The 71,651-nt window shown below is 39.4% G+C and overlaps 6 protein-coding genes across 7 annotated transcripts in view; all 6 read left to right on the forward strand.

Moving 5' to 3' along the window:
- The first annotated feature begins 4,117 nt into the window (after positions 1-4,117).
- Positions 4,118-13,837, forward strand: tmem144a (transmembrane protein 144a). Its single transcript, XM_083532986.1, has 12 exons — positions 4,118-4,320; positions 6,755-6,916; positions 7,120-7,242; positions 8,651-8,750; positions 9,548-9,628; positions 9,747-9,825; positions 9,985-10,061; positions 10,390-10,508; positions 12,008-12,127; positions 12,241-12,338; positions 12,463-12,516; positions 13,086-13,837. Exons 2-12 carry the CDS (start codon positions 6,763-6,765, stop codon positions 13,164-13,166), a joined length of 1,086 nt encoding a protein of 361 aa, XP_083389112.1. The 5' UTR covers positions 4,118-4,320; positions 6,755-6,762; the 3' UTR covers positions 13,167-13,837.
- Positions 13,838-14,782: 945 nt separating this feature from the next.
- LOC310721363 (CD209 antigen-like protein C) lies at positions 14,783-22,932 on the forward strand. Its single transcript, XM_083533015.1, has 6 exons — positions 14,783-14,961; positions 15,482-15,562; positions 17,759-17,938; positions 18,777-18,919; positions 18,997-19,103; positions 19,202-22,932. The coding sequence occupies exons 1-6, from the start codon at positions 14,853-14,855 to the stop codon at positions 19,368-19,370; spliced, it is 789 nt and encodes a 262-aa protein (XP_083389141.1). The 5' UTR covers positions 14,783-14,852; the 3' UTR covers positions 19,371-22,932.
- Positions 22,933-22,974: 42 nt separating this feature from the next.
- On the forward strand, positions 22,975-24,958 carry LOC310721380 (C-type lectin domain family 4 member E-like). Its single transcript, XM_083533044.1, has 6 exons — positions 22,975-23,135; positions 23,258-23,338; positions 23,544-23,642; positions 24,123-24,271; positions 24,367-24,473; positions 24,572-24,958. Exons 1-6 carry the CDS (start codon positions 23,054-23,056, stop codon positions 24,738-24,740), a joined length of 687 nt encoding a protein of 228 aa, XP_083389170.1. The 5' UTR covers positions 22,975-23,053; the 3' UTR covers positions 24,741-24,958.
- Positions 24,959-28,923: 3,965 nt separating this feature from the next.
- On the forward strand, positions 28,924-33,104 carry LOC310721372 (CD209 antigen-like protein 2). Of its 2 annotated transcripts, XM_083533030.1 has the most exons (6): positions 28,924-29,500; positions 29,583-29,663; positions 29,979-30,161; positions 32,322-32,467; positions 32,724-32,830; positions 32,926-33,104. In XM_083533030.1, the coding sequence occupies exons 1-6, from the start codon at positions 29,437-29,439 to the stop codon at positions 33,080-33,082; spliced, it is 738 nt and encodes a 245-aa protein (XP_083389156.1). In that variant the 5' UTR covers positions 28,924-29,436; the 3' UTR covers positions 33,083-33,104. The 2 variants fall into 2 exon arrangements, with proteins under 2 accessions (XP_083389156.1, XP_083389157.1); XM_083533031.1 differs by lacking the exon at positions 32,926-33,104 and having other exon boundaries at positions 32,747-32,824.
- Positions 33,105-39,581: 6,477 nt separating this feature from the next.
- Positions 39,582-45,874, forward strand: LOC310721288 (uncharacterized protein). The gene is made up of 5 exons (XM_083532853.1): positions 39,582-39,763; positions 42,565-44,208; positions 44,724-44,848; positions 44,978-45,087; positions 45,172-45,874. Exons 1-5 carry the CDS (start codon positions 39,619-39,621, stop codon positions 45,317-45,319), a joined length of 2,172 nt encoding a protein of 723 aa, XP_083388979.1. The 5' UTR covers positions 39,582-39,618; the 3' UTR covers positions 45,320-45,874.
- A 22,724-nt stretch (positions 45,875-68,598) lies between these two features.
- Positions 68,599-71,651, forward strand: part of LOC310721564 (dynein axonemal heavy chain 1-like) — a gene marked incomplete at both ends in the record, with an annotated part of 9,825 nt that continues 6,772 nt past the window's right edge. Inside the window, 4 exons of the mRNA XM_083533348.1 lie at positions 68,599-68,631; positions 69,006-69,151; positions 70,834-70,908; positions 70,953-71,106. Of these exons, the coding sequence (XP_083389474.1) occupies positions 68,599-68,631; positions 69,006-69,151; positions 70,834-70,908; positions 70,953-71,106 (408 nt within the window). The remainder of the gene's footprint in view (positions 68,632-69,005; positions 69,152-70,833; positions 70,909-70,952; positions 71,107-71,651) is intronic.

Raw genomic sequence — 71,651 nt, forward strand, 5'->3', positions numbered from 1 at the left:
GTTATGAGGAAGAAACCTTGAGAGGAACAAGACTCAAAAGGGGAACCCATCCTCATTTGGGTGACATCAAGAGTGTGATTATAGTCTTTAAACAATACAGAACACTGGAGAGAGAGAACTAACATGAGCACCTGAATGTAAGATTATAAGTAATGTTCTTTCTACAGTCTTTTACAGTCATTTGTGGTTATAAAACTAGGAGCTACTGAGCAACTCATAAAATAGCTCAACATTTGCGATCATCACAGATCCAACACCAGCTTCTCCATGCCAGAGCCTTTAAACACTCAAGGAGGTCCAGTGTCCAAACTCCACATAAAGTGGGATCCAATTGGCACTGGTACGTCTCTAGATGGTTCGGGATGTTTGGAGGCATCTACTTCTTTAAAGGTCCACAATCTTCATAAGGTGGAACGTGACTGGAGCTGGCACAACCTCAGGATGCCTCAGGATGTGTAGAGAAAGAGAAGCAGTGGAATTAGCGTAGATACTGTTCACCATATTAATAAGCACAAGTTGATCATGTGCATTTGATCAGATGTTTTGGAGCACAAGGTTATGATATGTGAAGTGTGTTATGTGTAGATGTCACTAAAAAGATAAGTCTTTAATCTGCACTTAAACTGGGAGAGTGTGTCTGAGCCCCGAACACTGTCAGGAACACTATTCCAAAGTTTAGGAGCTAAATGTGAAAATGATCTACCGCCTTTAGTGGACTTTGCTATTCTAGGAACTACTAGAAGTCCAGAGTTTTGGGATCTCTGGGAGCTTGACGGATTTTAGCGTGTTAGAAGACTGGATAGATACATGGGAGATAAATCATTTAGTGTTTTGTAAGTAAGTAGCAGTAGTTTGTAGTTGATTCGAAACTTGACAGGTAGCCAGTGTAGGGATGAGAAGATTGGGGTTTTATGGTCATATTTTGTCGACCTTGTGAGAACTCTGGCTGCTGCATTCTGGACAAACTGTAGCTTGTTTATTAATGATGCAGGACATCCACCTAGTAATGCATTATAATAGACTGGAGGTCATGAACACATGGACGAGCTTCTCTGCATCAGATATAGACAACATGTTTTTTTTCCTTAGCAATATTTCTAAGGTGGAAGAAGGATGTTTTTGTAACTTGGTTAATATGATTTTTAAAAAACAAATTAGTGTCTAAAATAACTCCCAGGTCTTTTATTGTTTAACTAGGGGTTACAGAACATCCTTCTAAGTGCAGGTTAAAAGCTGGAGCTTCTGTGTACTGGATTTTGGGCCGATAAGCAAAATCTCTGTCTTATCAGAATTTAATAATAGAAAGTTATGAGTCATCCAGTCTTTTAAATCTTTAACACACTCAGTTTTCCAAGCCAATTGAGTGTATCGCCTGGTTTAGATGAGATATATACTGTAGATGGGTATCATCAGCATAACAGTGGAAGCTAATCCTATGGCTTCTAATAATATTTCCTAAGGGAAGCATGTATATTGTGAAAAGCAGGGGTCCTAGAACTGAACCTTGTGGCACCCCATAATTTACTTGCAATAACCTGGATAGCTCTCCATTTAAGTCTACGAAATGGTAACGATCAGACAGGTAGGATTTAAACCAGCTTAATGCCTGTCCCTGAATGCCGATGTAATTTTGTAAGTGATCTAAGAGAAGATCATGATCTATAGTGTCGAATGCAGCACTAAGATCTAGTAAAATTAACAGAGCCTACACAAACACACAACAAAAATTTATTTATTTATTTTTTGACAGAATGCAGCGCAGAAACAATAACATTTCATCCTTTTTCATTCTTATCTGTTCCTTTTTCTCACAAGTGGTTTGAAGTGAAGCTTCATCACTGCTGGATGTGAGTCACAGACTCTCAGTTACCTTCAGCCATTTTACAAATGAAGTTCCTTTTCCTGCTGATGTGGCATTAAAATTAACATTTAACTAGTGAATCAGTAACATCATCCCTGTGTCAGAAATGAAAGGAGAAATTTTTTATCTTCGTAAAATCCTCACTTCTTGCTATCTGATATGCTGGTCACTAATTAGTTGACAAGCTAGCTTATGATGTTCTGGTGCTGCAATCGACACTATAGACCATGATCTTCTCCTAGATCGCTTACAAAATATCACAGAACCAATCCGGCTGTGGGATTATTTCTGAACATTGACACTCTGTAGTGCTAAAATTATACCATAATTACACTTAGCATCCAAACTAATATTGCTTAAACTGCTAATATTCCAATTTGCTTTCTTATGGCAGATAGATAGATAGATAGATAGATAGATAGATAGATAGATAGATAGATAGATAGATAGATAGATAGATAGATAGATAGATAGATAGATTTGGAACACTTCTCTATCCCTCTTTGTTATTCTCCTTGAATTTGGGATGCACTAATCGTCTTGCCAGGTTCTTCTCAAAGCCCTAATGTCAGCCGTCTATTCTCCGCTACTCTACGAGCTCCACAGAGCTGAACAGCTAATCAATAAAGCCATTAGCACCAGAACGAAGGGCTTTCACCTTCTTTACCTCTACTAACATTTGAGCAAACTTTACACAGGGGCAACAGATTACAAACAAAAAAAGAAACTCTCTTTTTGTTGCGGAGATGAAGATTTATTTTCTTTATCGAATTTCCATCACATGTAATAGTTTAAAGAAAAAATCCACAGTATATCGAGCTTTCCTGTGATTGTCTTAATCTTCGATGTTTTTTTGTAGAGGGGGGGGGGATGTTTTAAGACACATTATAATACTTCCAACAGTAAGTTGAGCATTTGAAGGTTGATTTCATGACCAGAAGGCAAAAGGACCTGATGCGTGCAATTAGAAAAAAATATTTCATGAATTTTTGAATATTCAGAGTCCTCTAAATGACCTAAAACGTGTTCAATTCTAATTAAATTGAATATGATTATGATTATGTTTCCTTTTGATTGGGCAGGGGGTAGGGAAAATTTCTGGGCCAGAAGAATTAAGCCTGAAAAAATTAAATAAAAACAAATTTTGGCACCCAAAGATTTCACATATACTGGGAATCAAATATCTGAAATATCAAGATCCAAAGACTACATGTTGTGAAAGATGTCTACAACTTAAAAATGTCATCTTAGAGTTAAGAAAGCGTGATAAATTATCGAAGTGTCAGTTCTAATATCGGTCCTATTAGTCCTATTAATATCAGCTCCTGTTAGTGAGCTTGAAATGCTCGATTATCTGAGCAACCTAAACAGCTTTAGATGACTAATTCTGTAGGTAAGACTTCCAAGTCATGAAGTCGTGAAGAGGAAAAAATCAGTATGTTCAAGATATCACTGGGACGCACTTGAAAGTCAAGTCTCCACCCTCTGCCTGATGAATCTGCTGGCTTTTGTCATGTTACATTTTTAATAAAAGAGGGAAAGAGATTTCTCAGTTATGAATTCAGCACAAGTTGATCTGAAACCACTTTAAATGATTAGTCATGATGTACTGAGGGAACCAGAGACCAGTGACAGCAGTGGCCTCTAGTGGCTGAATTGTAGTATTACTATACAGTCTTTATGTACTATTATATATTACTGTACAGTAACAAAAAAAATTTGAAGGTTTATTTTAAATTGTACATGCAGTATAAATATTTTAGCACCTTAAAATAATGAATGCATTAAATACTAAATTTTTGGTCGCAAAATCTCCTCAATAAATATTATATATAATTATAGAGATAGATAGAGATGATGTTTAAATTGTGTATAATGTTTTTATTTGATTGGCAATGCAACGTGTATATATATATATATATATATATATATATATATATATATATATATATATATATATATATATATATATATATATATATATATATATATATATATATATATATGGACACCACTATAGAATGGCAATGTTCATTGTGTTCATGGGAATTGTAGTTTTATATTATTTTTTTAAATCGTACTTGAAATGCACCACTTTTTTTTATAAAAAAGAAATACACTCAATATGAGGCTGAAAAATAATTCATAAGTACATTTAAAACGAGTCAAATCGCCTAAAGGAAATTGTAAAAAAAAAAAAAAAAAAAAAAAAAAAAGAATAGAAAAACAAGACTCGCATGTGGACCATTCACTTCCGGCATCCGCGTGACGTTTTATATCACGTGACCAGACTCAGCTGATACACAGAAGCAGGAAATTTTGATTTCTCGGATGAATTGGAGTCTTCAGTTTGGAAGACTGGGTGTTTTTGGTCTTTTTTTTTTTTGTCAAATAAAACTGGAAGCCATGCACGATAGTTGATTTATGTGAACCTGAATCTACTGGTGCCATAAAAACCGGTAAGTTGGTTTGTTTATTATTAATACATAACTATAAATGAATGCATGTCGAGGTTAGCAGGTCTGACTCACAATATTTCTAATAAAAGCGATGAATACACGTAGATTTCGGTATTTATGAAAAATGGCTCCAAAAATACTATTGTGGTTATTATATAAAATTATCAGGAAGTCTATCAAGAAATGCATGTATAATAATAATAATATTATTATTATTATTATTATTATTATTATTATTATTATTATTATTATTATTATTATAGTATAGTATAGTATAGTATAGTACAGTTCCGCATTCAAAAAGACACACCGGAATAAAAAAATAACAATATGCTAATTATGTCTAACTTATAACCCCGCCTTCAAAGTATAGGCCACGCCCCTTACACCCTTCCGAGTCACGTGCTGACACCATAGGCGATAAGAAATCCAAGATGGCGGACTTGAAAACAACTCAGTGGCTTCAGGCGAATGTTACATTATAAATGCAGAAATTTATATTTAGAATTAATGAATGAATTAAACGAATTAATAAACACGTTTCTAACATAATATTCAGTACAGGTATATATAAAAAATATAATAATAATAATAATAATAATAATAATAATATCCACAGCAAGTCTTCAGGACAGAAAACTGATTTCTGAGATTTATTATTTGTTTTTATAGGGAAAAATTGTCTAGTGAGGATCATATGTGCTATAAAAGAACTGACAGAATGCAGAAATCTGTAGTTAAGACTTTAAGTGAATTATTAAACACATTTCTAACATAATATTCAGTATGAATCCATTACTTTTTTTATAATTCTGACAATGTGGCTGTAACTCAAATCGCAGCCTTTTAAAATAAATGTATTCCAATACCTACAATAGTTTAGTCAATGAATTGTATGACAGTCTAATAATACACATTAAAAAATGTAGTTTAAAAGTAAAGTATATTTATTAGACATTTAGTTTTGACATTTTTTCCAGAGTGTCAGCACTTTTGTAGGAGTCAGGAGGTTTTTCCACCACAGGAAAGTCTTCAGGACATTAAACTGTGGTTTTGCAGTAACATGATGAGATTTTTTTTGGCTTTTTAGGAAAAGGAAAAAAAAGAGAAAAGACCATGTGCTATAAGAGAACTGACTGGATGCAGAAATCATAATTAAGGCTTCAAATTAATTATTAAAAACTTTTCTAACACTATTCAGTATGAATTTATCAATTTTATAACTCTGACAATATTTGTGGCTGTAACTCAAATCACAGGCTTTTTTTTAAATGAATTATTTGTAAAACTTTGACATTTTTATAATTTACTCAATGATGTTTAGAGGGAAAATAAATAGTCTATATATTTATAGACCATATGCTTGAAAGAATTGATGTTTCATTAAGGTTTAATGATACTGTTTCTTCTATTAAATATGACACCATGTTGAATACGTGCCTTCGTTTCGTCGCTTTCTGTTTAGTAATTGTTTAGGAAGAGTTTCACCCAAAAGCAGGAGGCAAATAGCAAAGTTTCTCTTTCCAAAGTTGAATTAAAGGACAAAGAATTTATACCACAATAAAAACGTATATTCAAAGTGTTTGGTTCAGAGAGTTGATTTGGTTTGGGTTTGAACACGAGGACATCCTGGTACATGTTGGCACACATATGGGACGCTGTGGGAGCCAGAGATCGTAAGATCATCATGAATTTGAACTTCACACAGAACTTTATACAATACACATTGCATTTGTTGGCTAATTAATTTGGCCTAAAAGGAAGAAAGCAGTTTGGGTTGTTCAGGCATTACACCAACCTACTGATGATTATTTTCATCTAAAAGCACAATCTAAAGTCTTTTATTCCCTACTGGTCAGGATTTCAACAAGCGTTAAAGCAGAATCACTCACTTGCATTGTGTCGAGTCATCAAAATTATTAGTCATATGAAAGTCTGTTGTTCTCACATGATTGCTGTGTGTGTAGGCGTAGACGTAGAAGGTTTAAAAACGCTATGATGTAATGGATGTGTATTCAAACTGATCACATGACTTTTACTTTCACACACTCGTTACCAACGGGACTGCAATGATTCTGCCATTACTACCACTTACAGCTAATCTAATATGTGAATTTGAGGATAGTTTTCTTTTTTTCTCATTAAAAAAGAGGAGAGTTTATTATAATCTCCCATTAGGCGGGAAATAAAAACAAAAATTGTCCAATTCTGAAGACTGAATGATTTTTGTGAGGGGTTTTTTTTTTTTTTTTTTTTTATGAAGGGATCTAAATCATGGATGCTGGAGGAAAAAATGTCTGTGCTGCACAAATGTTAAAATAAAGCTTTTGTGTGTCTGTGTGTGTCTGTGTGTGTCTGTGTGTCTGTGTGTCTGTGTGTGTGTGTGTGTCTGTGTGTCTGTGTGTGTTCCTCTCACTTTCTGTCTGTGATGAAGTCAAAGGGATGGAGATGCTTTTGGATCCCTCTCACCTCCTCAGAGGTTCTTCTAATGGCACGAACACCACCGAGCTGACATACGGCTTCGTGTCCTGTGCCGTTTCTGTCCTCTTCTTTGGGAGCAACTTTGTTCCTGTAAAGAAAATCGACACTGGCGACGGTGAGACGTGCGAACCTTATGAGGTCAACAACCGCATGAGTGTATATTTTAAACTAGTGCTAACTTTGGGAAGTGGGGTCAGTGTTTGGACCTTTGAAGTTGTTCTATAGTTGTTTCATTGTATAGTGTGTGTGTGTGTGTGTGTGTGTGTGTGTGTGTGTGTGTGTGTGTGTGTGTGTGTGTGTATATGTTTGTGTTATTAGGCATGTTTTTCCAGTGGGTGCTCTGCGCTGCTATATGGACCGTGGCTCTGATTGCGAACATCATCTTGAACAGCCCGAAGTTCTGGCCCCTGGCTATGCTGGGAGGAGCCATATGGGCCACAGGTAACAAGAAGCATTCACCTGCATTTCCACAACGTTTTTCATTTTCGGTGCACAGCTTTTTTTTTTTTTTTTTTTTCTCAAAGAATATTTTTCATATACAGTAAAAAAAAAGTCATAATATCGAATCTTGTTTGCATGTGTTTTCGAGCTGAAATGTAATCTAGATTTATAATTTTTAAATGAAAGAATTCTGATTACATGGTGATTGGCAGGAGCTGTAGCCAGTGGAGGGATGGAGTGAAAGGAACAGAGAAAGAGAGGGGCAAACGGAGGAGCAGAAACTCTGATATTGCGTTGTTCTCCGTTTTGTCGGTTACGTTCTAAGACTATTAGAACGCCCGTGAGTTCCGAAAATTGCAGAATTTGGACGCAGCCCATATGGTACCTTCGTGAATTCATCTAGACATTATATCACTTTATAAATGTAATAGTGTACAGTATTTTACCAAATACACACCGTAATTTCCGGACTATTAAACGCACCCATATATAAGCCACACCTACTGAATTTGAGAAAGTTTTATTTTGAACATAAATACACCGCACCTGTCTATAAGCCGCATTCTACACTGAAACTAATGAACTTTACACAGGCTTTAATGAAAGACAGTGTCTGTTACACGGCTTGTATCTAAACAGTAGCCTACCAAGAAAGTCATTGTTCACTGTCTTCCTCCTTCCTTTCACAACTATTTCTCTCGAGAGTTTATCTTTTGGCATCGTCGTGCGTTTAAAAATCACCATCGGTGAAGCTTTTCTCCCGATGCCGTGCAGCTCAGAACACAGGTGAAGTGTGTTTTCATGCCCGGTTGTTTTCAGCGTGACGAATGATTCTCATTTCCTGTAGACAGTCCGAGTGAGCGGCAGGTCAAACGTCAGAGGAACATCATCCATATTTATGATGTGGTGTGGCCCGATTCAGTGGGAGCGCATCTGATTTAATATAAAGAGTTTCATTGGTTCGCCTGAACCCGTTCTGCAATTTCATTGGTCTAATGTTATGGGGCTCAGTTTTTTGGATTGAAGTTTGTGAAACCGGGAAAAACCCAGGAAAAATCCATAAATTAGCCGCTTCATTGTTTAAGCTGCGGGGTTCAAAGCGTGGGGAAAAAAGTAGCGGCTTATAGTCCGGAAAATACGGTAGTTTAAAATGTTATTCCAAACGTTCCTGAACATTCCGCTGTGGATTCTCGCCAATTTTAAGATTATACGCAACTTGCTGTTAGTTTGGTTCCAAATGAGATCCCGCAAATTTTCCAAGACGCGAATTATCGGTGTGTGTGTGTGTGTATGTACACTTTATTTATTTATTTATTTATTTATATACATTTCTAATTTCACCTTTGTGCATTTCATTGGCTGTGTACTCATGTGTGGAAGTGAGCGTTTTCTTTCTGTTTTACTGTAGGAAACATCACGGTCGTGCCCATACTCAAGACCATCGGTCTCGGCCTAGGCCTTTTAATTTGGGCTTCTTTCAACCTCTTGATGGGCTGGGCCAGCTCACGGTAAGTTTAAAAAAAAACAAACCTCCATAATGTTAGCGAATGTATATTTGGGTCATTTGAAGGGTTTAGCATTCAGAGCAACTCGATTATTAAACAGTCATCATTGTAGCCGCCAAATGAATGTGCACCTGAGAAAAGGTTTCCTTTTTGAATCTGTAAACTCTCAAGGTTTGTTCCTCTCACCAATGTTTAATAAGGTTGAGGAGGTCAGAACTCTATAGCAGGTCACAAGATCCTCCATGCCAATCCATGTTCACGATGAACATTGCAATGCTGGAACAGGTTTGAGTGAAGGGAAAATATTATTCCATTGCATAAAACGATGTCCTATATAATTGTGTGCCTCCTACATTGTGGAAACAGTTTGATGAAGAAGCAGCTATGTCTGGAAAAAAATACGTTTGTCCATATTGTGTTCTGTGGGTGATTTAATGCACTGATTATTTATTTATTTTTTACACATTTTTTGGAAGCAAATTGCATCTGATGGAACATTTCCATTTACAAAAGAACACTGAAAGCACGTGAAAAGCTCCAAAGCTTTGAAGAGCAAACACGGAACGGTCTTTATACACACTTTTGGTCCTTACAGAGGGAGAATTGGGAGTGTAATAGGGACTGCCATATGTGTTCTCTTGTTTATTTACAAAAAATCGATGGAAGGATGAAAAGTCAGGACTAATAAATGACCAATTAGTCATTACTACTTTGTACACAATACAAAAATGTGCAAACCTTCAGCACGTGTCAGGTTCAGGGTCTCACAAGTCTCCTCAATTGTCTTATTGTATTCTCAGATTTGGCTGGTTTGGTATTGAAGCGGAGAAAGTCAGCAACCCGATACTTAACTACTGCGGAGCTGGATTGTGTTTGCTTAGGTACCATGCAAACACATTTACACACACACACACACACACACACACACACGTTTTTGTCTTCATTGTGTGATTGTTCTCTTTATTTCTGAGCTCTAACAGTATCTCTGGCCTCCCACAGCGCCATGGTGTTTTTCTTTGTGAAGACCAATGTTCAGAGGCCTGTTGCAGCTGAAGAGACGCCACTGCTAATAGACAGTGTACGTCTTCTGGTCATTTGTGTGTATAAGATGTAGAAGAGGATTTCATCAGCTGCTTGATTATAATGGATCTGTAACACGCAACTTCCTGGTTTTGATAATCGCTCTTTATTGGATGAGAGTTTTGTAAAGAAACGTGTTGTGATCTTTTCATTTCAGAGTGTAAACACCAGCCCTCACACGTCGTCGGATAACTCGTGGGTGGACATGTTGCCGCCTCTCACTAAGCGCCTGGTGTAAGTATAGAAACGATCCTGGGCTGTAGGCCACAATCCTTTTCAGGGGAAGGTTTCGCTGAAGCAGGACAAAGTGAACAAATTAAAAAGTTTGCACACTCCTACAGAAGTCTAAAATGTAAGATGTTTAAAAGTAACAAGATAATAATTCCAATTCATAATGTTTAGAAATCAGTATGATCAGGTGTCCACAAACTTTAGTCCATATAGTGGCCAGTACTTGTTTATGGTAGAATGCTAATAATTATTCCAGGTCATTGTTTAGGTACATGTTGTACAATATCTGCTTATGTTGGTTGTTTTTTTTTACTGTAATGATTTTCCTCAGAGGTTCAGGAATGGCTGTAGTAGCTGGACTCCTCTACGGTTCATCATTCATCCCCATGCTGTACATCAAAGTCCACGCAAGTCAGCATGACAGCCAATACGTTGGGGCGAGCCAGTTCGGTACGTTTTTTTGTTTGTTTGTTTTCTAAAGTACAAATCAAAATTGTACACCTCAACACTGCCTTAACCCTCAACCCTCAACACTGCATCAACACTACCTTAACCATCAACACTGCATAAACCATCAACACTGCCTTAACCCTCAACACTGCATCAACACTACCTTAACCCTCAACACTGCATAAACCCTCAACACTGCATAAACCATCAACACTGCCTTAACCCTCAACACTGCATCAACACTACCTTAACCATCAACACTGCATAAACCATCAACACTGCCTTAACCCTCAACACTGCATCAACACTGCATAAACCATCAACACTGCATAAACCATCAACACTGCCTTAACCCTCAACACTGCATCAACACTGCCTTAACCCTCAACACTGCCTTAACCCTCAACACTGCCTTAACCCTCAACACTGCCTTAACCCTCAACACTGCATCAACACTACCTTACCCATCAACACTGCCTTAACCCATCAACACTTCCTTAACCCTCAACACTGCATCAACACTGCCTTAACCATCAACACTGCTTTACCCCTCAACACTGCTTTACCCCTCAACACTGCTTTACCCCTCAACACTGCATCAACACTACCTTACCCATCAACACTACCTTACCCATCAACACTGCCTTACCCCTCAACACTGCATCAACACTGCCTTAACCCTCAACACTGCCTTAACCCTCAACACTGCCTTAACCCTCAACACTGCCTTAACCCTCAACACTGCATCAACACTGCCTTAACCATCAACACTGCCTTAACCCGCAACACTGCATCAACACTGCCTTAACCATCAACACTGCCTTACCCCGCAACACTGCATCAACACTGCCTTACCCATCAACACTGCCTTACCCATCAACACTGCCTTACCCATCAACACTGCCTTACCCATCAACACTGCCTTACCCATCAACACTGCCTTACCCATCAACACTGCCTTACCCATCAACACTGCCTTACCCATCAACACTGCCTCAACCCTCAACACTGCCTCAACCCTCAACACTGCCTCAACCCTCAACACTGCCTCAACCCTCAACACTGCCTCAACCCTCAACACTGCCTCAACCCTCAACACTGCAGCCTTTTCAACATGCCAGAATAAATGAATTACAGCATTATCAGATAATAAAAGATCTGTTAGGATTCGATGGCCGAATAAAACCAAATATTCAGAGCTGACTGATTTGATGCCGCTCTCAGTCTCTGAGAAAAAAAAAGTCCCTCACATGCAGCAGATCCGCGCCTCAAGGACGTATTTAACAGAGGTGAAAATGGTGGAAACGCTCGTTTAAATTAAAATACAGTGGAGTAAAAAGGAACATCTACTGAATCGTAGTCAGAGTGAAGGAGAATCTTTGAAAACTAGAAAGTAGCCGAAAGAGAATTTACGTACAGTAACGAAGTGCATTCACTCATATTTTACACCACTTGTGTGTGTGTGTGTGTGTGTGTGTGCGCGTGTGTGGTGTTTTCAGATCTGGATTACGTCTTCGCTCATTTCAGTGGGATCTTTCTCACCAGCACCGTATACTTCATCATCTACTGCGCCTTTAAAAAGAACAAACCGCAAGTGTTCCCTAAAGCCGTGCTCCCAGGTAGGACCCACACCTGTGTAACGACACACTGCAGAATCTTCTGGAACGTCCTCAATGGAGCCTCTTTGGTACTTTTGATATCGATTCTCTGATCTTGATTCTGTACTGCACAGGGTTTGTTTCTGGGCTGATGTGGGGCGTGGCCACCTGCTGCTGGTTCCTGGCCAATCATTACCTGAAGCCACTGGTGAGCTTCCCCATCATTACTACGGTGAGTGACACCATCTCGGATGATGATGTTTTTCCCCCACGTTACCTCAGGAGTGCAGAGGACTAAGACACAGAGTGATGAAATGAAAAGTCTCTTTATAACATTAATGCTTTGTGTTTGACAGGTTCCTGGGCTTATTGCTGCTTTATGGGGGGTCGTGGTTTTTAAAGAAGTGAAGGTAACGATGTGTGTGTGTGTGTGTGTGTGTGTGTGTGTGTGTGTGTGTGTGTGTGTGTGTGTGTGTTTCTGTATATATTTATATATACTATATGGCTAAAATGGGCGATTGGGACACCTGACTTTTTTCGCCATATGTGGCGAAACAGCTGCATAGGATGTTTGACACACAGCTGCATAGGATGTTTTTCTAAGCCCCTGTGCCCAAAGCCAGCTTCATGAAGATGTGCTTCAGACAGGGTGGAGTAGAAGATCTCCTGCTATAGAGCTCCAGCCCTACTGAACACCTTTTGGGATACATATTTTCACCCTGCACCCCCAGGCCTCCTCACCACACCTACATCAGACTTCACTAACACCTAACGTCTGAATGAGCAGCAATCTCCATAAAATCTAGTTGAACATATTCCCAGAAGAGTGGAGTTCATTTTAACAGCGAACGGAGATTCAATGTGGAAAAAGAAGCACATTGCAATCTCATGCTCAGGTGTCCACAAACTTTTGGCTAAATAGTGTATTCATTGTTGCTGTTTTTTTTTTTCGCCTATTAAAATGTTTGCTTCTCCTCAGGGATTGAGGAACTACCTACTTCTCATCCTGGCGTTTTGTATGATCGTGAGTGGAGCGTTACTGACCGGCTTCTCGCTGTAGTTACACATCAGCACCACACGATGGAGACAAAAACACCCAATCTTTCCAATAGGCTTCGTAAACCTCGTTCTGTACCTCAGCATGAAGATCTTATTTATATCCTGATTTCTGTGAAAAGTGTCAGAAAAATCAAATATGTAAAATGAGACAAAAACCTGAGACTCTTCTTTGAGTTGAGTTCTTTTGGATAGACTGTAACTGACCTGTAATATAACCCCAGCTTTTTCTACAGCAGTTTTAATTTCTAAAATGTGCACGTTTTACAATTTACATGTAAATTTGCAACACATGGTTATAGTTAATTATCCATGATGCCGCCTCTAGAACAAGCTCTTACGCCGAATTCACAGAAAAATTTACTACCGATCACAAATGTTCTGGATGCAGCATCATGGAGAATAAACCTGTTTGTTACGCCGGTGCGTGGATTCACGTGGAGAAAAATAAGAAAAAAAACAAGAAAAAAACCCCAAATTCTAATGCATGGCCTCTTTAGAACTTACAGAGTTCACAGAAGATGTTTAAAAGGTTTGAGATCTTTTATCTTGTGTGCTTATTATGTGCATTATTGTTTTCCTGGCACTTTGTTTAATGTCCTATTATTCTGAAGGGATCGCAATCAGGCAGCTGATCATCAGAACTGTAACAGTTTAATAAAAGCTCTTTTTTGATACCGTGTCTGATTTTATTTGATATTCTGGAGTATAATGTACATATTTGTGCTGTCATGCAAATAAAAATAATTTAAAAAGGTGCTATTTGTGATGTTTGAACTGTTTTTCTGGCCTCGTTTACACCTTCAAAACTCCTTCCACTCTTCTGGGAACATGTTCCACTGGATTATTGTGGAGATTTGGACGTCAGGTACTGGTGTAGGTGAGGTGAGGTGAGGAGGCTTCAAGGACGGTCAGTGTGGAACAAAATCATCCAGAGATCTTCCACACCAACCCATGTAATGCGTATCTTCATGGAGCTGTCTTTGTGCATTGTCATGCTGGAACAGATTTGGGTTTCCTAGTTCAAGTGAAAGGGAAAATTTCATGCATCCAAATTTGGTCAGATATCGATTGCGTGTGTATGTTTCATGCAAGTTGTGGTTTCTACACACGCATCTGCTGACTCAGCATGATTGTTATTTTAAAAGCTGCATTTAAATATAGAAATCGAATGATGTAAAGTTGGTTCCTTAAGATCATTAATGAAATCACATCCTTGATGGAGCTTCGGAAGTGATTTTGTTCACTAGGTCTTGTTTTTATTAGTCATATATTCATTTTTTTTGTTTTTTACTGAGTTCTTGAATTCCCCTTGCATACAAAGCCAGTGATTAGGAAATGTCCAACTTTCCCTTAGAATAAAAACTAAACAAAAAAACAACCAACAATGTCTTTTTCTGAGCAGAACCTCAAAAATCCTACATGCTAATTAATAAATACAATCCAGAATCGTATAAAGAGAATAAACTGAATATGAAATGATATGAACTACCCAAATGACATTTTCATGAAAAAAACGATTCTTCTTGGTGAAGAAACTCTACTTCCTCCCAGCAGTTGCTTCATGGTTCTCGGTTCCTGCTTTTGGGATGATGGTGTAACGGTGTGACGCTACATGTAGTGAGGACAGATGCTCATGATGCACTGATTGTTCATTTTACACTGACAATCCATCAAGTCGGACTGATCCATGGCTCTACATCAGGATATGAGAGTTCAGCGTGAACAATCTAATTACCAGAATGTACAGAGGGAGAAGAAAACACCTCCCTCACCTGGAAGAGACGCTCAGTATAGAGGTAAGGATGGGAATTATACTTGAATGTGGATAACGGAAGGCAGGGGCCTCTGGGAAAAGTCTTCCAGATTGAAGTGTATGTGTTTTGTCATTTCTATGTAAACTTTCAAATAAAGAAGGTGAAGGAACATCTTCATATTTCATGATGCTGTTGTTGGAAACTTGATTGGTACGTGGACACTTCCCTGTTTGCTCTTATAATAAAATCTACTAAAGATGGAAGACATTTTGTGAAGATTTGTGCTCATTCAGCCACAATGGCGTTAGTAAGTCAGGTTCTGATGCAGATTTTCATGGAGCTGGCTTTGTGCACAGGTGAATTGTCATGCTGGAACGAGTTTGTGTCTCCGAGGTCAAGCAAAGGGGAACATTTCATGCTACAAAATCTAAATACGGCCGGGAAAATCTGGTGTATATCCGATACTATATAGTGTTTATTATAAAATATAAGAAGATACAACATTTAGTATCACATGGTATCACTTTGAATCCTATCTTGATGATGTGTTTTTGAATTTCAGGAGCATTCAGGCTGGCTGGAGTGTGCATCGGTCTAATGTGTATCGTTCAGGCGACTCTCAACGTCGTCCTGAGGCTGTACCGTAAGTCGCAGGTTACAACTGCTGCTGTTTATCATCATTACAAAATAACAAATGCTTTTAAATTAAGTTTGTAACTTTTTATATGTGTATTATGACACGTTATACAGTACATTTGGTGTTATACTCTTGCTGCTTTTCGAACTGCTTTAACCTCAAAATTTATGTGAAAAAAATCTATAGTATCGATTTTAACTTTGACCATTGTTAGCTGAAGTAGCGTTTTCCACCAGTCTTCTTCTTCTTCTTTCGCCTGCTCCCATTAGGGGGCGCCACAGCAGATCATCCGTCTCCATACCACCCTATCCTCTACATCTGCCTCTTTCAAACCAACTATCTGCATATCTTCCTTCACCACATCCATAAACCTCCTCCTTGGTCTTCCTTTTTTCCTCCTTCCTGGTGGCTCCATCCTCAGCATTCTCCTACTGATATACCCCATGTCCCTCCTCTGCACATGTCAAAACCATCTCAATCACACCTCACTTACCTTGTCTCCAAAACGTCCTACATGCGCTGTCCCTCTAATAAACTCATTTCTAATTCTGTCCATCGTCATCACTCCCAACGAAAACCAAAACATCTTCAGCTCTGCTACCTCCAGCTTCACCTCCTGTCTTTTACTCAATGCCACTGTCTCTAAACCATACAACATCTCAGGTCTCACCACAATCCTATAAACTTTCCCTTTCACTCTCACAGATACTCTTCTATCACAAATCACTCCTGCTGTCACTCTTCTCCACCCACTCCACCCTGCCTGCACTCTTTTCTTCACTTCTCTAACACACTCTCCATTACTTTGCACTGTTGACCCCAGGTACCTGAACTCCTCCACCTTCTCCTCCTCTTCTCCCTGCAACCGCACCAATCCACTGCCCTCCCTCTCATTCACACACATGTACTGTCTTACTCCTACTGACTTTCATTCCCCTTCTCTCCAGCGTGCACCTCCACCTCTCCAGGCTCTTTTCAACCTGCTCCCTACTCTTACCACAAATAACAAAATCATCCATAAACATTATAGTCCACGGAAATGTCTGTCTGACCTCGTCCGTCAACCTGTCCATCAGGATACAGCAAAGGGCTCAGGGCCGATCCTTGATGCAGCCCAACCTCCCCCTTGAACCAGTCTGTCGTTCCTACTGCACACTTCACTGCTGTCACACTGTCCTCATACATGTCCTGCACCACCCACACATACTTCTCTGACACACCAGACTTCCTCATACAATACCACAACTCCTCTCTTCACCCTGTCGTACGCTTTCTTTAAATCCACAAACACACAATGCAGCTCCTTCTGTCCTTCTCTATACTTCTCCATCAACATTCTCAAAGCAAATAATGCATCTGTGGTGCTCTTCCTTGGCATGATACCATACTGCTGCTCACAGATGGTCACCTCTTCTCTCAGCCTGACTTCCACTCCTCTTTCCCATAACTTCATGGTGTGACTGATCAACTTTATTCCCCCTGTAGTTACTGCAGGTCTGCACATCTCCCTTATGCTTAAAGATCGGTACCAGCTCTTTCTTCTGACGCTCTCCTGCACTTCCTCATTCCACCACCACATCTCTTTGTCTTCCTTCCTATTTCCAGATGTCACACCAAGTACCTTTCTAGCTGTCTCCCTAATCACTTCTGCAGTAGTTGCCCAATCATCCAGCACCTCTTCACCACCACCGCACCCCTGTCTGACCTCTTTTCTGAATCACATACTATACAGTCTTCCTCCTTCAGTCTCCACAACCTTATTCTTTTTCAGTCTTCACTCTTCTCTAATTAATTTTTATTTTTTTTTACCTCTAAAGCCGTCCTACAGACCACCATCCTATTCTGTCTAGCTACACTGTCCCCTGCCAACACCTTACAGTCTACAACCTCCTTCATGTTGCATCTCCTACATAGAAAATACCTACATAGTAGCATATTCCACCAGTAGGGGGAGTGAAATTGTTTAGAAACGCAATCAAACACAGACTACATTTTCCATCAGCCACTTCATGTTTATTTAATCTTACCTGATAATTTGCTGATAATTAGCACATAAATTCTGCCTTACCGTTCAGTATAACAATAAAGAGAAGAGACCAGTCAGTCTGTAAGGCACAGTGTCTCAGACTGCATCGTCTTCTACAGGGTAACATGTACTTCCCTTTAATTACACAGATTAATATGATAATTCTATTGGTTCAGTTCTTTCTCAGAAACATACAGAGCAGTTCTTGATGGACTGTGAAAATTACACGCTGGCCAAATACAATGTACTTAATGAGGAGAAAAGACAGTTAGACATCAACTACCTCAGCCTGGGTAAAGTGAGAGATCAGCTACAGCAGGACAAAGATCAACTCCAGAGAAGATATTCCAACTTTGGTCAGTGATTTCATTTCATTTTTATTTTTATTACTGATAGAATTACTGTATATACAACTAAAAATAAAAAAAACAAATGCTAGTGAACCTCATTACTAATTGAAATGAAATAAATGACATTTGCTTAGTTGCTATTAAACCTGGCTGATGATTTCAACAACACACACTGATCAGGCATAACATTATGAGTGTTGAAGTGAAGATCACTGATGAGCTCTTCATCATGGCTCCTGTTAGTGGGTGGATTTATTTATTTGGCAGCAAGTGAACATTTTGTCCTCAAAGTTGATGTTAGAAGCAGGAAAAATGGGCGAGTTTGACAAATTGTGACGTCTAGACGTCTGGGTCAGAGCATCTACAAAACTTCAGCTCTTGTGGGCTGTTCCTGGTCTGCCGTGGTCAGAAGGAACAGTGGTGAACCGGCGACAGCTGAGGCTCATTGATGCAGGTGATCGGATCCATCGTCTGTTGGATCGGACCACACGGACCAGCCTTCGCTCCGAAGGCTAATCTGTGTGGTCCGATCCAACAGGCGAGCTCCTGTAGCTCAAACTGCTAAAGAAGTTAATGTTGTTGATGTTCGATGGGTCAGGACTGTTTTAGCAGCAAAAGGGGACCAACACGGTATCAGGCAGGTGATCATAATGTAATGCCTGGTCTTTAATAGCTTTGACAGCAATCAGAATTAAAGTTAGACTAAAATACGTAGCATACGATAAACTTCCTTTTTTACAGACCTGATTGGCTACAAACATAGAGGTAACCTTACCTACTTTAGATGTTTTCATGGAATTTCATCAGGTCTAAAAGAACAAATCCTAATCTCTTCTAAGAACAGCTGAGGATCTTAGGATGGGGTGGGTCTCCTTCAGGTCCAGTCTTTACTTCATGTCTAAGGAGAACAAGAGCTGGACTCAGAGCCAAGACGACTGCATTAAGAAAAATGCAAACCTCGTGATCATAACGAGCAGAGAAGAACAGGTGAGACAGAAAGAGAAAAACATTTTGATGGAATAGTGATGTTAAACTGTGCATTATAAATAATTCTACCTGAACAGGATTTCGTTGAGTTGTTTAGAAGAGGAAAGTCAGCTTGGATTGGTTTGAATAACCAAAACAAGGCGGGCTTTTGGAAATGGGTGGACGGTAAACAACTGCAAACTCCGTAAGAACTTAGTCATCTCATTGAACTCATTGATCTGCTCGTGATTAACTTTTTCTCTGAAGAGCTTAAATGTGCTGATCCTTTATGTGTGTTTTCAGATTCTGGTGGACTCAAGAGCCAAACAATCATAATGGAGATGAAAATTGTGTTGAAACTGGTTACCGTCCTGAAGATGGAAGACCAGTGGTTGATGTCCTTAACACATGGAACGATAATACATGCAGTGCCAAGATATTTTACATATGTGAGAAAACCATTTCCATTTAAATCTCTGTGAAGAGAAATGGATTGTAGACCAGTAGAGCAAAAACACATTCCAAATGCATTCAATTCAGTGTGTCGTTTTTTTATTAGCTACATCCATTAGTGTTTGTGTATTACTAGCATTTTTCATAAGCGTTGTTATATTTTCTTGAAGGTGTTTTGACTTGTATTTTTCCATGTCTGATTCTGTATGGAGATGTTTTTTCTTTTATTCTTCTTTTAAATAAATGCATTTAATGTCTTAGTTAAGACGATAGATCAGTCGTTCCTGTTTATTTATGAGTGGATAAAAAACGTAACTCACACCAGACCACTAATCAGGGTACTACTTACCAACATACAGTTCAGCATCAGTTCAACAACAAGCAGAACATTTTGTGAGAAATAAATTATAGAAGAATCTGCAGACTCGACCTCGCCACAACACCCGTGGCCTCACTTACGTGAGTTTTTGAAAAGCAAATAGTTGAAAGGAAGGTTTTTGGCTCATGATAATTGCAATAAAAATCAATCAGTGTTTGACTCATTAATATCATTCTAATAATAGATCAGTGTGTTAGGATTAACATTAGAGTCTTTTCACATGAACTGAGATGATTAAGCAAAGTCTTTGAACGAACTTACGGTACTTCAGTTTCATTTTACGGAATATAGTTAAAAGCTGAGTTTCCTTAGGAAAGTGGCGGACCATGACTTTTGTTTAGGTTTGTTTAGTCTCCACCTCACACTTTGAGTGCATTTTAAAAAGTTATTATTAAACTTGAAAACATACACAACCATGCCAGAGGTCTAAAAAATAAACTAGAGTTAACGCAGTGTCACTGTGGCGACTCGCTCCGTACCAGAAATACAATAAAGAATCAATAGCGCTAGCGTTAGCCGCTAACCAGGAAGTGATATGGATTCTTTAGTGTTTTATATTCAGCTTCAAAGGTTTTTTTAATGAATGAATGAAGGAAGTAATGAAGACATTTGTTAAAGTTTGCTGAAATAAATAAAACAGTTAAGTAGATCATATCTTTAGAATATTAAATGTAAAACACACACACACACACATTTATATAGACCTCTGTATTACCCAAATGGGGTCTAATCAGTGGCGGGCCGTGCATTTGGTACCTGGGACTTAATACCACCACTATCACGTGGCAATTATAGAAACCATTAATACTATACAAAAACGTAATATAACAACATGTGGCATTACAGCGAGAAAGGCATTTCACATATGGAGGTGAAAACCATTTTACTAAAGCAAGAAACCCAGTTTAGACTCTAAACCTCTACAATACAACCACAACTGTGCACCTACATCATCTGGAGCAGTTCAGAATCAATGAGTGGAGAACAAATCCTTTCCCAGGCTGAGACAAGCTAGCTAGCTTTGGGGTTGGCCGACCAACCAATCAGAGGACGGAAAAATGCTGACACTTTTCTGGGCCAGCTAGCTGCTCTGTGAGGCGAATATGAAATCTGATGGTTAAAGAAACAGACCCAATGCTAATATTGTCTAAGGTACATGGGCCAGCACTACTGATTGTGAAGGCCCTGGGCAGATTAGATTGACATAGCATTGGACAAAAAATCTAACATCCACATCCACAGACTGGAAGCAGTGCAGCCAAGAGAAACAATAAAGAAGAGAATAAACTGTTGGGAATAAATTAATACAATTTCATGGAACAATTATTAGAATTTAGGTTGTAAATGTAGGACAGTGCTTATAATAGTGTTTAGGGCAGGAGAGAAGACTTTGCTGGCCCTGACCGGCCCTGAATTTTTTTTATGCTGACTGAACCCCAGGCCTTCACACCTCACTTACATCAGTACCTGACTTTACTAAAACCATTGTAGCTGAATAATTTTCACACAAATCTCCACAGAATCTAGTGGAACATCTTCTCACAAGGGTTGAGGTTGTTATAACAGTAAATGGAGACTAAATGTTGAATGAGATGTTCAAGAAGCAAATCCTATTTTCAGGTGTCCACAAATGCTTGTGCAGATACTGTAGTGAATATTGTAACTCTATACACTTTTGAAATAGTCATAGGTACAGATAGATGTAATGTACTTGTCTTAATCTTCCTGACAATAATATTGGCACTGAAATTATGAGAAATAAGTTTTTTTTTAAGCATGGTGAATGGAGAGTCACAACAGATGGAATCACAGAAAAAAAAACAAAAAACCTAGAACCTAAAAAATTACTAGATCCTGTCAGATTTGCTGTTTTTTTTTTTTTTTACTTCCAAGGATTTAACTACTGCTTTCTAGCCATAAAATGTTGACTTGAAGCTGACAGAATTTCCTTGAGTGCAACTGGCATCAAATATATCAAATGTGTGTTGGTGTCAAGGTTGGAATTTCTGCTGCAGTCAGTTTAACCCTGATCAAGCACATCATGTCCATCCGGTTGGTCATCTACACTGCCAGTAAAAGCTGCCCATAGACATCTTGCTGGACCGGTTTAGGTTTAGACCTGACAGGGATGTCTCTTCTCTTGAATGAGAGATATTCTCAGAGTAGTTTCTTTGGAACTCCTCTAATTGCTTCTTTAATTCTGAAATTTGCTTCAGGTGCTTTGCATTTTGCAGATGCTGCTTAATGTCTGCAATTTTACATCTTTCTGAAGCATGTCCTCTTCAGACACTTCCTGTTTTAAATACGTCTGCTAAGAACTTTCTTGAACTTAATTTTTTTTTAGGGTTTACCTCATCAGATACGTCTATAAGATAAGCAGACTGTTGGTTAGTTGCCGCTCATGGTTTGAATGGGACCGATTAGTGTTTGTTCAGTCTAAAATGTTTTCTCATTCTATTGTTTGCTTGTCTTTTACTGTACAAATGATCACTACTACATTTAGGATGGAAGGCGTTTCATCTTTCCTTCTTTTCAGCGGAACATTAGCCTTTCATTTGATGGTGAGACGTATAAATGAATACAGTACGTTTGATGAGAAATGAGGCTTTGCACAGCAAGTATCGAAATCAGGTTCAAGGAAGCTTTAAGGAAGCACCATTGTCCTGATTGGTAGGCTGTGCAGTCGGCATCAGGCAAGAGAAGGAGTTGGAAGGTTGCAGTGTTGAGATCAAATGGGAGCTTTAAGAGGGAGGCCTCCCAGTCGGCCTCAGTGTGGAACTCGGCAGGGCAGACCATCAGGTGTTGGGCCTTTCATCTGGGTCTGGGAATTGGTCATGTCTGGGATATAGTCGGTTAACCAATACACCACTTTCAGAAGGAAAACAGAATTGGCCACACTTGATTGGATCATGGTTCCCAATGGGAGCACTGCCCACTGGCTGGTGGTCTGGGACAACAAGAAGGTTGCTTTAGGTTTGGGTTACAACAGGCACTTGTATAAGTAATGGTGACAAATGATGTGACAAGAAGGAAGTGTGTGCCCCAAGGTTACTTGGCTGTTGTGTGTCCTGAGTACCTCTGCCACAGCGCTCTGTGTGAAGAGGAAATCCAGTGCACTACTTGGAAATATTACGCTTTTCCTGTGAGTCACAGCATTATGTCTAAAAAAAAAAAGTTAACCAACCACATGGCAGTGCAGAAATAGCGTGCACACACACACACACACACACACACACACACACACACACACACACACACACACACACACACACATAAGGAGACGCTTCAGCATTGGAGTGTACATCACAGCCTCTAAAGTGGGAATGGGAATTCACAATAAAGACCTTATGTATAAGAACATGGAGAAAGTGGTAAAAGCCTGTGTGAGAGATGCTCAATACAGAGGTAAGAATTTGCACACACACACACACACACACACACACACACACACACACACACACACACACACACAAACACACACATTTGTAATCATAAATTATGCTCACTTGCTATGGCATTTTTTTTAGGAGCGTTCAGACTGACTGCACTGTGTCTGGGTCTGATGTGTCTTCTTCAGGCGACTCTCAACATCGTCTTGAGACTGCACTGTAGGTTCAGCTTTTAAAGACTGAAGAGTGCTAAAATGTTTAATGCATTTTTACGTGTCAGTGTTCGACTTATCCGTGATAAATTTAAGACTTGGTTATATTATTTATATGATGCAGGGTTTGAGTAAAACATTCAATATATTTTTATCAGCTTTGTCTAAGTTATTAATTCTAATTATTCATGAATATGTTGGTAAATTTACAGTTACTGAGAAGTTCCAGAGCAACGACACCGGACTGGTTGAAAAGATAGACCGGCTCCAGAGACAGAAAGATGTACTTCAGGAAAAGCTTTTCAACTTTAGTCAGTGATTAAATTTTTTTTTTTCATCGAGAGAAAACATTTACACCTGGGAGAAAAGTTAAAAATGTGTAATTATTCATTGCTAATCTGGAAGATAAAGAAAAACCTTTCACAGAACATCACAGCTATTTTACATGAAATAGGTCAGTTGAATGTTTTATAACATTCGCTAACTTTCTAGTGATTGTGGTTACTAAGCTGAATTTTACAACATAATCCTTTTGCAAAATACGCAATCTTTTCCGACTGTACCGAAATTGTATCGAAATAAATAACAACTTAAATGTCAGAATTATTATATCTTTAATGAGGTCTTCCAACGAAATAAAAATCCAGAGGAAAAAACATATTTAACAATCGGGAGCATTTTAAATAAAAAATAAATAAATAAATGAAACAACACCTTACCTCTGTACATATCTGTTTCGACTCTGCATAAATGCAGTTCACTCTGAATGAACAAATGCTAATTTCTTGTAGGTACAGCTGAGGATATCAGGATGGGGTGGGTCCGCTTCAGTTTCAGTATTTACCACATGTCTACTGAGCACAAGAACTGGACTCAGAGCAGAGACGACTGCGCTAATAAAAATGCAAACCTCGTGATCGTAACAAGCAGAGAAGAACAGGTGAGACAGTTAGAGAACATCATATGGAACTCATATTTCTAAATTCTTATAACTGTGATTGGATGGTTATGTGCATTATTAATTTACCTGAACAGGAATTCATTGAGACGTTTAGAAAATCAAAATCAGCTTGGATTGGTTTGAGTAAACAAAACACAGAGGGCTTGTGGAAATGGGTGGACGGTACACCACTGAAAACTACGTAAGAACTCAGTCATCTCATTAAATTCAGTGATTTGCTCGTTATTAACTTTTTCTCTGAAGAGCTTAAAAGTGCTTATCCTTTGTGTGTGTTTTCAGTTTCTGGTGGATTCATGAGCCAAACAATTTTACTGGAGATGAAAATTGTGTTGAAACTGGTTACAGTCCTGAAAATAGAAGACCAGTGGATGACGACCTTAAAACATGGAACGATAATACATGCAGTGCCAATATATTTTACATATGTGAGAAAACCATTTCCATTTAAATCTCTGTGAAGAGAAATGGATTGTAGACCAGTAGAGCAAAAACACATTCCAAATGCTTTCACTTTACTGAGTGTCATTTTATATTAGGTACATCCATTAGTGTTTCTATATTACTAGCATATTTTCATATGCGTTGTAATATTTTCTTAAAGTTTATTTGTTTGATTCATTTTTTCATATCTGACTTTTTTTTTTTATTATTCTTGCTTTCAAATAAATAAAACAAAATAAATGCATTCTGTCTTAGTTGATGATAAGTAACTTTGCAAAGAAAACACATGCAGTTTACTTCTTTTAAAGAAAAAAATAAGAACAGGTAATATCGTCTATTCTAATGTATACCATACAGACAAGTATTGGGACACCTGACTTTTCCAGCCATAACAGATTCCTCCCTGGACTGTTACCACTAATTTTAAGGCACATAATTGTATAGGACGAACTTGAGGAACTTAAACAAGGAAAACCAAACCTGTGTACAAATCCAGCTCCATGATAATATGCCCTACAACCTTAATTTTTCATGCTGACTGAACCCCGGAATCACCTGAGACTGAACTGAACTACACTTCATGCTTCCCTCTGCTGACCAGCTTTATGGAGATTCTGATTTCAAATTCCAACAAGACTTGGCACCTGCCCACACTGCCAAAAGTACTAATACCTTGTTTAAGGACCATGGTATCCATGTGCTTAATTGGCCAGCAAACTCTCCCAACCTGAACCCCATGGACAATTTATAGGATATTGTAAAGAGAAATCTATGAGACACCAGACCCAACAACCAAGAGCTGAAGGCCGCTATCAGAGCAACCTGGGCTTCCAAACCAAGTCAGCAGCGTCACAGACCGATCGCCTCCATGCCACTGCAGTAATTCATGCAAAGAGAGCACCAACGGAGTATTGAGTTCTGTACATTTCCATACTTTTCAGTAGTCCAACATTTATGTGTTAATAAAATCCTTCATTTTTATTTTTATTTTTTTTAATTGGTCCTAAGTAATATTCAATTTTTCTGTCAAAATAAATTTTGGGTTTTGATTATATGTGAGGGGAGTGGTGGCTCCAGCGGTTAAGGCGCTGGGTTGCGGATCGGAAGGTCTGGGGTTCAAGCCCCGGTATCGCCAGGCTGGCACTCTTGGGCCCTTGAGCAAGGCCCTTAACCCTCTATGCTCCGGGGGTCCTTTACGAGGGATATATCAAGGTCCGTGACGTCGGAGTGACGTGGGGCCGCCTTCCCGTGGGCTCACCACCTGCAGAAGGGACCGTAAGGGACGGTGCTGTGAGGATTGGGCAGTCGAAGTCCTCGGGGGCCTGCTTAGACTGCTGCCCCCGCGACCCGAATTACGGATAAGCGGGAGAAAATGAATGAATGAATGAATGAATGAATGATTATATGTGAGCCATAATCATCAAAATTAATGGAAATAAACACTTGAAATATATCAGTCTGTGTGTGATAAATCTTAATATATGAGTTTCACTGTTAGTATTGAATTACTAAAATAAATAAACTTTTTCCTAAATCTCCTTTAACCTCAGAAACATGATCCAGTGAATTTTTTAGAATGTATTGATAGGTGATTTTCATAGTAGGACAAGGGAATTGTGGTTACTTGGGATTCTGTATCCAATAGGAAGTTTGCATGTCTTCTTTTGTATCAATCCAAGCAGTGCATTTTTATTCCACTCGTTTCACTGGCCAGGCCTAACAGGAAATCTTACTGTGCTTGATTTTCCTAAACGACACTTAATTTTTGTTCCACTTTAGAAGGATCTAGGGTATTCTTGGCAAATTGACCATCTGATTCATAACACAAACAATACCAGGTTGATTGGTCATCTATAATGTCTTACTGTATACTGTATTAAACTTGTTTTGATCACTAATTTAACTCAAGTACAAGGTTTGTGTACTTTGTCCACCACGGCTAAAGGAACATAGCAGCTTCAGAGCAGGTGTTTGCTAAGTTGTTGGTTACTATGACTAGTTACATGGTAAATCCTATCAGTACTAGCAGACAGGCTAAGTTTAAGTTGACTACTTACAGACAGGTTGATAACACTCATAATTTGTAATTTGGCCTCTGTACACCACCACAGTGACATTAGACAATATTAGTATTGGGTCTGTTTCTTTAACCAATCAGATTTCAAATTCACAGGGCAGCTAGCTGGCCCAGAATAGTATCAGCATTTTGCCGTCCTCTGATTGGTTGGTCAGAGGGAAACTGTTATAGCCAAGTTTGACTGGTAAAACACTTCTGTAGCTCTGCACACATTAATACATCTGAGTTAGACTTTTTTACGAACACAATGGCTAACAGAGGAAGAGAAATTTATTTGGTCTCGGACATACTTGAAAATCAATTTTCAAGAAAAGCTATACATGGTGAGAAGGTCGGCCAACCCTGAAGTTAGCTAGCGTGTCTCAGCCCAGGAAAGGGTTTGTTCTCCACTTCCAGACCAGTGAATACGAGCGGTACCACTGCATTACAGCCTCTGAGGAGCAGTGCAAATTATGAGTCTGCGTATTGATTCTGAACTGCTCCAGATGTTGTAGGTGCACAGTTGTGGTTGTAGTGTAGAGGTTTGGAGTCTAAACTGGGTTTTTTTAATTAGTCAAATAGTATTTACCCTCCATATGTGAAATTCCTCTCTCTCTGTAATTCCACGTGTTGTTATATCACGTTTTTGTATAGTATTGATGGTTTCAATAATTGGTGGTGGTATAAAGAGGTGGATTAAGTCATGTAAGTCCTCACTAAAGGCCCAGGTACCAACTGCACGGCCCTCCACTGCATTACAGGTATTTTGTAGACAGTTCGTCATTTTTCACACACTCAAAAGTAGATACACATTCGATAAAGGGCATGTTTAAGTTCACCCTTCCACATATGAGAAAGTGGCTAATCTTAAACCCTGGTGTAAATCTGTCAAACCGGAAACTGTTTCCGGCCAAGGAGGAACAAGTCTGTTTTACAATTTCCTGATCAGTTCATTTTAGAGTTTTTGCCCTTAAAAATAGTCAATATAAGTATACACAAGTATATTCAGGGCATTGGACACCCTACCAGAGTGACTTACAATTATCTTGTTTATTCATCTGACTCTTATATTAATCAGATCTGTTTTCAAAATCCTGACAGCCTGAAAAAAAGACACCTTTTCCTGTTTGTCACCTCATTATCTCTCTAAACAATCTTTTACCACATGGCAGTGCGAAATGGCACACACACACACACACACACACACACACACACACACACACACACACACACACACACACACACACACAAAAGGAGAGGTCTCAGCAATAAATTGTACATCATGGCCTCTGAAGTTGATGTGGAAATTCACAATGAAGGCCTTCAGTATCAGAGCACAGATCACGTTGACAAAGCCTGAGTAAAATATGCTCAATACAGAGGTAAGAATCTGCACACACACGCACAGACACACACACACACACACACACACACACACACACACACACACACACACACACACACACTCAGCTTTGTCTTAGTTATTAATTCTAATTATTCATAAATCTGTTGGTGTATTTACAGTGGCTTCTCAGAGGGATATGGATATATCAGCTCCAGAGGGAGAAAAATGAACTCCAAAACAGACTTTTCAACTAGCAAGCTAGTTTACATCAAATAGGTCGAAACGTGGTTTTAATTTTACAACATAATCCTTAGCCTAATGTTTGCTCAATACAAAGTAGTGTTCAGGCTAAGGTCAGTGTTTAAACAAACAACTTTGTGGTAACGGTTTGGGGAAGAAGCACATATGGCTGGAAAAGTCAGGTGTCTCAATACTTGTCTGTATGGTACACATTAGGATAGAAGGTATTTCCTGTTTCACTGAATTTGAGTATAATCTACATTTTCGTTTAATATAGTGAACTGCATGTGTTTTCTTTTTCTTTACTTATTAAAATCTATGCATATTCTGAATAACAGGGCAGGTATAATGTAATAATCCCAGTGTGTGGGAAATGGTAGAAGGTCAGGGAAGACCCAGTATCACCAAGCTGCCACACTTGGGCCCCTGAGTAAGGCCCTTAACCCTCCGTGCTCCAGGGGGCGGTGTATCATGGCTGATCCTGCGCTCTGACCCAAGCTTCTTAACATTGCTGGTGATAGGCAAAGTGAAATTCCACTTGACCCCTTTTTCATATGTGTGCTTTTGCAGATCTGCAATTGGTGAAAGATGATGTTAGATATATTGCTGTGACAAACAGGAAACGGTTCTTCAGATCTGAGATTAGTACAGTTAACAGTTTGGGGCCCAAGAAATGAGCAATATTACAGAAAGCTGGTCTGTCACATTCATGGAATTAAAAGTCCCCGAGATGAACAGGCCTGAGTGACATGAACATCGAATTGCTGTTGGTTCTTGTATTGAAGACAATGACATGGGGTCTGAAAAAATTCAGGATTGTTTTGACTCATGGACCTTTTAATTTTTGATTTTTGTTTGGAGTAGAAACAATTAATCACTATTAAAATCTTGACTGCTGGAACGCTGCTGATTTTCCTGTTTGTCACGGCATTATATCTAAAAACAATCTCTTACCAATCATGTGGCAGTCCACAGGTGGCACACACACACACACACAAACACACCAAATTCAGTCTGCATTGTCGGCTTACAGAGGTTTTAGTGTGGCCTCTAAAACTGGCGATGGCAATACAGAATGACACAGAGCGAGTGGACCAGACCTGTGTGAAAGATGCTCAGTACAGCGGTAAGAATACAGACACACACACACACTCCGTAAAAGTTTACCTATCAATTAAAATTGTATCTGTTTGCTGCGTATTGTTTAGGAGCGTTCTGGCTGACGGCACTGTGTCTCGGTCTGATGTGTATTCTTCAAGCGACTCTCAACATCGTCCTCAGACTGCACTGTAGGTTCCACTTTTTTTTTCTAGTTGTTCATGACACACACAGAAGCGCGCTACGGATTTTTTTGCGTTTTCAATGGCAGTGTTTCTGTCGTGTGCAAAAAAATACAAATCATACACAAACGTAACTAATGTACCGGGACTCAGACTCTCCTAAAGTGACTTTTTATCGCCCGTATATGGACTTAACTTGTGGTGACACCATTGCATATGACATCTCCGTATCATCATATTATGTAAAGTGATACCTTATATTCTTATCATCTCAGTCTTCGCTATTAATTCTGATCAAACATTATTCTCTTGGTGAATTTACAGTTACCTTCCAGGTGGATATGGAGCTGTGCAACAATCACACTCTGTCTACAGCCACAGAGCAAAGCTACAATGATCTTCTTAAAAAGAAACACCAGTTAGAAACCAGTTACATCAGCCTGGGTGAAATGAGAGATCAGCTACAGAGGGAGAGAGATGAACTCCAGAAAAGACTTTCCAACATAAGTTAGTGGGTTTGTTTTTGCCTGAAAGCATTTACACATTACTTTGCGAGTGAACGTGGCTATTGGTTTCAGCTTCACACTATAAAACCTATACAGTATAATACACTATATAGCCTAATGTTTGATTACAGTGGCTGGTTACATTAAATGCATCAATCATTACTAGCAGAAAGGCTAACTTTATGAATATATACACAGTAAATTTGAAATTATGCAATAATTATTTTATTGAACTATAGTGCATTAACCATTACAGCTATTTTGTACACACTGCCTCACAGGCTCACAAGTAAATTCACATAGCTTAATAGCCTGAAGTGGCATGTTCAAGTTCACCCTTCCTGACTATAATAATATGGGAGAATACTTTGGCCCTAGTATCCCCAAACTGCTGTATTTGGGCCCCTGAACAAGGCCCCTCAGTTGTATCATGGCCAACCATGTGCTCTGACCAAATCCTTCCTGACAGTATATGTGAAGTAAGAATTTCACTGTGCTGTAACATAACAAGTAAACACCACTCCGTAATGTTGCTAAATATGAAGAAGTGGCTTATCTTGCAGTCTGCTGTGAAACAGGAAACAATTTCATGCCAGAGAGGAAACTGTGTGTTCTACAAATATTGCATAACGTCTGTCAGGATTTCCAATTGGTTCTGTCCTGGTTTTGTTAAAAATCTATCAAGGAGGCTTGTGGACAATTTTATTTAGCGTAGCAAAAAGACAAAGGCTGAGGAAACAACATGCACTAATGCAGGCAAGAACAAAATCATTTCCAAAATAAAGCAAACCAGAAAGACTGTCACAAATACAAAGGTATGAGGATTAGGATAAAAAAAAAAAACTGAGTGTATATTTCTCAAAGCATGTAAGAGTCTTTTTATAAAATAGTTTATAGTGCTTTGAAGGTAACAGACTCAAGATGTGTGTAATTTATGATCAGGTTGAGTGTGAATACTACCAGAAGTGATTCTACTTGTAGGCTTTCACCCAAGGCCTTGGACCTGGATGAAGAATCCATACCGCTAGACTGCCGTAAACACGGATGTGGCAGCGATTTCATGCATGTGCAAAACAACTCACTACAAACCGTATTTCTGGTTACAGAGCGAATAGCAACAGCGACACTGCGCTAACTCTAGTTTCTTTTTTATACCCCTGTCATTGTTGTGTACATTTTCATGTTTAATAACCATTGAAAAAATGCGTTTAAGGCAGAGACTAAACAAACTTGTGGTCTGCCACTTGATACGTTTGTAAAGGAACTCTGGGGTACACGTGTGCAGTGTACCGAAAATGTTTGATACGAACATGTGTACCTTTAAACCCCTACAATATGAGCAATCACATATTTTACCAACTCAGCATGTCTTTGATGGGACACTGAAACATTGCCTGAACTAAAGAGAGCCCAAGCGGCATCAGAAGTCCTGCTGAAAGTTTTCTTCCAGTCCCTGATGTGTACACGATTGCAGACACGTAAACTTCTGTGGTGAGACCTGAGATGTTGTATGGATTAGAGACAGTGGCATTGAGTAGAAGACAGGAGGTGGAGCTGGAGGTAGCAGAGCTGAAGATGTTGAGGTTTTCGTTGGGAGTGACGAGGATGGACAGGATTAGAAATGAGTTTATTAGAGGGACAGCACATGTAAGATGTTTTGGTGACAAGGTGAGGGAGGCGAGATTGAGATGGTTTGGACATGTGCAGAGGAGGGACATGAGTTATATTGGTAGAAGAATGCTGAGGATGGAGCCACCAGGTAGGAGGAAAAGAGGAAGGCTAAGGAGGAGGTTAATGGATGTAGTGAGGGAAGACATGCAGGTAGTTGGTGTGAAAGAGGCAGATGTAGAGGACAGGGGGGTATGGAGACGGATGATCCGCTGTGGCGCCCCCTAATGGGAGCAGCCGAAAGAAGAAGAAGAAGAAGATTCCTGCATCACAAATCTGTTCTAGGGAGACCGAAACTAAGGGCAGGGGATAACGATACCTGACTTGATTTAGCCCTTTATAGTTAATACATGGACCATCTTGTCCACTCTCTTTATGACCTGGTACACTTTATGACCTTGTGGCAACTTTTTAGAGGTGACAATGTACAGGATCACTGAAAAGTTCCTTCATGTACTGTTTTATTAAAGAAATGCTAATGTTTTCTGGACAGCTGAAATGATTAACAAGCCAGGATGGATTTACTTCAACTTCAGTATTTACTACATCTCTACTGAAAAGAAGAACTGGTATGATAGCAGAGAGGATTGCAGAAATCTGGGAGCAGATCTGGTGATCATAAACAGCACAGAGGAACAGGTGAAGGAATGAATGACGTTTGTATGTATGTATGTATTTTTGTATGTACTGGATGGATGGATGGATGGATGGATGATTGGATGGATGGATGGATGGATGGATGGATGGATGGATGGATGGATGGATGGATAGATAGATAGATAGATAGATAGATAGATAGATAGATAGATAGATAGATAGATAGATAGATAGATAGATAGATAGATAGATCTGTAGTTTGTACTGTATGCATTCACTTTTTATAATCAAAATACAGGTTTTCCTACATAAATATTTCAGAACCATTGAGGCTTGGATTGGTCTGACTGACAGTGAGAAAGAGGGGGTATGGAGATGGGTGGATGGTTCCCAACTAACCACTGGGTGAGAGATCACATTATTAACTGGTTATTTACTCTCCTCATCAGTCTAAAGCTCTACAGGATAAGAGGATGTGCTGCTTGTTTTGCTGCTTTCAGGTACTGGTGGATAACTGAACCCAACAACAACGGAGGCAATGAGAACTGCGTTACTACCGGCTACAGACATACTAACATCACGACCTGGAATGATGAATCCTGTAATAGCAGAATGTCTTGGATTTGTGAGATTAGAGTTTTCTTTGATTGGAAATGAAATTATATTATTTGAAATCCCATTATTGCATCTGTAATATCATTTCTCATTCTCATTTATATAACGCTGTAATACTGTAGTGTTGCGTTCTTTGTCGGCTGCATGTTTGCTAGTCCATTTAGTACGATGTTATGATACATCTCTTTCGCTTACAGTGGTTTTAATGAATTGAATGAATGAAAACTGCTTTATGTATATAATAAACTACGCAATCATCCTCACAGTGACAGAGCGGTGCAGCTTGATTTTCCTCTTTGCTCTTATTAGTTAAAATGTGTTTCCTGATGTCATTCTGGCCTGAAATCAATAAACGATTCTCAGTATCACCTCAAGAGGTAGATGACGAAAGAAGAAATGAACAAAACGATCAGGCAGGTTTTCCAGCCGCCGCAGTTTAAGAATATTTTAATACACCTACATTCTTTTTTACCTTAATTAAATGGACAAAAGTATTGGAACACCTGACTTTTCCAGCCATATGTGCTTCTTCCTCAAACTTTCACCACAAATTTGGAGGCACACATTTGTCATCTTTGGATGTGGTAAAAACCTGTAATGTAATAAAGATCTGAACTTTATACACTGTTTGGTCTCGGTTATTTTGCGGATTTTAAATCATCCTTGATACACCATATGGAAAAAAAGTTTGTGGATGCCTGAGCAGAAGATTGGTACATTTTTGGACATCCCATTCCAAATTTAGTTCCCATTTACAGGTATAATAAATACTCTTATGGGAAGATTTCTGGATTTTGGAAGGTGCTTGTGGAGACTTGTGTGAGATTCATTCAGCCACAAGGATATTAGTAAAGTCAGGTGCAGTCAACGTTCACATTCTCCCCCAAAGGTGTTTAGCAGGTTTTATAGCGCTTTAGCAGCAGATCTTCCACTTCAACCCATGTGAAGCAGATCTTCAAGGAGCTGGCTTTTTGCACAGGGATCTTGTCATGCTGAAACAGGTTTGTGTCTCCTAGTTCAAGCAAAGGAAAAAATGTTATGCCACCACATTAAAAAAGTCAAATACAACTGTGTTCTGACAACTTTGTGCTAACAGTTTGGAGAAGAAGCTCATATTGCTGGAACAGTCAGGTTTCCCGATTAGTTTTAATGCCTCCTCGTCTTCTCTGGAGCTATTTTGGGATTAAACTCTAGAGTCTCCTTAAATTCAACCATTGCACAAATGAATAAACATGTCTCCAAGCTGCAGAACAAGCGCTTATTCATGCTGAGTGATGGAAAATGATCATTTGTTTATTAGCATGATATCTGACACAATCTCCAACCAATTACAGAGGAACATGTGTGTGCTGGTGCTAGTTCTAAAAATAGTGTTTTCAAAGTTCCTGGAATTGCTTTTAATCTTGTGTTATTGATGGTCAAAAAGAGCAGCTTCAGCTGCAGAAGAAACAAAGCGTGGACATGGTCTACAGGAGATCCACCCAATACTGAGGTATGAGACCGTACATACGCATTTACACGAACGCACAAACAATAATACCAACTTTCTTTAATAATACCTTTCTAAAAACATATTTTTGTTGTGGATCCTTTCAGCAGTGTTCTGGCTGATGTGTATTCCCCAGGCGACTCAACAACGTCCTCAGACTGCACCGTAGGTTCATCTTACTGTTTTTTCTTACAGGAATTTCTGCATGTGTGGTGCTTTTGCTTTGTGATTCTTTGTACTGAATAGAGTACACTAATTCTTTCAACTCGTTCTCACTGGAAGACTCATACCAGATTCACTCCAAGCTGTATATCCCAATGAGTTCATTTCCAACAGGGTTGTAAAAAACTTTATAGAAGATGAATGGAACAGTGGAGCAGTGGTAGAAGATGAATGAAACAGTGGAGCAGTGGTAGAAGATGAATGGAACGGTGGAGCAGTGGTAGAAGATGAATGAAACAGTGGAGCAGTGGTAGAAGATGAATGAAACAGTGGAGCAGTGGTAGAAGATGAATGAAACAGTGGAGCAGTGGTAGAAGATGAATGGAACGGTGGAGCAGTGGTAGGAGATGAATGGAACGGTGGAGCAGTGGTAGAAGATGAATAGAACGGTGGAGCAGTGGTAGAAGATGAATGAAACAGTGGAGCAGTGGTAGAAGATGAATGGAACGGTGGAGCAGTGGTAGGAGATGAATGGAACGGTGGAGCAGTGGTAGAAGATGAATAGAACGGTGGAGCAGTGGTAGAAAATGAATGAAACAGTGGAGCAGTGGTAGAAGATGAATGAAACAGTGGAGCAGTGGTAGAAGATGGTAGAAGATGAATGGAACGGTGGAGCAGTGGTAGGAGATGAATGGAACGGTGGAGCAGTGGTAGAAGATGAATGGAACGGTGGAGCAGTGGTAGAAGATGAATGGAACGGTGGAGCAGTGGTAGAAGATGAATGGAACGGTGGAGCAGTGGTAGAAGATGAATGAAACAGTGGAGCAGTGGTAGAAGATGAATGAAACGGTGGAGCAGTGGTAGAAGATGAATGAAACAGTGGAGCAGTGGTAGAAGATGAATGGAACGGTGGAGCAGTGGTAGGAGATGAATGGAACGGTGGAGCAGTGGTAGAAGATGAATAGAACGGTGGAGCAGTGGTAGAAGATGAATGAAACAGTGGAGCAGTGGTAGAAGATGAATGGAACGGTGGAGCAGTGGTAGGAGATGAATGGAACGGTGGAGCAGTGGTAGAAGATGAATAGAACGGTGGAGCAGTGGTAGAAAATGAATGAAACAGTGGAGCAGTGGTAGAAGATGAATGAAACAGTGGAGCAGTGGTAGAAGATGAATGAAACAGTGGAGCAGTGGTAGAAGATGAATGGAACGGTGGAGCAGTGGTAGGAGATGAATGGAACGGTGGAGCAGTGGTAGAAGATGAATGGAACGGTGGAGCAGTGGTAGGAGATGAATGGAATGGTGGAGCAGTGGTAGAAGATAAATGGAACGGTGGAGCAGTGGTAGGAGATGAATGGAACGGTGGAGCAGTGGTAGAAGATGAATGGAACTGTGGAGCAGTGGTAGAAGATGAATGGAACGGTGGAGCAGTGGTAGAAGATGAATGGAACAGTGGAGCAGTGGTAAAAGATGAATGGAACAGTGGAGCAGTGGTAGAAGATGAATGGAACAGTGGAGCAGTGGTAAAAGATGAATGGAACAGTGGAGCAGTGGTAGAAGATGAATGGAACAGTGGAGCAGTGGTAAAAGATGAATGGAACAGTGGAGCAGTGGTAGAAGATGAATGGAACGGTGGAGCAGTGGTAGAAGATGAATGGAACAGTGGAGCAGTGGTAAAAGATGAATGGAACAGTGGAGCAGTGGTAGAAGATGAATGGAACAGTGGAGCAGTGGTAAAAGATGAATGGAACAGTGGAGCAGTGGTAGAAGATGAATGGAACGGTGGAGCAGTGGTAAAGGATGAATGGAACGGTGGAGCGGTGGTAGAAGATGAATGGAACGGTGGAGCAGTGGTAGAAGATGAATGGAACGGTGGAGCGGTGGTAGAAGATGAATGGAACAGTGGAGCAGTGGTAGAAGATGAATGGAACAGTGGAGCAGTGGTAGAAGACGAATGGAACAGTGGAGCAGTGGTAAAAGATGAATGGAACAGTGGAGCAGTGGTAGAAGATGAATGGAACGGTGGAGCAGTGGTAGAAGATGAATGGAACAGTGGAGCAGTGGTAGAAGACGAATGGAACAGTGGAGCAGTGGTAAAAGATGAATGGAACAGTGGAGCAGTGGTAGAAGATGAATGGAACGGTGGAGCAGTGGTAGAAGATGAATGGAACGGTGGAGCGGTGGTAGAAGATGAATGGAACAGTGGAGCAGTGGTAGAAGATGAATGGAACAGTGGAGCAGTGGTAGAAGATGAATGGAACAGTGGAGCAGTGGTAGAAGATGAATGGAACAGTGGAGCAGTGGTAGAAGACGAATGGAACAGTGGAGCAGTGGTAAAAGATGAATGGAACAGTGGAGCAGTGGTAGAAGATGAATGGAACGGTGGAGCAGTGGTAGAAGATGAATGGAACGGTGGAGCGGTGGTAGAAGATGAATGGAACGGTGGAGCAGTGGTAGAAGATGAATGGAACGGTGGAGCGGTGGTAGAAGATGAATGGAACAGTGGAGCAGTGGTAGAAGATGAATGGAACAGTGGAGCAGTGGTAGAAGGTGAATGGATATTTCAGAAAACTAAATAACAGTAGCAAAGTCCTTGGTGTAGGTTTAGACGTAACATTATTGTTCTACTAGGACACACAGGAACCTGAAAGTTATAAGGACTGTGTTGTAACTGTAGACCAGGAAGATCATATGCAGAGAAGGGCTGGTCCATACTGTTACGCTAAGTTTGTATGGATATGTGAGAAAAATATGTTTCTTGCTAAATAATTTAAATGTTCCTGGATCTTGAGGACTGGAGGAAAACAGTCAGTCTCAAGGACCAAAAACAATCCAATGTCAACATTCCGGTATGAGCATACAACTCCAATAACATATAGAGACTGACTCAAAAGCTTTGTATGAGACAATTAGCCATGTGACTTGCAACCACACTGCCATGTGACTTCGACAACTTTCAGCTTTTTGTACAGTTTTAAAATGTTTCACAATGAACGCTTTCAAGACTGCCACTGATTTTCTTGAGGTCATTAGGATTTTTTTTTTTAAGGCTTTAATCAGATTCGATGCTGTCAATCCGAATGCTCAATGGATGATGATCAAAAGCCAAAGTAGATAATATAGAGCTGGAGTTTGTCCTTGGTACCAAGAAAGCTAAATAAATATAAATGAATCCTGTAGAAAATAATTTCTTTTTGGAAGCAATAGTGTGTGATCTTATCTATTCTTCTCTATCTATTCACTCTGAGCCAAAGCTCTGTACTGTATAATAAACCAGCCTACTTTGTGGCTACAGAGTAATAAGGAATATACTAAAATAAAGTGAATTTTCTACATCTCGGTTAAATGTTTTTATCGAAATTTCAGGTGTAATTTTCTTTCTTCTTTTTTGTTGTTGAAGAAATAAGGTGTAATCTTCCTTTCTCATATCATTCCTTGATATAAACCATTTATTTTTGTTTTAATAATGATTTAAAATGTCCATATTTCCAGGTCACTGCCTCAATCAACACTGCAGCCTTCAAACATGTCCAACATCTTCCACAACACACACAAACACTCACGTTTGCCTTTCTATTAATTAGCACACCAACTTCCGATTACTCACCGCCACAGTATTTAAGGCTTCAACTCACTCAATTGTACACAGTTCAATTTCTCGGCATCTGTTGTTACAAAGTTTTACAAAGTACAAATACTTCGTTACGTTACTGTACTAAAGTAGATTTTTCTGGTATCAATTTTTTTAAAGGCAGAGTCGTGGCTTTCTGTCTTCCGGGAGCACATCGTATTTAGAACGTACTTTTTCTGTGATCTGGTATTTGTTTGATTTCATTAATTTGCATAATATATATTTCCTTCAGTTTACTTTCTCAGTATTTGTTTGCTTTATTTAATTGTGATTTTTGCCAATTAAAGAGCAAGCAAATAAAAAAAGCAACAAGTGGAAGCTCTTCAGATACAAAAGAAACCTCCATCCAAATCCCTTATTTCATTCTGTAAAGCGTAAATTCTGTATATATGAGAAATTCAGACCCCTTTAGATTTTTCAGGTGTGTTATGGTGCAGCCTGATATAATCGTTCAAATTGATTTTCTTCTCATAAATCTACACTCCACATCTACAATGGCAGTGAAAACAGATTTCTAGAAATAAATTGTCAATTCTTTAAAATAGAAATAAAGTGAAATATCATAAAAATGTACTATTCAGACCCTTTGCAACAACACTCGAAGCTGAAGGCGAAGGACAGAGATTGTGCTTGTAGTGTGATCGTGACTGTAGCATCAGGCTGCAACATGACACAATTGAAAAAAAAAAAAGGGAATGGGGTCTGAATACTTTCTGAATATGTACAGTATTTTCTCATCAGAAAATGATGAAACGCTCTAAATATATTCCTTACATAAAGTAGGTAAGATTGTTAAGAATGTAGTCATGGCTAGCTAAAATTGTGACTTTGGACACACAGGAAGGGTGTACAAACTATTGCACACTCTATAATTACTATATACTATACAAGTTATAGACAAAAGTATTGGGACACCTGACTTTACCAACCACACATGATTCTTCCTAAACGGTTATACAGAACAGGACGTGTTTGGATGTGGTAGCATGATTTCTTTTCCCCTCGTCCTGAACTAGGAGACCCAACCCTGCTTTAGCATGACAATGCCCCTGAGTGGATGATCTCCTGCTATAGAGCTCCGATCTCAAACGCAGAAACAGAAAGAGCAGGTGAAACTGAGTGACGTAGCCCTGAATAACATTTTTCTTGGCAACTTCCTCTATACACGGCATTAGGACGTCTACCTTTAGAAGGAAACTTACACCAGCAGTCAGATAGCAGTCAGGAGTGAGCTGTTTAAGGGAATGCTGATTTGTGAAAGATATTCTGAAGAAGCTTAGGATCAGTGACAGGTGCAGAATGAAGAAGAGTCGAGAAATGTGTGCAAATGCTGTAGGAGTTTTAACTGCTTGTAACACATCTCACTTAGATGAAGGCGTTTATGAGAATGAGAAGAAATTGGACACTAGCTGGAACAAAAACAACCAGGATTCAACAAACTCAGGTACAGAACACACACACACACACACACACACACACACACACACACACACACACATACACATTATTCCATACTGCTCGAAAAACTTTCTGATGGACTTTTTATTGCATGACTTTTTGGGGGTTTTTAGTTCATCTTAGTAAAATAGGTGCTTCCTACACATTATATATACCACTAACAAGTCAGATTGTGCTTTTGAAATCTGGATTCTGATTGGTGAGATTCATTTAATACACTGAAGTCATATTTTGATAAAAGTGTTGCTTCCTTTTTGGTAAAAGCAGCTTTGAACAAAGCTCTGGCTGCAGGAAAAATCACATTTGATTATATTATTATCTCATTTTAATGACACTGGTGTAGGTGAGGCGAGGAGACCTGGGGTGCAGTCAGCGTGAAGATCTTCCACTCCAACCTATGATAAGCAGATATTCATGGATGGATTTATGCACAGGGGTATCATCTTGCTGGAGCAGGTTTTGGCCTTCTAGTTTAAATGAAGGGAACATTTCAATTGTGTGCATCAGACTTTTAGGGTAACAGTTTGGGAGAGAACTACACATGGCTGGAAAATTCAGATGTCTCCATAGTTTATATAAAATGCTTTCCATTTTCCAACTTATATTTCCTTTTTTTTTTTAAGTATTTCGATTTCTTCAGTGACCATGTTTCCTGGTCAGGGGTCGCAGGGACCTGTGAATTTTGAGCAGCAGAACTCACTAGTGATGAAATTGCATTATACCTAACAACACAGATATTTCAAAATATCTTTGCAGTGTGTAGTATAAAGTTTTTTTAACTGCACAACTTGAAACATCAAAGAAAAGCAATCAATGATTAGCAATAAAATAATCAGTACCGTATAAAAGTAGTTAATTTTGCAAATAAAAAGGAGCAAGGATAGAGGAATGAGGAAGCGAAAGACAATACTTCCATCTCCGTTTTATTAAGCCGATTTTCCCGGAGACTCATTCAGTCTGTTAAAAGTGGGTGTGTTAATCACACCTGTATGTTTTCGATGACAAAAAGCAGACAGCAGGATCAGTATAGACCTCAAGCCATTTAAAACGTACAATTAAACAGGAGTTGAATTGATTCAAGATGTTGTGAATGAATAAGGAGGTGTTATACAACTGGAGTACGGTAAGGCTTAAATAAGCAACATGGCTGAAGGTTGGGTTTTGAGAATTTTACATAAGGATGCACCAATATGACTTCAGAGTGTGTGGGTGCTTAGAACGTAAAATTGGTTGGAAACTGAATCACATTCATTCTATCATGTGCTGAAATCCAGTGCTGGGAACTACAAACATGGAAGCCATTGACTACACATCCCAAGTTACACGCTCCATGGCTCTTCTGGCATGAACACATATCCTATGTGATTAGGTCACAAGTGCTAAGTGCTCAATACAGAAATACATCCAGACATGGTTTATGTGAGCTTAAGTGCTCCTGAGGTACCAGTGGCCAGTGATCCTGTCCTTTAATTCTCTTTGAATCAGCCTGAGTCATTCCAATGCCTTACCTCTGGATGGAGTTCTTATCATTTGGAGACCACTTTGTGTAAGGATGGTTCCTCATCAATGGCATAAAGATCCGTAAAGTTACTGAGCAACTCAAGCACTTTGGGAATGGATTTGGACTGTAATTAATAATAACAGTCTACTACAACAGCTACTTCAATAGCGCAGTTTGCATGAACTGTTCTGCATTTAATTGCCACCACTGAACTGCACACCTCAACAGTGGTGGAACTGTAATAAATAGACATTCAGTGCCACCTACAGTATATGAGGATGAATTCCCAATTAAATCTGGTTTCTCTCAAGGTTTCTTCCTTATGCCATCTCAGGGAGATTTTTCTTGCCACAATCTCCACTGGTTCCCTCATTATAAATAAACTTACAATTATAAGGAACAAACTTATAGGAACTAACCGTATACATTCCAGCTTTATAACCTCTTTATCACTGTTAAACTGCATTGAGACAAAGTCCATTGTTAAAGTGATCTACAAATAAAAATGAATAGAATTGAACAGTTTGACTGCGTTATTTTTCAGACTGCAGGCTGAACTGACACTAGACTGTTGGATAAAAGCAATGCTGTACACCTGCTTTAAAAGCCATTGCTTTTTATAGAGTTTCATTCTTTGTTTGATCTTTCATGGATTTATACATTTTTGTTCGAAAACCATGCAAGTGAGATTTGAAAATAAATGCAGTCAAAGACTGAGAGTAGGAAATGTGCGTGACAGCTTTTCTCCAAACAGAAAGCGTGTGAAATCTGATCACTAGTGGTCATTGGAGATGTAGTCACAATGGCAGGTGTGAATGGCTATACATCTGGAATGTATATCCGTGGAATGAACACCCAGGAGACCTGCACGCAAGTACACTGTATACTATAAAAGTATATACACACTATATACAGATTGTTACCACAAATTTGGAGGCACATAACTTTATAGGATGACTTCGGATGTGGTAGCATGACATTTTCCCCTTTACGAGAACTAGCAGACAATGGCAATGGCCCTGTGCACAAAGCCAGGTCTATGAAGATATGCTTTACATGGGTTGGAGTGGAAGATCTTGAGAGCTCTCATCTCAACTGCACTGAACCATGTTGGTTTTTGTTTTATTTCGTCTTTTCTATTTTCTTTGTTGCTCACCTGACTTATGCTTGTTTAGCAAAAACACTTTCGTTCCTTTTCAGATCCCTCACACATCATACTTGTAATTTTTAAGGGAATACCTTTTTTTTAAATAAATGTGCATGTTTCTGTGTCCATTCCCAAATAGCAGGAGACCATACAAAGAGCAGATGTTACAAAGTGACGTCATTGTGTGCACTACTGCTGTGCGTTCTCCTGCTGACTACAATTACTTTGCTGTGGATTGAATGTAATAACCTGATTACAGAGAGAGACCAGTTAATAACCAGATGCTACAACCTGACAAATGAGAGAGACCAGCTCCAAACCAGTTACATCAAACTTACTATAGATAAAGACCAGCTTCAGACCAGTTACAACGCCCTGTCTATTGAGAGATACCAGATCCAAGCCAGTTACAACAACTTAACTATAAAGAGAGACCAGTTACAAACAAGTTACCACAACCTAACTAGAGAGAGAGACCAGCTTCAGACTAATAACAACAACCTGTCTATAGAGAGAAAGCAGATCAAAGCCACTTACAGCAGCCTGACTATAGAGAGAGACCAGTTACAGACAACTAACCAGAACCTGACAAATGAGAGAGACCAGCTCCAAACCAGTTACAATAAACTCACTGTTGATAGAGACCAGCTTCAGACCAGTTATAACACCCTGTCTATAGAGAGAAACTGGATCCAAGCCAGTTACAACAACCTCAGTAAAGAGAGAGACCAGTTACAGACAATGTACAACAACCTGACTATAAAAAGAGACCAGCTCCAAACCAGATACAACACTCTGATTACACAGAGAGGCGAATTACTTACAAAATACAACAACCTGACTATAGAGAGAGATCAACTTCAGACCATTTACTACACCCTGTCTTTAGATAGAAACCAAACTGAAGCCAGTTACAACAACCTGAGTAAAGAGAGAGACCAGTTACAGACCAGATACAACACTCTGACAAATGAGAGAGACCAGTTACAGACAATGTACAACAACCTGACTATAGAGAAAGACCAGTTTCAGACGAGTTACAACGTCCTGACAGTAGAAAAAGACCAACTCCAAACTAATTACAACAACCTGACTATAGAGAAAGACCAGCTCCAGACGAGTTACAACGTCCTGACAGTAGAAAAAGACCAACTCCAAACTAATTACAACAACCTGACTATAGAGAAAGACCAGCTCCAGACAAGTTACAACATCCTGACAGTAGAAAAAGACCAACTCCAAACTAATTACAACAACCTGACTATAGAAAGAGACCAACTTCATACCAGTTACAACAACTTGTCTATTTATAGAAACCGGATCCAAGCCAGTCACAACAACCTGAGTAAAGAGAGAGACCAGTTACAGACAATGTACAACAACCTAACTACAGAGATAGACCAGCTCCAGACAAGTTACAACAACCTAACCATAGATAGAGACCAACTTCATACCAGTTACAACAACTTGACTATAGAGAGAGACCAGCTCCAGGCCAGTTACAACAACCTGACTATAGAGAAAGACCAGTTACAGACAAGTTACAACAACCTAATCATAGATAGAGACCAACTTCATACCAGTTACAACAACCTGACTATAGAGAAAGACCAGTTACAGACAAGTTACAACATCCTAACCATAGATAGAGACCAACTTCATATCAGTTACAACAACCTGACTATAGAGAGAGACCAACTTCATATCAGTTACAACAACCTGACTATAGAGAGAGACCAGTTACAGAAGGAAAAAGAAGATTTCCAGAGGCATTCGAAGCTCGGTGAGTTATAGTTTCCTGCAAAACTGTCACACACTCTAAGAAGAATCAGCATGAGCATTTTAATAAATACAGTTTCCTTGCAAACTGATCCATGTTTCATTTATACACAAGTCTGAGACATTTATATATCAATAGTGAAACTTACCATCTTCAGTGGAAAAGTGTGGAAACACATGGTCTTATATGTTTTTCAGATATATGCATGTTCCTTTTGGTTTTATTTGTAGGATTTTTCAATGAAAATCAAGTGGAACATTTGGACATTTTTATATTTTTTAAATCAAAGTAAATCTTTTAAATTTTTGGTTATAATTATTTGTCGTTCTGCTTTTGCTACTACTTATAGTGTCTTTTAACCCTTATCATATCGAAGCCTATATGTTTTTCTGTATTATATGGCAACACATTTGTTAGTATTTTCCTTGTTTAGTGTAAAGTCCTCGTTAATTTTATAAAAATGATAACGTTATGATTGAGAATGCTCATATCAGCCTGTTATATATATTTGGACACAGGATGGATGTATTTCAGCTCCCATACATACTACATTTCTACTGAGAAGAAGAACTGGACTGATAGCAGACAGGACTGCAGAGAGAAAGAAGCAGATCTGGTGATCATAAACAACACAGAGGAACAAGTGAGAGAGAGAAGAGAGAGAGAGAGAGAGAGAGAGAGAGAGAGAGAGAGAGAGAGAGAGAGAGAGAGAGAGAGAGTGAGTGAGAGAGAGAGAGACTTTCTAATTGTTATATTTCACTACCCATGATAGGAGTTCATCAATAAATTGCTGTGCAGCAGAGGAAAAGCTTGGATTGGTCTGACTGACAGAGACAGAGAGGGCGAGTGGAAGTGGGTGGACGATACATTACTGACCACTGGGTAAGAAAAACACCAAACTAATATTTTCTCCTGATGATAAGTTAAATACTTAAATATAACAGGACCCCCGATTATCTCCTTCAGGTATTGGTTTAATGAAGAACCCAACAGTAAAGCTGGAGATGAGGACTGTGTTATAACAGGTGAAGTGTCCGATCCGGACTGGAACTGGGCTGATTATCCCTGCAATTATGAGTTTATTTGGATCTGTGAGAAAACAATGTTCAACTGAATTGTTGTATGTGAATAATAATCAGAAAATTGAATTGTTATTTTTATCTGTGTAGATCAGTGTGTTATGTGTCTGAAAAATCCTCATTACTGTTAATAACTCTATAAATGTCACCGTTTGTGTGTCACAAGCATGAATGTAAATGTGGTTTATGGTCAGCAATCTGCTGTAAATTTTAAGCGAAAGCCTAAGGTGCTTCTGGCAGGTGAATAAAACCATCACATTACCACCATTTTTGGTACCAACCATGATGCAGGCAATGTATTAAAATATTGAGAAGTCTAACAGTGTAGATTGTGTGAAAGGTAACAAGATAAAGATGAATATAATTGTGTTATTGAGATGACTGTCCCTTGGCTTAACTCCCAATAACTGGCATAAAGTGTTGAAATCGGACACTCTTTCCACAACAGAAAATATATATATACAGTATATTTATAATAATTTCACTAGTTGGAGATTTCTAATCTTGTGATCCACTTCATCCCAGAGCAGTTCAATAGGATCTAGGTGCAGTGACTGAGCAGGCCATTCTAGCTAACTGTTTGCTCTTGTTGTATGGTGAAGTAGATTCCAATAAACCGCAGTCCAGACGGAATTTCATGGTGTTGATGTATGGAATGGTTGCCAGGTTGGTTCTTTTCACAAGTTTGGGATTGTGATCCGAAACAACCCCAAACCATTAAGCTTTCACCTCCATGTTAGACTGTGGGGTGAGGGAGTCTGATCACATCTTCTCTCCGTCTTACACATGTTCTTCTGTTAAAGACGAAACTGTCAAATTTGGACACATCTGTCCGCAGAACATTCTTCCAGTCATTCGTTTGATTTTGACCTTTATTTTTAGTTTGCTGCATAGAAACAACATGAACATGCATTGTGTCTCAAAAACCATTAAAGACCCCCTCTTAAAAAAACTCTTCACTTAACAGTACTTTCACTCCAGTAAAATATCTTATTACTCTTTCCACCTCTGCGCTACATCCTCTCTCTCTGTTAAAGTGTGTTTATTGGCAGTTAACCTGCAGACTGAAAACCATTATTTTCGCACAATAGTTTTACTTTTGCCTCCTAACTGATGTTGTTTTAATTAACTTGCTTTTTTAATCTACCACTGCTGTACCATTTCCTGTCTCTCACACACCACAGACGTAGACTAGTTTATGAAGCTCACAATGAGCAGGCAGAAGGCAGTAAGAAGTCTGGGGTTAACGTGGATGAGACAGAGGGAGTCAGTGATGTAAACATGACTGAGAACAGACACATTCCTGATCACATGATCATCATCATCTTTTCTCTGCTTGTGTTCTATATGGTAGATGTTCAGCCTGGATACATTCATTAGAGAACAACATTTCAAATTTGTTTTGTATTAATAAATTATAAGTGAAATATAAATTATATATAAATTAAAGCTGTCAAAATGAATGCGTTAATAAAAATTAATTTTAATGGCACTAATTTTATTAACTTGCGATTTCTGTTTGACTATTTTTATGCAAAATGTATAAATATAAAAGGCAAAATTAAAACATTCAACGCAACACACGTTTATTCAGTCCTTTCTTTACTCAAATACAGAGGGGGCAAAAGTCCACACATCCTTCACTTAAGTAGAAGTTCAGATATACAGAAGAGACTTGTTTTAAAAGATTCGGGTCAAAGTTGAAGTTCTGACTTCAAGATATGACTTGAGGTATCACCTCATTAACCGTCCGTGTGGAAACATAGCAAAGGTTCCGTTTGGTGTCCTGATGAATTACGTCATTTAAACCACCATATTTACATTTAAAACATTCACAAGAAGATTTTGTCTTCATGCTCCATGTTGAGTTCGGTTTCACTAAAAATAAACATACATTTTGCAAAAAGCGTAAATATTTGTCCATGAACAGGTTGATTAGAGTTTTAAAAACATGAAAAGTGTTAATTTATGGTACATTTAGAACTGATAAAAATGTGCGATTAAGTTAATCAGCAAATTAACTCGCGATCATGTGATTAATCGTGATTGAATATTTGAATGGATCGACAGCCCTAATTTTAATGATGTGAGGTTCAGTTACCAGCGTGACACTAAAACAGGTAGTAATAATGACGACTTTTTACTGAAGTACATGTCAGAGCCCAAACTTCTTTACTTTCACTTGAGTAAAAAAAAAAAGTGTAGTCAGAACTTCAACTTTTACCAGAGTCTTTTAAAACACGAGTATCTGCACTTCTACTTAAGTGAAGGATGTGTAAACTTTTGCCACCTCTGTTTGTGGTAGATACAGTGGGGCAAACAAGTATTTAAATAACCACCAATTGTGCAGGTTCTCCCATGAGAGAGGCCTGTAATTTTATCATGGGTACACCAACTATGAGAGACAAAATGAGAAAAAAAAAATCCCGAAAATCACATTGTCTGATTTTTAAAGAATTTATTTGCATATTATGGTGGGAAAAAAGTATTTGGTCAATAACAAAAGTTCATCTCAATTCTTTGTTATATACCCTTGTTGGCAATGACCGAGATCAAACGTTTTCTGTAAGTCCCCACAAAGTTTTTACACACTGTTGCTGGTAGTTTGGCCCATTCCTCCATGCAGATCTCCTCTAGAGCAGTGATGTTTTGGGGCTGTCGCTGGAAACACAGATCTTCAACTCCCTCCAAAGATTTTCTATGGGGTTGAGATCTGGAGACTGGCTAGGCCACTTCAGGACCTTGAAATACTTCTTACTAAGCCACTTCGTTGCCCGGGGGGTGTGTTTGGGATCATCGTCATGCTGAAAGACCCAGCCACGTTTCATCTTCAACGCCCTTGCGGATGGAAGGAGGTTTTCACTTAAAATCTCAAGATACATGGCCCCATTCATTCTTTCTTTTACATGGATCAGTCGTCTTGGTCCCTTTGCAGAAAAACAGCCCCAAAGCAGGATGTTTCCACCCCCATGCTTCACAGTAGGTATGGTGTTCTTTGGATGCAACTCAGCATTCTTTCTCCTCCAAACCCACGTTGAGGTTTTTTTTTTTACCAAAAAGTTATATTTTGGTTTTATCTGACCATTTGACATTCTCCCAATCCTCTTCTGGATCATCCAAACGCTCTCTGGCAAACTTCAGACGGGCCTGGACACTGGCTTAAGCAGGGGGACACGTCTGGCACTGCAGGATTTGACTCCCTGGTGGCGTAGTGTGTTACTGATGGTAGTCTTTTTTACTTTGGTCCCAGCTCTCTGCAGGTCATTCACCAGGTCCCTATGTGTGGTTCTGGAATTTTTGCTCACCATTCTTGTGATCATTTTCACCCCATGGGGTGAGATCTTGCGTGGAGACCCAGATCGAGGGAGATTATCAGTGGTCTTGTATGTCTTTTATTTTTTAATAATTGCTCCCACAGTTTTCATCTTTTTAAGTGGGATAAATTACACAATTGGTGGCTGACTAAATAATTTTTTGCCCCACTGTACTTATGCCAACGTTGCTTCAGTCAGGATTTTTTAACAGTCTTCTCTAACGCGCTCATACGTTGTGTAGCGCATCACTTCATGCTGCAAATAATCAAAAGGTAGAGTGTCTTCTCTATTCTGAAATGCTATAAAGTCAACCATGTCTTGTGTTGAAAACTTCTTTAACTGGTCTTTGAGGTACTTGAGCTGTTGCTTTAGAGACAGAGGACTGGGAAATGTTGGTAGGACCTGAGGGCAATTTTCCTTATTGCTGCTTGAAGCAGAAGTGAGAGGAGGAGCAGAGTAACGGGCAGCAATCTGGTTAATAGTCGCAACCCAAGACCTCTGCTCTTCTTCACTCTCAGTCTGTAAGTAGTAGACGCTGGAGTCTGCGGTTTTGAGGAACAGCACATGGGGCCTCTTGTTGTGCTCCAGAGGGTAAGCATGATGCAGTCGGATGGCAATCTTGTGCGTGATGATGTCGTTTTGTAACTGCAGAACCATGTCTTTTAGAACTGCAGTAAAGGGCTTCCATGATCTCCTTCCCTTTCTGGTTTTTCTCCCATTCCCATCCATTACTCTTTTGCAGATGAGATGACCAGCTTTGGCAATATAGCCTATCTCACATGCTGTATTCTGCCATCTAGTTTTTACACTGAACACTTGAAGCTTTTGTGTTTTAATCGCGTTATAGGTTTTCATTAAGTGGACCGGATTGTACTTATGCTGGTTGCTACGTGTTCTAGTCAAGTTTGCTAAAAATTCACTGAAAGTCATTTTCTTCCCTTTGTGTCCACTATGGAGATCAGCGTTCAGCATGATGATGGCGTAGCTCAGTTTGTACAGCTCGGGAAGGATTTCGTGTTGCAGCTTATTACACGCAATGTACTGCTGAGTGAAGTGATTTATAAGTAGACGCTGTAACTTAAGTTCATCCTCTGGCCAAAAGACTTTGAGGAACGATCGGAGAGCCTCGTCGATAGGCATCGATTCGAACTTAAAGTACGTCACGTAAGCTTTCACTGTTTCCTCAGCAAACTCCTGATCATTACTTGCCTGCCTAATTAACTCAGGGATTTTGTACACTTCTTGTTGATAGAGATGCCTGGCTAGGATTTGCGCTTTCATACACATTTGTATGTTCTTCATATCCTCTTCTGTCTGGTCTGTTGATCTGGGTGCAACATTCTTTTTCTGAGTTGTGCTTGGGGAACCTTTCTGTTTGTTATTGACTGGCATTGGCAGCCAGACATTAATCACTGATGACAGAAAAGGAGAAAATAACCATGACATTTCTCTCAGCATTATTTGTATCCAACTGCGTCTGTCTACTATACTTAACGGCTTTTATAGGCGTGTAAAGTCTCGTCGTGCTTACGTCACAGACACTGGCCCCGCCCCCAATCCGAGCGTCTGACGTGGACACGGGGAGTCACGTGGGCGGCATGAAGCTTCGAGATGAAAACAGGAACAATCAGAGCAGTGAGAAAAATACTATTTAATAATATTTTATTAAATGATTTAATAAAATGGTGACTTTTTAATTTTCACTGAACCTGTTTTAAATAATAAAAGTGATTTCTACACAGCACGATGGCAGGAGCTTCACAACCCTGTAATCCAGTGTTTTTTCAAACTTTTTTTTGTCATTCCATTCTTTAGAGGGGGGTGGATTTTACCCCAGATTTTACCCCAGAAAATTGTAATGAAATACCTCAAGTCTTAAAAATATAAAATGTTTTAAAATGTTAAGTTGTAAATCAATAACGTGAAATAGCATCAATGTCAAAAATAAAGAAAATAAAAGTATAGCGTAGAGAAAATCATAAATTAAGATGAATTAAAAACACAAATATTAATTAAACAATTAATGAATCCTGCCGTTAATTGCCCCCACCTGTCATGCCTTTATTCCCCGCTAGATGGCAGCGCCCCACACATTAAGAACTAGGTGTTTTATTTCCTACAGGTCCACCACTATTGTTTGTCAAAGCATGACCTCTTGTTCCAGACCTTCAGCTCTGGGTAAGTCTAGGTCACACACACTTATAACTAGACCGTATTTGTGTTAACTAGTTGTGCGTTCTGCTTGATTTGGGTTGTCTTTTTGTTTCATATTCACAAACTATTCTGAAGACAGAGGTTTCGTTTGGAAAATGTTTGCATATTTTATCCCCAAACAGTTGTAGTTTTGTCCTGAAAAATGTCTCACATATGACTGCTATATTTAGTAGATGAAAGAGATGGTTGTTTTCTTTCAGCTCCCAATGGATGAGGTTCAGTGCACAGTAAACATCAATGTGCTGCACCTGTGTCCTGCCTGAGAACACGTCAACATCGCTTTCTCTGTTGGTGGTGTTTTTTTTGGCTCGTCATAATTCTTTGTTAAAATATTCCAATATGGGGTTAGAAGTTTTATTTTTTGTTTTTTATATAAAAATGACTAAATATCTAAAACACCTGTGCCCAACAATCTCCTACAATCATTTATTCAAGACCAGGCTGGGATTCAAACCAGCAACCTCACAGATTAGAGGTAAAGTTAAGGACATTGAGCCTCATACCATGTTAGCAAACTGATTTCAAGTCAGTCTTGAACCAGGGCTCTCAGATGTTTACCACTTCACCACCACAAGACATACCTGGGACTTGCTTATTGGACTTTCGTCTGAAGAAACAGCTCACACGCATTGCCAAACATCAAGCAGAACAAGAAACGATGGGTGTTTTCTTTCAGCTGTGAACAGAACCGGGTCAGGACTTATGATGACACGTTGCTGAAGAGAGGCGTGTAAACCACATGGATGTCATGTCACATTTTTACAGTTTCAGTTACAGAAATCTAATAGCATAGCCTCAAATACTCAAAATCTACTCCAAGCTGTTGGATCAATTATTGTATCTTGTACTGTTTGGGAAATAAATGGACATGTGTTTCAATACTGCTGCCTTTGTGATCAATGGATAAATATATTTCCACAAATTTGATAAGCGTAATACAAATAAAAATGTATTGCATTTAATCTGTTTTCCGCCATAGAAACAGCTAAGACATATTTGGTTTTGTCTTAGAGTTACAATGCAGAGTTACTCAACTAACCCAAGAACTAAATGAAAAATGTTGTTAGCAAGTAACTGTAGCAACGTGTAGCTGATTGAGTTGTTCAGGTAACTTCCTGCATGGTTAGAAACTCAAAAAACTCAAAATCACAGATTCTGTGCGAGTCCTGGAGAAACCTGAAGGGATCTGAGAGACTTTTGACTGGGTTTTTTTTTTTTTTTTTTGTACTCTAGCGGAATTCCATGGAAAAAGCAGGCAGAATCGATACCAACTCAAATGACTCAAGTGACACTCGGATCCATTCACTGAGTGATTCAGAAGGATTCGAATCGGAAAACGGATTCGGATCTCTCCTCTCTATAGTCCGTGACCACGTGATTCTTCGTGTCTCGCGAGAACACAGTTCTTTTTCTTTATTTTTTATTTTTATTTTTTATTGTATATAATGAACAGTTTACAATAAGAAAATATAGTAAAGTGTTACAAACATGGTATTCACATTTCCTAGAGAAACAACAATAAAAAAAAAAGAAAAAAGATATAATTAGGGGTATACATCAATAATCACAGTAAAAAAGAGGAGTTTAGTTCTTTGAATATGTTCATAGTTCTGGTTGCTTTCGGATTTAAAAGACCTTGAAAAGTTTCAAAATAAATCCCCAGATCAACTTTGAATTGGGAGATATTGGGCTTGCGAGAACACGGTTCTGGAATTAAACAAGAAATCTCGCGGACTGTCACAGGCGCTCGGACGGGGGGCGTGGTCATGAGCTCTGTGACGTAAGCGATCCGAGCAGTTGTAAACAGCTGCACACACACGCCCCCCTCTCATATTATGGCCGTGAGTGAAAACATGAAGGGATGGAGCTCTTACAATCAGTAACAAACAGCAGTCTGTCATTAGACCTAAAAAAACAGCTAACGCAGCCAGGCACTGATGAACAGGTAGAAGTTGCACCTGGAGCATCAGGGCAGGTAGAAGTTCCTCCTGGAGCATCAGGGCAGGTAGAAGTTGCACCTGGAGCATCAGGACAGGTAGCAGTTGCACCTGGAGCATCAGGGCAGGTAAAAGTTGCACCTGGAGCATCAGGGCAGGTAGAAGTTGCACCTGGAGCATCAGGGCAGGTAGAAGTTGCACCTGGAGCATCAGGACAGGTAGCAGTTGCACCTGGAGCATCAGGGCAGGTAGAAGTTGCACCTGGAGCATCAGGACAGGTAGCAGTTGCACCTGGAGCATCAGGGCAGGTAAAAGTTGCACCTGGAGCATCTGGACAGGTAGAAGTTGCATCTGGACAGGTAGCAGTTGCACCTGGAGCATCAGGACAGGTAGCAGTTGCACCTGGAGCATCAGGGCAGGTAAAAGTTTCATCAGGACAGGAAGAATCTGAGAGAGACATTCAGGAGGTCATTTGTGAAAAGATCCAGCAAGCGAGACTATTCTGGGAAGCAGAAAAAAGTGTTTTGAGTAGGAGAAACCTTGCCACATTACCACATTACTACCACATTAAAGATTTTAGAAGTTCTGAGATGATTCGGCAGCTGAGTAATGATCAGGAATTAGCTGATGCCACAGTGAGGATGTATGTAAGCTACTTCAACTTCACATCAATGTCTATAAATGTGGCTCTCCGATTTTTCCTCAGAGTGCTTTGGCCAGAAGATGAAATTCAACTGCAGCATCTGTTCATAAGGTACTTCTCTCTCTGGTACCTCAAGCATAACAAAAGATCCCTCTACCTCCACCAGGGTGTGTACAACCTGAGCTGGGCTATAATTCTACTGAACGCTGATCTTAACGGGGGTCAGAAAGAAAGGAAAAAAATGACTTGTGAAGAATTTATAGACAACCTGAATAGCGTCTCTGGTAATTTTAATTACTCTGTGGACTTGCTGAAGCACATCTATAAATCGATCAAAATGAATCCACTGCATGTCTGCAGAGTCAAATCCAGACTTCAGGACATTGAAGAAAAGTCTAACACCAAAGTCCACAAAACTGGTCATCTCATGTGCAAAAGAGTTATGGATGAGAATGGAAGAAAAACCATGATGTACAGGAGATCATGGAAGTCCTTCAATGCAGTTTTAAAAGGCATGGTTCTGCATATAGACGGTGAAGAATTACATTGCAAGAACATTACCATTAGTCTGCATCATGCAGTGGCTTACCCTCTGGAATACAAAAACAAGCCTCATGTCCTGTACCTCAAGACTGCAGACTCCAGAGTTTTCTACTTCCAGGCCGATAGTGAAGTAGAACGAAGGTTATGGGTCGCGACTATTAACCTGATCGCCGCACGTTACTCCGCTCCTCCTCTTACTTCTTATTCGAACACAAAGACACATTGCCCTCAGGTCCTACCAACATTCTCCAGTCGTCTGCCTCTGGAGCGGCAGCTCGAGTACACCAAGGACCAGTTACAGAAGGTTTCAGAATACATATCTTACTATAAGACAGTGCCTTTTAGTAAGGATGTGTCACCATCAGATTACATAGAGCAGGAGGTGAAGCGCTACACGACGTATGTGAGAGCGTTGGAGAAGCCTGTTCGAGACTTAAATTTGAGACTCAAAGAGGTCCTACTGCAAAAATAAATAAAAAAAACAGCTGAAACCTTTTAAATTTTGTTCACTAGTTCCAGATAGAAATAAAGGCCCTTAAATGGCGCAGTGATGTCTGATTTGTTTATGTGCGTGTCCAATACAGTGAAGCTGCTGTAGTGAAAATGTACATAATCTAAACCTAATAATAGGTGAAATTGTAAATGAGCCAAAAGGTGACACAATGATTTGAAAAACTTCAGTAGAATTTATTTAGTTGACGATTAAACACTGATCCATTTCTGCATTTTCTCATCAATCAATGCAGTGATATTGGCATTTCTGTGTCATTATGAAGAACACATTAAATACACAATCTCACTGTAAAACTTATTCAAGTCACAGTATTTCGGAACTCCAGATCACGTTCACTTTTTTTTCAATTGTGTTATGTTGCAGTCTGATACAAACTGATTTGTTCTCATTAATCTGCACTCTGCCCCATAATGACAATGTGAGAAGAGAAATCTAGAAACGTCTGCAGATCTTTCTCAAAATTTTATATCTAAACTTGTTTCTAATGAAGGTACAGTAAATCACAGCTTCATTCTCTTGCTGGAACGAAATATGATGGACTCCTGCGGAAAGTAGGTCCCCCTTAAAAAAAAAAAAAAAGACAAATATTAAAGAGGATTATATTTATGTTTCAAGAGAATTGTGTTCTTTAATTAGTGTTACATGCCGTGCTGAACATGAACTGGTGAAAGCAAAGCAGAGAGTCGTCTGAGGAAGTCAGGGGGAAAAAAACAAATAGATTAGCATGTTAAAGGTAACGTCTAAAGCAGTGGTGCCCTAAAGGGAATGAGGGATGTTCTGACCCAAAGCACAAGAATAGTTCAAATGTTGAGGTTAAACCCAGAAAATACTTTTCTTTACTTACAAGGCTTTTTTTTTATTATTTATTGTCAATTTAATTTAATTTTAATTGTGAGAAAAGCCACACATATATATTACAAGACAAGTGTGAGCTTTCACAATTTATTATTAAATCATTTTATATCTAGTATTTCTATCGAGATTGTAACTGGAGGGTTTTTTTTTTTTTAGTTTTTGTTTGGTTTTGCGCTTCTGTTTAGCTGCATTTGTTTACACGGAACTTTTGGCCGAACCAAGATGGCGGACGCGGGACGTGCGAGCAAGCGGCTAATGGAAAATCTATGGAGTTACACGTCTATGATCACGTGACTCTCCGTGTCTCGCGAGAATATCTCGTGACGCGATAATGCGTAATATTGGGGGGCGTGGCCACGGACTCTGTGACGTAACCGGGGCCCATATAAGCAGCAAAACACACGCCTCTCTCATTGGGTCTTAATCGAGGGTAGTGTGTGATTTGGTGAAATCGATAAGAATGCAACCAGATTTGAAAACATTGCCAGCACAGTCAGGCACTGATAAAAAGGAAGAAGTTGCAAGTGGAGAACCAGAACTGGAAGAATTTGAAAGTGGAGCATCAGAACAGGAAGAATTTGAAAGTGGAACATCAGAACAGGAAGAATTTGAAAGTGGAACATCAGAACAGGATGAATTTGAAAATGGAGTATCAGAACAGGAAGAATTTGAAAATAGAGTATCAGAACAGGAAGAATTTGCAAATGGAGTATTAGGACAGGAAGTAATTGCACCTGAATCCTCAGAACAGGAAGCGGTTTCAAGTGGAGAATCAGAACAGAAAGAAGTTGCAACTGAATCATCAGAACAGGAAGAAGTTGCAACTGAATTATCAGAACAGGAAGAAGTTGCAACTGAATCATCAGAACAGGAAGAGGTTGTGGAAGACATTCAGGAGGACATCTTTAAAACGATCCAGAGTGCGCGATTATTCTGGGAACAGGAAAAATGTGTTTTGAGGAGGAGAAACCTGACCAAATATATGCGACACATTAAAGATTTTAGAAGGCCTGAGTTTATTCAGCAACTGGCTAATGATCTGGAATTGGCTGAGGTCACAGTGAAGGCGTATGCAAGCCATTTCGACTTTGTAACAATGTTTATTGATTCTGCTTTTCGAATGTTCCTTCAAATGCTTTGGCCAGAAGATGAACTTGAATTGCAGCATCTGCTTATAAAGTACTTTACTATCTGGTACCTTGAGTGTAATGAAAGACCACTAAGGCTCCATAAAGCATTGTACAACCTTTGCTGTGCTATGATTCTACTGAACACTGATTTCTATGGGGGCAATAAAGGGAAGAAAATGACCTGTAAAGAATTTACAGTGAATCTGAATTCAATAAGTAAACAAATTGTGTACGACGTGGAATTGCTGAAATTCATCTATAAATGTATCGAGACTTCTCCTCTATGTGCCAGAAATGTAAAATCTAGACCTCGGCAAATTAAAGAAGAGCCTACCATCACAGTTCAGCCCAAAACTGGTCATCTCATTTGCAAAAGAGTAATGGATAAGAATAGGAGAAGAACCAGAATAGACAGGAGATCATGGAAGCCCTTTAGTGCAGTTCTACAAGGCATGGTTCTGCAGTTAGACGAAGTGCAGTCTAAATACAAAAAGTACTTCAAGAAAGAAAAGATTACTATTGGACTGCATCATGCACTGGCTTACCCTCAGATGCACAAAAACAGGTCGAATGTCCTGTGTCTCAAGACGGCAGACTCCAGAGTTTTCTACATCAAGGCTGAGAGTGAAGAAGAGCAAAAAATATGGGTTGAGACCATTAACCTGATCGCCGCCCGTTACTCTGCTCCACCTCTCATCTCTACCTCAAATAGTATTAAGGAACATCCTCAGGTCCTACCATCATTCCCCAGTCCCCTGTCGCTAAAGGAGCAGGTGGAATACACCAAGTACAAGGTTTCAGAATACATGTTTTACTCTGTGACAAGGCGTTCTATGAAAGATACCTCACCTTTTAAAAGCGCGGAGTACGAATTTAAGCGCTACACAGTGTATTCGAGAGCGTTGGAGAACGCAGATCAGTACTTAAACGTGCAAATGTGAGTTTCTACCACAAAAAAAAAAAAAAAGAAAAAAAGCTGAAACCTGTTTCACTTCATTTATTTCTTCAAGAACATTTGAATGATACAGGGACATCATCAAGAGCAAATAATACAAAACAGATTGAAATATTGTGGGGGGGGGGAAGTAAAATCATGAATGAGCTGAAATGTGACTACGATTTGAAAATAATTTCTTAGAATTCGTTTATTTGACGACCATCAACACCTATAGCAGCAGTGCACCCCCTCTCCCCTCCTGGTGCACTTCGGATCGGTGAAGATGATGTGTTTAAGGTATTCAGGAAACAAACAAGAAGCAAAGCACCATCACTGAAGCTGTGCAAAGTCTCTGCCTGCTTCGAACGCTCCACCATCATCTCCATCCCAAAGAAATGCCATGGAGTCATTTGGGAGACTGGTGTTGGCCTTTCTGAAGGGCAACATCTGGGACTTATTTAAGGATCCTGTTCGTGTCCTTGAGTTTAGCCTTATGTACAATCATCACAAAAATGCTCTTTTTGTCAGTGGATCACCAGCTTTCTGACCGGCAACAAATAGCAAGAGTGGAGAAATTCATGTCAAACAGCTGCACCATCAACACCCCCAGGGATGTGTTCACTCCTCAACTGCTCTTCTCACTTAACCCCAATGACTGCACCTCCACAGACTTCTCTGTCAAATATATATATCACTATATACCCTCTATATTATTTATTACCTACTGTGCATTATTCACCCTCATCCCTGTAAACATAGACCTCATGGTTTGATGCTAACGGTAGCTGCACTGGTTCAATAAAATAATGCCCAAGCATCTTTCTGATGTCGTTTGAATTTATTTACATGCTCTCACTCGCTCTCTCTTGAGGCACCGTGAAAACGTGTGCGCCTTTGAGCCGTTCATATCAGCATGTTAACGTGTCCATGTCGTTGCTACGCTCTGACCCATAATTCCATAGTCCCGCGCACAAACACTGGCATCACGTGTACATCACGTAGTTTTAAAGAAACGTGCACATACACATTCTCTGAGCGTTAAATTTTTTAACCTTCTGTTTACATTTTCATGAATTGAAATGAACTTGTATTAATTACAAAAAACAGTTCAACTGTCCTGCAGACATTTACTTGAACTGCATTTCATTGGCTCTGTACATGTACCTTGCATGACAATAAAGTTAAATCTAATCTGATCTAATCTAATGAGTCTGCATACAGAACTGAGATTTAACAGCTGGCTGTCTGGTGCAGCCACAACAACCTGGAGCCTCAAAATAGTGGAGATGATTGTGGACTTCAAGAGAAATCCCTAAATCCTAGTGTATAGTGTTGTAAAACTATTTGAGCCCTGTCTGAAGAACAATCTTTGAATGTCTCGGCCTTGTCTCACAATCAAATGCATTTGGATTTAGTCTTGTCTTGGTCTTAAACTCATTTGTCTTAAACTTAAACTCACTGGTCTTAAACTCACTTGAATTCATTTGTCTCAAGACCACTGTGAGGATCTCACAAAATTTACAGTGCACTGTAGATTCCATTTCTTAACATCATTAATATAATTAAAAGTAAAACTTTCTGCTTTAGAAATATTTGACAGTATCTGAGAGTATATAAGATTATGTGAGAGTATATGAGAGTATGTGAGAGTATGTGAGAGTATATGAGACAATATGTTAGTATTTGAAACTATATTGGAGTATTTGGGACTATATGAGAGTATGTGAGAGTATATTGAGTGTATTTGAGACTAAAAGAGCGTATATGAGAGTATTTGAAACTATGTGAGAGTATTTGAAAGTATATGAGTATTTGAGACTGAGAGTATTTGAGACTTTGAGAGTATGTAAGAGTATATGATACTATATGAGAGTATATGAGAGTATTTGAGACTATCTGAGAGTGTAAGAGTATATGATACTGTATGAGAGTATATGAGAGTATTTGAGCCTATCTGAGAGTATGTAAGAGTATATGATACTATATGAGAGTATTTGAGACTATATGAGAGTATTTGAGAGTATATGATACTATATGAGAGTATTTAAGACTATATGAGAGTATTTGAGACTATATGAGAGTATTTGAGAGTATTTGAGACTATATGAGAGTATTTGAGACTATATGAGAGTATTTGAGAGTATATGATACTATATGAGAGTATTTAAGACTATATGAGAGTATTTGAGACTATATGAGAGTATTTGAGACTATATGAGAGTATTTTGACAATAAGAGAGTGTCATGACTTAAGAATGCTTTTTAAATTCTCAAAAAACAGCAGCTAGTAAAAATAGAAAGTTTTTTGGGGATTTATTCCCAGAACAGGTTTGAATCTAGTAAATGAATCCAATCTGCCAAAATGAAACAGACGATGTGCAGCATGTTGTGTTCTCGCTGAAAGCTCTGCCGAAACGCTGATCAACTCCAAAATAAAGTTCTCACTGCTCGTCACAATAATAATAATACATTTTATTTAAAGGCCTTTCAGAACACTCAAGGGCACCGGTACAGCAGAGTGAAATCATAAGGAGGAAGACAGTGAACAATGACATTCACAATGACATTCACTTGTATCTAAACAGGCTACTGTTTAGATACAAGTCGTGTAACAGACACTGTCTTACATTAAAGCCTGTGTAAAGTTCATTAGTTTCAGTGTAGACATGCAGCTTATAGACAGGTGCGGCTTATTTATGTGCAAAATAAAAATCTTTGTAAAATTCAGTGCGTGCGGCTTATATTCGGGGTGCGTTTAATAGTCCGGAAATTACGCTATTTTAATTTGTATTTTGTGTATGAACAGTACATGGCACACAGTAATTAATACTTGCACATTCAAAGAATACTTTATTTTGTTCTATTCTACAGTCCATGTTTCAGGAATAAAACAAGTCATTCAAAACAAACTGTTGAAAGAAAATATGTATTGAACTCAAGTGACAAACATGTCAAGACCCGATATCAATAATACAATCAGATGAAATAAACATTTAGTCACTTCTTTTAAGCTTCCTGTCTGGTTTGTTTAAAAGTAGTAGCTTTTTACACAGTGTTAAAGCGAACATCTCTCTCTCTCTCTCTCTCTCTCTCTCTCTCTCTCTCTCTCTCTCTCTCTCTCTCTCTCTATATATATATATATATATATATATATATATATATATATAAAGCTACTTAAAACTGGCAAAAGTGTTTCTGCGACGTTTCTTCAAATATATAAAAGATTTTAAGGAAAATACACAGAAAAAAAGTAAACGTTTGTCCAAGCAGCTATTTTTCCTAATAATCCTTCAAATCCATTAAAACTTGCTAATTATTCAACAACCGGGAGCGCGGATGCGACTCGAGCTACAGTACCAGGGCGCGTGATGATGACGTAGTGACAAGTGAGTGACTGATTGCCATGGATACGTGAACGTCATGTATAGACTTTCTTGTCTCTTTGAATTTTAAATCGCTCTGCATTTATATACATTGCTCCATTAAAACCTCAGCATGTCGTGAACACACACTCTCCATTAAAAAAGTTTTACCGGATTTACTTTTTATAAAAAAAAAGTGCGTGGATCCCTGCTTCTAGTTTTCAGCTCGGAGAAGGACACGGGATTTACAAGTAGGTTGGACCTCACAAAGGGGCGGAGTTTATGTGGAAATCCCCAAGCGCGCTGAATGACGATTGCGGGAAATAGCCAGATTAAATTTTGTCTGATTAATATCATATATTAATATTATTAAAACTATTATCTTTTTATTGTGTATGTCAGACTCTATTTTGGAGTTTTCTCCAAGCTTTCTCTGTTCGTGACCACGTGACTCTCAGCGACTAAGCCGCTCAGACGGGAGGCGTGTCCTCTGTGACGTCAGCGCTCCGAGTATATTTAAGCGCATTCTCCACCGGTATAGAAGAGTCGTGAGTAGAGCTGTGACGTGATGAAGCAGGAAGTCTTGAAGCATAAATCTTTAATAGAAGCAACAACACAGAGTCTGCTGTCTTCAGTACTTAAAAACCACCTAACACAGCCAGGTAGTGATGAAGTTGCTCCTGGAGCATCAGGGCAGGAAGAAGTTTCACCTGGAGCATCAGGACATGTAGAATTTGCTCCTGGAGCATCAGGGCAGGAACAAGTTGCACCTGGAGCATCAGGACAGCAAGAAGTTGCTCCTGGAGCATTAGGACATGTAGAAGTTGCTCCTGGAGCATTAGGACATGTAGAAGTTGCTCCTGGAGCATTAGGACATGTAGAAGTTGCTCCTGGAGCATTAGGACATGTAGAAGTTGCTCCTGGAGCATCAGGACACGTAGAAGTTTTACCTGGAGCATCAGGACATGTAGAAGTTTCACCTGGAGCATCAGGACATATAGAAGTTGCTCCTGGAGCATCAGGACATGTAGAAGTTTTACCTGGAGCATCAGGACATGTAGAAGTTTTACCTGGAGCATCAGGACATGTAGAAGTTTCACCTGGAGCATCAGGACATGTAGAAGTTGCTCCTGGAGCATCAGGGCAGGAAGAAGTTTCACCTGGAGCATCAGGACATGTGGTAGTTGCTCCTGGAGCATCAGGACAGGTAGATGTTGCTCCTGGAGCGTCAGGACAGGAAGAAGTTGCACCTCAATCAACAGAATGGGGAGAAGTTTCAAGAGACATGTCTGATCAAATCCAGCTATTAAGATTAATTTGGGAAAAGAGAAAAATAGATTTAAAAGGGAAAAACCTGGCCAGGCAAATCTATAACTTTAAACATTTTAGAAGTCCTGAGATGATCCAGCAGCTGAGTAACAATCTAGAATTAGCTAAATCTATTTTGAATGCATACGTGACGCATTTTAACTTCACATCAGTCTCTATAGATTCGGCTCTCCGAATGTTCCTCCGAGTGCTTTGGCCAGAAGATGAAATTCAATTGCAGCATCATTTTATATGTTTCTTCTCTCTCTGGTACCTCAAGTGTAATAAAAGAGCACTGAACTTCCACAAGGGGGTGTACAACCTTTGCTGGGCTATGATTCTACTGAACGCTGATCTTCATGGGGGTCAGAAAAGGAAAATGACCTGTAAAGAATTTATAGACAACCTGAATAGCGTCTCTGGCCAATCTTGGTATCCTGAAGTGCATCTGAAGAACATCTATAAATCGATCAAAGCGTGTCCACTATATGCGTTCAGAGTCAACTCTAGATATGAGGAAAATGATGAGGAATATACAGTTTATAAAACCGGTCAGCTCATGTGCAAAAGAGTTATGGATGCGAATGGGAGAAAAACCAGAAGGTGCAGGAGATCATGGAAGCACTTCAGTGCAACTCTAAATGGCCTGCTTCTGCAGTTAGACAGTGAAGATGATTTCAAGGACATTACCATCAGTCTGCATCATGCAGTGGCTCACCCTCTGGAATACAAAAACATGCCCTATCTCCTGTTCCTCAAGACTGCAGACTCCAGAGTTTTCTACTTCCAGACTGACAGTGAAGTAGAACAGAGGTTATGGGTTTCAACCATCAACCTGATCGCCGCACGTTACTCCGCTCCTCCTCTCACTTCTAACACACATGACATCAACAAGCCACGCCCTCAGGTCCTACCATCATTCCCCAGTACCCTGTCTTTAGAGCAGCAGTTTGAGTACACCAAGGACCAGTTACAGAAGGTTTCAGAATACATGTCCCACTATCAGACAGTGCCTTTTAGGAAAGATACGCCACATTTAGATTATATAAAACAGGAGGTGAAGCGATACACAACGTATATGAGAGTGTTGGAGAAGTCTGTTCAGCATGACGTATCGCACAGTTGTGAAGTGGAAGAGAAATGATACATGGTGGTACAGTTTTTTTACTCTGACTGCACCCAAGGCCTCCTCATCTGGAAATTATGGAAAGACAATTGAGACTCAATGTGAATGGGGATGTTTTTTAAAAAAGAAGCCAATATTATGGTCAGGTGTCCTCAGAGTGGATCTACCAAACATCACAATCACTCAGCTTTGAACTGATAATGTACAACGTAAAACCATGAAATACTCTGTGATACAGGGAACATTAGAGAAAGAGAAGATATATGTGGAGAACCCACATCCTCAACCACTGAGCTACCACCTCCCTATAGCTTGCAATATAGTCCATACTCCAAATGTTCTGAAATGTATTTTGAAATTGACTGAATTCTTTCTAATATATATTTTTGAATCATAAACACAATTTTGCACAAATCATAATAAATAAATGCAAAATTAGACTGTTTTTTTTTCTCCTACCTTTTCCTGTGGTCTTTACTGTTCAAAAAGTTCAATTCACACCTATGACAATTAGATTGAACACACGTTACACTGCCACCTACTGGCCAATTATAATGATGCAACAGTGCCTTGAATAACACATTTTATTTCATAAATAAATGCATGAAATCAGTCCTGGAGCAATCCAGAAAAAAAGTATATTTTCCTCACCAGTGCAATCTCTAATAAAACAACTTTTTCGGACTGTCCACTTTCCCTTTGTTTGCTGGAAAACACTGAAAAGAGCCGAATCGGTCCAAGTGAAGTGCAGCAGTCTGCCACAAGGAGGCAGCAGAGCCCTGTATTACTTTCTTTTCTGATCATTAGAGCCCACATGAGCAGATCAACACATCTGATACAATACCATCTCATTCAGAGTATCAGAGAACATATTACAATAACAGCTCAGAATCTCTATACAGGTGCAGCACACACACACACACACCAGTCCACCGAGCAGCCAGGCAGATTATTATAATCATCTAATCTACTGTATATGTGCTGATTTATTTATACAGTAGACCTACATGCGTGTTACTGCTAATGAAGCGACGTTCTCACGAGACCATTAAAATCTGTCTGTACTTGTAGCAGAGCAACGAGCAGCACACTGTGTGAAGTGCAACAGCTACTGCAAACCAGGATCATAGAAAAAGCTAAAATAAAAAATTATAACCTTCATAATGCTGATGAGAGAACGTGAAAATGACAAGAGGATCACAGATTTCAGTTTCAGGGAAAGTGATGGCTTTAAAATTGGATTCGGAGAGAGATACGGGATTCACACGCTCAAAGAGAAAACACGTGGAAACGGTGTCTGATGCGCCTCGGACGTCATCCTCACTAAATGAGAACTCTGAATAATGAAACGAGTTCAGACATGTGGTCAAATGTGAGATCAGATCTTATTGTACAGATGTTGAAGTGACTCTTTAGTCATTTACACATCTGTTGGGTAACAGCTGTGTGTGTATGTGTATGGGAGTAAAACAGTGTGTGTATTAATGTGTCAGAATCATTTTATTACTGTGTGTGTGTGTGTGTGTGTGTGTGTGTGTGTGTGTCAGGTCTCTGAAACGAGAGAACCCACACCTGAGTGAGGACGTGGTGTTGATTTGAGCTTTTTGAGTAAGAAACATTCGGACCATGAAGATTTCTTTAATAGAAAGCGGTTATTCAGTGCAACAACATTTTCAGTGAATCTTCAGTTTTGAAATCATTAATATGAGGATCACTGGATTCAGGCATCAGGAGGAAATTCTAAGGGAAAATCTACAAAACTACAAAAATGCAATTCTGCTTTTTTTTTTTTAAATACTAAAACGCTGTAATCGAACTGCTTTTTATAAAAGTCGTCCTGCTACATTAGCACCCTGTAATGTTCCTGAGTGTCTCAATTAAATGCTGAATAGACCAAATGAAACCCCCTCAGTGAGGCGTTTAATTCTGTACTGATTAGTGCAGAGCACTTGTTCATTATTTTTTTAATTTTATCATTCAGCCACAAGAATGTTATAAAGTCAGGTACTGATGAAGGTGAAGTGAGGAGGTTCCTGAGGTGCAGTCCATCCCAAAGGTGTTATATAGGATTGCAGCTCTATAGCAGGAGATCTTCCAATCCAACAGCAGATCTTCATGGAGCTGGCATTTGTGCACGGGGTCACTGGATTGAGTTTGGGTCTTCTCCAAGGAATATTGCAGAAGGAATATTCTGTAGGACCTCTTTCCTTTCATGAGAAAGTCGTTCTTAGCTTCAACGTGTCCACAGGATTTGTTTTGCACAATAGTGATGATATAGAAGTGTGGACTATAAATGTGTTCCACAAAAGCAGATTTTCATGGATTCTTCTGGCTTAAACCCTTCAAGCGCTATGTTGTAGAAGGTTCTCCAGTTTGTTTCGAAGCACTGCATCCAGACCATGGCTCAGGTGGACATCAGCAGAGTCACCACCCTCTTCTGCCTCCTTGTGTGCGTGTTTGACGGTGAGTTCTTCATTACAATGAAGGTGATATTGAAGTTAAAGGTTTGTATGTATGTGCTCAGGACTCTGCTCGACTGAACATCGTGCTCTGTCAGACGTTCCTATTCTGCTACGTCTGGGCCATCGGTGGGAATCTGACAGACGGCTGCTGGGACGCCTTCGACAGCTTCGTCAGGCAGCAGTTCGAGGACAACACCGATGCCAAAGGTTCCCGCTGCTTTACTTCATTACTAAAATGATTTTTCTGTTCACACTGTTGAGTGATTCTGGTACAAAAAACTCCACGTTCTACTTCCTGTGTCTGAGCTGCTTATTCATTTCCTAATACTATTTATACTGTTCCACTTCTTCATTTCCATGTTTCACCTCTTATTGATGCACAGCAGCAGCTTTTATGGCAGAAAGAGTCGATACGATTCGGTTTATGACGCCGACCGTCTTCTAAAAGTCTCTCGCCAGAGTCCCTCTCATCTCTTTCTCTCAGTAAAACTGCCCCTCTTTAATATTAGAGGTGAAAATCCGCCCCGTGAGGGTGATATTTATTTCACAAGGGCTGAAAAACAGTCCAGAGGGAGTGGGACGGACGGAGACGAGAGGACGAGGCGATGCTGAATACGGAATCATTTAACTTATTTATTATTTATGGAATTATTTACACCTGTTTTATTAGCACACACTGGAGTCAATATTGCATTCAGAAAAACATTTCCGTTTTCATTAAAGCTCAAAAATACCTACAAAATCATCTACTTTAGAACCAGAGGGTGGTGAGAGTGGTGGTGACTTTGCTGAGGTCCACCTGAGCCATGAAAGTTTGTAGAAAAAGGACATATGGCTGGAAAAAGGTCAGACGTCCCAATACTTTTGTCTATATAGTATACTTTAAAATTCAGAGTGATGTGTGTGAACAGAATGTATGATTAAGACTAATACATAAACAGTGTGTGTGTGTGTGTGTGTGTGTGTGTGTGTGTGTGTGTGTGTGTGTGTGTGTGTGTGTGTGTGTGTGTGTGTGTGTGTGTGTGTGACAGTTCGACAGTTATGACTTGGTAAGTTCTTCTGGAAGGAGATTCAGGTAGCAAAAAAAACCTCAGTTATAGAATTAAAATATGTACATCTCTTTTTTTTCTATTTATCCCTTCATCTTCTCCTTCTCATCCTCCTCTTCACTGATCACTTCATCACCCCTCCTTATCATTGTCCTCGCTACTCATCCCTTCATGTTCTCCTCCTTATCATTCTTTCCACTCATTCCTTCATCTTCCCTTCCTTATTATCCACTTGACTTATCCCTTCACCTCTACTTATCCCTTTATCCCTTCCTTCTACGTATTGTCCTCTCCAATCATCCCTTCAGTTCTTCTTCCTGTGTCCTCTTCACCCATCCCTTTATCCCCTCTTCTTCCATCTCCTCTTTCTCTTTCATTCCACTCATACCTTTATCTCCCCTTTCTCATTGTCCTTTCTATTTATCTCTTTATCCCCTCTTCCTCCTCCTCCTCCTCCTCATACTCTTCACTCATCCATTCATCTCCTCTACCTCATTGTCCTCTTTACTATATATAAACGTATATACAGTACAGACCAAAAGTTTGGACACACCTTCTCATTCAAAGAGTTTTCTTTATTTTCATGACTATGTAAATTGTAGAGTCACACTGAAGGCATCAAGGGCTATTTGACCAAGAAGGAGAGTGATGGGGTGCTGCGCCAGATGACCTGGCCTCCACAGTCACCGGACCTGAACCCAATCGAGATGGTTTAGGGGTGAGCTGGACCGCAGAGTGAAGGCAAAAGGGCCAACAAGTGCCAAGCATCTCTTGGGGAACTCCTTCAAGACTGTTGGAAGACCATTTCAGGTGACTACCTCTTGAAGCTCATCAAGAGAATGCCAAGAGTGTGCAAAGCAGTAATCAAAGCAAAAGGTGGCTACTTTGAAGAACCTACAATATTAAATTTTTCAGTTGTTTCACACTTTTTTGTTATGTATATAATTCCATATATAATTCCACATGTGTTCATTCATAGTTTTGATGCCTTCAGTGTGAATCTACAATTTTCATAGTCATGAAAAAAAAGAAAACTCTTTGAATGAGAAGGTGTGTCCAAACTTTCGGTCTGTACTGTATATATATATATAAAAAGCCCTGTTCAGTACGGGGCGAATCCAATCTCTTTTACGTGCAGAACAAAGTCAAAACGTAAGTTTCCTCAGGAATGTTTTAAGTGGCAAACGCAATACTTTATGAGAAAAAAATTATAAAAGGATCCAAACTCAAAATCCGTCCTCATCTGTGTGGCACCAAATTTCCTTACATTACAGTTCATTGTTGTTAATGTGTCATATGATGGTCAATTAAATATGACATTAACTACTGGAGCACAGAAGGTTAAGGGTCTTGCTCAAGGGCCCAAAAGATGGCAACTTGGCAATACTAGGGGTTGAACTCCATACCTTCTAATCAATAAATGGTGTAAATGTTGGCCTTCTGATCAAATAGTTGTGAGTTCAAATCCTAGCACTACCAAGTTATCACTACTGAGCTCTTGAACAAGGCCCTTAACCCTCAACTGCTGAGTTATATAAATGAGATGATGAGGACGTCTGCCAAATGCTGTGAATGTAAAAGAGTTATTAATCATGGGCCTTATAATGCAGCGTATGCTTTAATTAGAGTCTATGTACTATACCAGGTAAATCTGTCCACTTCTTCTTAATAAAATGATTCATTTTATTAGGATGTACTTCAGAAATACGCTCACACATCACCTTTATATTTAAAGGACCATTACTAACCCTAAAGCTTAAGCCTTTAAGTTTGAGCCTGATCTCCGGGTCCGGGTCGTGTCCCGTTCCTGCACTCGCTGTAATAATAAGGATGCAGTACGACAACAATTTAAAGTAATGAAACACTATACAATCAATAAGACCTACAAATAAAATATCAGTGAAACGCCTGATTGAAAAGATGCCAGGATTAACAGGAAGCCAGTGCAGCCAGGTGAATATGGGATATATTTAGTCAAATCTAAGGTACAACAGAAATGCTCTGGTCTGTCTCAGCTTCGAAAAGAAAAGTTGGATTAGGGTACAAGGTCAGTGGTGGTACGCGATCTCTCTCTTATGAGCTTAGCGGTGATAGATCGGTGCTGCTGGGGCTGAAACTCTCAACTTTTCATCTGTCGTAACCACTGGAGTTGGACTCCACACGGGACGCAGCTTTGATCTGAGGAGAACATGCTAAATATTTTTGCTAATTAGCAAAGTGTGAAGGATTCGGATCCTGCTGGAGAACATGATGCCGAACGTGTTATTTTAAAAGGGTTTACACAGCGAACTGTTGTGTGCTTAATGAGCTGTTTGTGATGTTCTCAGATTGTAGTTGAGGAGTTTCTGGAGAACATTAACACCATGCTGAATCTTGGCGAGGTTCCCAACCTGTTTGAGAAAGACGAGCTGGAGCAGGTGTTGGCAGCAACACGGCCGAGGAGGCGGGTATCGCCGAGAGCAACAGGGATGAGGTACACAATGGGCCATGTCAAATCCATCCGCTTATACTTTACACTTTCATGGGTTTGTTTGCACACATTGTCCATCTACCTTTTATCACCCCCTCTATTAATCTATGTCTCATTCTTCTATTTATCTATCTTTCTTTCTGTCTGCCTGTCAGTTCTGCTCACCAAATTATTAACCCATCCATTCATTTCGCACTGTAGTCCATCTGTGTATTTTAGTCACCCTGTATAAAGCATCATTCATCCATTCATACTTCCACACATCTTTCCGTCGCTCCATTTATCCATTTATCCATCAGTTCATCCAGTCATTCATATATCCACCCATCCAAACCATCTTTTCAAAACATCTATTCACCCATTTCCATTTTTATCTGTCATTGCTTTATCCATCTTTCTTTATCCATCATTCAAGTCATCAGTCTGTCCATCCATCCATCCATCCATCCATCCATCCATCCATCCATCCATCCATCCATCCATCTTGTCCTCTGCTGTTTACTCAGTCAATTTACTGGATTATCCACTTACAGTTGTTATTTCTCTATTCTTTTTCATTAGATCTATCATCCATTAATCTTACCAAGTATATTATCCATCTATCCATCCATCCATCCATCCATCCATCCATCCATCCATCCATCCATCCATCCATCCATCCATTTTTCAATTAATTAATCCTTCCATTTATTCAATTCATTAATCCTTCCCTCAATCCATCCATCTATTAATCCATCCATCAATCCTTCAGTTCACCAATTCATTCACAATTCCACCCATCCATCAATCCATGCCATCAATCAATCATTGATTCCATTATCCACCCACCCATCTATCCATCCATCCATCCATCCATCCATCCATCCATCCGCTCTTTTGGGAGGTGATAGCTTAGTGGTTAAGGCTCTGGGTTACTGATCGGAAGGTTGGTTGGTTCAAATCCTGGTTTTGCCATTGTTGGGCCCTTGAGCAAGGCCCTTAACTCTCTGTGCTCTAGGGATGCTGTATCATGGTGCACTCTAACCCGAGCTCTCAAACATATATTATAAATATATTTAAAGAAGGAATTTCACTGTGCTGTAATATTAATGTTTATACTGCAGACAGTTTAAAATGTTACAGTAGGACAGATGTTAAATCCGGGGAGATGATCTGTGAAGATGACGTGTCTCCTTGTCCATATGTGTTTATTTATTCTTAGTAAAGCTGTAGTGTAGGAGACATTAGCGATGATTAGTTATCAGATTAACTCGCAGGACATTCAGTAGTTAAGATTCTTTTCAGTGAAAATAAAAAAAAAATGCCTTTAAAAGCAACTTGGAACCTTCTGTTTTTATGAAGCAATAACAAATTCCAGTCTCGCTCACAAATCTTTTAAACCGTTTGCACTTCATTATGCGTGGTGTTTTTGGGTCGACTGTAAAAAATAAGTGTTTTTATTTTATTTATTAAATATTAGATTCAACTGTAAAATGTAACTATTAGGAGTCTGGGTCTTGTGTGGGAGAACATTGTGTTTAAGTGTGTGTGAAAGAGAGAGAGAAATTATTATAAACAATAAAGAATCAATAAACGCTGAACTTTCCTTGATGAAAAGTGGGCGGGGCTTATATTGACCCTAAAATAATAGAAGTTTGTAATAGGAGTGGTGTTTATCTTCTGTGTGCAGTGATGTGTCTCCTCAGACTCAAATGTGTCCTGTTTCCACCAGCAGGCATCCTCCACCCTGATGATGTACCTGATGATTACCCCTTACTCTGGTCTCCTGATCTCGGCCTGATTTCCCATCATTCCTCAAACACAGGACAGACTGGGCGGGTGCTAAGCAGGTCCTCGGTGACCCGAACTTCCTAAAGAAGCTGACCGACTACGACAAAGAAAACATCCATTCACAGGTCCTTCAAAAGCTGCAGCGTTACATTCAGAACCCTGATTTTATACCTGAGAAGGTGGAGAAGGTTTCTAAAGCCTGCAGGTTCATGTGCATCTCTCTCACGATCGACCCCCTCCCAAGATCAGGTGACCTTTCTTCACCGAGTCCTTACACCATTTCACTCCATTATAATCAATGCGACTCTAAAAGCACTCTAGTGAAGCTTAACGTGGACGTGTATAAAAGCTGCTGGAGCTCCTCTGATCAGTGACTAAGTGTCTTCAGATCCGGATCTGGATTTGTTAACACCTGCATTTATATTCCTGTTTTATAACAGGAGCAGGTATAAATAAAAACTAATTTGAGCTTCAGCATGTGGAAATGAGTAATTCTGATGCTGCAATCGGGATCTATTTTACTTCCGATTAAGATTTTTTTTACAATCCAAACCATCTTCCATTTTCTCTTTCCTCCAGTCGCTCCATCTTGTTGTTTTTTTTGTTTGCTTGTTTTACTCTCCTTTCCTCCCTTCATCTTGCTCAGAGGCTTGGCAGCTCCTATGAGACCGAAACGCACACACCGATGCCGTGCAAGATATTTACATACTGTCCTCATCTCATTTCAGCTCTG

Source organism: Silurus aristotelis, assembly GCF_946808225.1.
Source record: "Silurus aristotelis genome assembly, chromosome: 27".
Classification (NCBI taxonomy): Eukaryota; Metazoa; Chordata; class Actinopteri; order Siluriformes; family Siluridae; genus Silurus; species Silurus aristotelis.

Coding starts and splice junctions, on each gene's coding strand:
- tmem144a (XM_083532986.1), top strand. CDS start 6,763: ATGGAGATGCTTTTGGATCCCTCTCACCTCCTCAGAGGTTCTTCTAAT. Junction 6,917..7,119: donor GAAAATCGACACTGGCGACG/GTGAGACGTGCG, acceptor TTGTGTTATTAG/GCATGTTTTTCCAGTGGGTG. Junction 9,826..9,984: donor CGCCACTGCTAATAGACAGT/GTACGTCTTCTG, acceptor TTTTCATTTCAG/AGTGTAAACACCAGCCCTCA.
- LOC310721363 (XM_083533015.1), top strand. CDS start 14,853: ATGGCTCTACATCAGGATATGAGAGTTCAGCGTGAACAATCTAATTAC. Junction 17,939..18,776: donor GAGAAGATATTCCAACTTTG/GTCAGTGATTTC, acceptor TTCTAAGAACAG/CTGAGGATCTTAGGATGGGG. Junction 18,920..18,996: donor TAACGAGCAGAGAAGAACAG/GTGAGACAGAAA, acceptor CTACCTGAACAG/GATTTCGTTGAGTTGTTTAG.
- LOC310721380 (XM_083533044.1), top strand. CDS start 23,054: ATGGGAATTCACAATAAAGACCTTATGTATAAGAACATGGAGAAAGTG. Junction 23,339..23,543: donor CATCGTCTTGAGACTGCACT/GTAGGTTCAGCT, acceptor GTAAATTTACAG/TTACTGAGAAGTTCCAGAGC. Junction 24,474..24,571: donor GGTACACCACTGAAAACTAC/GTAAGAACTCAG, acceptor GTGTGTTTTCAG/TTTCTGGTGGATTCATGAGC.
- LOC310721372 (XM_083533030.1), top strand. CDS start 29,437: ATGGCAATACAGAATGACACAGAGCGAGTGGACCAGACCTGTGTGAAA. Junction 29,501..29,582: donor GAAAGATGCTCAGTACAGCG/GTAAGAATACAG, acceptor CGTATTGTTTAG/GAGCGTTCTGGCTGACGGCA. Junction 32,831..32,925: donor GGTTCCCAACTAACCACTGG/GTGAGAGATCAC, acceptor TGCTGCTTTCAG/GTACTGGTGGATAACTGAAC.
- LOC310721288 (XM_083532853.1), top strand. CDS start 39,619: ATGAAGAAGAGTCGAGAAATGTGTGCAAATGCTGTAGGAGTTTTAACT. Junction 39,764..42,564: donor CCAGGATTCAACAAACTCAG/GTACAGAACACA, acceptor ATTCCCAAATAG/CAGGAGACCATACAAAGAGC. Junction 44,849..44,977: donor TAAACAACACAGAGGAACAA/GTGAGAGAGAGA, acceptor TACCCATGATAG/GAGTTCATCAATAAATTGCT.